Source organism: Macaca fascicularis, chromosome 10 (genome assembly GCF_037993035.2).
Source record: "Macaca fascicularis isolate 582-1 chromosome 10, T2T-MFA8v1.1".
NCBI classification, from domain to species: Eukaryota; Metazoa; Chordata; class Mammalia; order Primates; family Cercopithecidae; genus Macaca; species Macaca fascicularis.
In genome coordinates, this window is record NC_088384.1 from 74,828,326 (window position 1) to 74,900,414 (window position 72,089).

The window sequence follows — 72,089 nt, forward strand, 5'->3', positions numbered from 1 at the left end:
CCTAAGACATTTGTGTTAACTTCTAGTTTTGAATTCCTGCTCTTAATTTAGCAGAAGCACTGGCCTTCATAATAAGGTGTTGCTGAATGTTCGGTTGAATAGTTCACATTTCATTATATTGAATTTCTGAACGGAGGACCATTTTTTGGCTTATATTCCAGTGAAATGTATGCATTGGTTTCAGGTATCTGTCCTTCATCTAAGTAGAACTGCACCCAAAAGAAGGGAAAATTACCCACAAGCACACTTACCATTTATTGGATTTTTCTGATCTTGTTATTCATATACTCTGGCAGCTGGTTTCAAAACAAGCAAGGGAGCACTACTTTCCAAATTGCATTTTTAAAATGTGAATATTGTGCCTGTTACTTTATGTTTTATGCATTGTTTGCAAATAGGAAACACGGTCACCTCATATTTTATGGATTTGCTTTGGAAAATGATTTCAAAGAAAGTTCAATATTAGGAACATAAAACTTATCTCTGACATTGTTGAATGCCTAATTTTTTCCTTGCCATTTGTTGTCTTAATGAAGAGGATAATTTAACATTATGACTTGTTCTTTGGCCTCATTACTGGTGAGGACAAGGCTTGAATTGTATGTACTTAGTAAATATGTACTAACTCGGTAAAATGCTAAAAAATAACACTGTATAAACCTTGAATTCAAGAGGTCCAATTTTTTTTCAAAAATACATCAACACAAAATTTGCCTACCTGAATAACTTGTGAAAGAAATTTTTATTGAAGATTACATATTTTCCTGTAATTGCAGATTTCAGGACCAAGTTGGCCAAAAACTCCATCAGTGACATTACTAAGCTAAAACGGGCTCTTTTGACAGTGGTTACACTTTATTTTAAAATAAAAATTCCCTTTTTTCTCATGCTGCTGAAATCCTGGTACATATTTTCAATAGAAAGCTTAGCTTATTGTGGCTGTTTCTTTTTATTGCTATAGATCTGAAGTTAAAGTATATTCTCTTCTGATTACCGTATCTCGTGTTGTTCTCACTGCATGTCACTGATATATCCCTCAGATTTTCCCTTATTGCATTTGTCACTGATATATCTCTCAGATTTTCCCTTATTGCATTTATTGTTCTCAGACATTTTTCTTGTTCATTTACTTGTTTGCTTTTTTTTTTTTTTTTTTTTGGTTATCTACACCTTCACTAGTATGTAAGTTAATGCAACAGGGATTTACTTATACTTTCATCTTTATGTCTGCAGCTTCTGGAATGACAACTGGCTCATTTTTAAAAAACCCAATAAAATTGTGTGAAATTCTTATAACTCTACAACAAAAAGACAAGCAAACCTAATTAAAAAGGGCAAAGGTTCTGAATAGACATTTTTCTAAAGAAGGTATAAAAATTAACAACGAAGGCAGGAAAAGATGCTTAACATCATTAATCATTAGGAAAATGCAAATTAAGACCATAATTTGATACCACTTTACATCCCCTAGAATGGCTATAATTGAAAGAACAGGTAATCATAAGTGTCGAAGAGGATACGGAGAAATTGGAACCCTTGTACATTGCTGGTGAAAATGTTAAATGGTGCTGATGTTTTAGACAGTTAAGCAGTGTCCCAAAATGTTAAGTGTGGAATTACCATATGACCAACAATTCCACTCCAAGGCATCTACCCAAGAAAATTGAAAATATATATTCATACAAAGAGTTGTACAGAAATGTTCATTAGTACCTTGTTCATAATAGCCAAAAAGTAGAAATAACCTAAATGCCCATCCATCGATGAGTGAATAAACAAAATCTAGTATATCCATGTAACTGAATAATTTTTGGCCATAAAACAGAATGAAGTGGTGACATGCTCCTACATGGGTGACACTTAAGAACATAATGATACCTAAAAGAAGTCAGACACAAAAGGCCATGTGTTATATAATTTCATTTATATAAAAGAATCTAGCAGGAGCAGAAAGTAAATAGTTGTCAGGGCTGGGGAGGGGAGAATGGAGAGTGACTAATAAAGAGCCTGAGGGTTCTTTTGTGGGTGATGATGTTCTGGAATTAGATAGGGTTGATAGTGGCACAGTTTTGTGAAAACGCTAAAAATCAATGAATAGTACATTTTAAAATGATGAATTTTGGGTGTGTGAATTATGAATTAACGATGGAAAATATGTGGAAAAGTTAATGATAATAACTACCATTATTAGAATACTTACATTCCAGATAATTGTGCTGAAGACTTTACATACATTATGAACTTTTACCCATGAGCAAACCTGTAAGGAAAATCCTAATGTTATCTTTATTGTACAGAGGAGAAAATTGTTAGAAAGATTAAATAACTTGTCCAAGGACCACAGAGCTAAGCAGTCTTGGAACTGGGAATACTGAGAATAGAAGCTGGGAGTGGAGTCTGGTCCCTGAGATGGGGTGTTGGACATGCTGATATTCTACAGCCAGAAAGATGTGTTTTTGTTGTCGTTGTACTCATTGGTATATGTGCTGGTATTTTGCTTCAAGTTTTCTTGAAAGAATAATTATATGAATTACTTTATGTCTTATGAGAATAGTAAACATTCATAGATTGATTGACAACTAACTACAAACAGCATAGAATAACTCAGTATATTTGGACAATATTTGTGAGGCAAATGGAAATCAATTTTAAAAGTCTCAAAGATTTTTATGGAAAGTAGTGTCTTTCTTTGTAACTAGAGGGTAATAATCAGATGACCTCATGTTCCAGGTCTAATTACTCTGTAACTGTAGGAACCGTGTACCTTAGGGCAACAGATATACTACCCTGCTTTCCTTTACATCCTCAGTTTCAGAAAAGGAGCCTGGGTCCAAGGTTCTTTCTGTGGTTCTCTAATAACTTTTTCATGTTCTGCAGGGAGTCCAGGAGTTTTGCCCAATGAGTTGGTTTCTTTCCTGTATAAACCAGGGAAAGTGCCTACAAGGAGCTCAGACCTATGAGTCTGCTCCTTGGTTGCCGTGAGCAAAGAGAAATCAGTGCTCTGGGACCCATAAGATGAGTGTCATTCTACGCTCTTCTCTTCCTCTAAATGCAATGGTAACTGGAGTTCTGATGAGGTGGGAACTTCAATGTTGGATGTACATGAGAAAGACACTATTGAAATGTAAAGATTGAAAGTTATCGGCAAAAGGAGTTCAGAGTTATTTGCATAAGGAGTTCAGGGTTTTTGGGATTTGATGAATCAAAAGTCCATCACCTTCTTCCCTCAAGTTTAAAACTTTAGAATGTGATTGGGTAAAAATAAATAAATAAATATAACAGAACTTCCAGTGCCAATGAAGGCAATAAGGCACCTATAATAAAAGTATTATGAGACTAGAAGACTGTGGGGTGGGCCATTTTGTGCTTAAGACCAGGTATGGCGCACCTCCTTTTATTGCTCTGGCCCCTCCCACTCTCTCTATGTGCCTGTTCCTCAGCCTCTGTGGGTTCTAGCCCTATGGTGCATACCTGTGACCTTCATTTCAGCACTGTCCTTGGACTACTGAAGCCTGTCTGCCCACATTACTAGCAGAAATCTGGAAGTGTCTGGGTACATCCCCTGGCGTGGCCCTTGGCCAGTGAGTACACAAGTCCTAAAAGCCCAGCTCCTTTGCCTTGAGTCTGGGTAAACTATGGGGTGTAACTTCTACTCCAGAGTTCCCTGTAGCATGAGGCTGAGATGGGGTTTTGCCTGAAACCACACCCTTGCTCGGCTTCTTCTGCTTCCCCACTCTAATCTTACAGTTTTCTTTTCTCCATACTTTCTTAATAAGTACCACTTGCACACAAATCATCACCTCGTGGTTGCTCTGGCTTCATGAGATGGCAGAGTGGAAACTGTTCCATCATAGTTTGTGGAACATTCATACAATCTGAGGAAAAGATGTGATTGAATCGAAATAGATTTGATATTGTGAGCCCAGGTCAATTTTTTTTCAGGCCCATTTGCATTTTTAGCTGAGAAAATTGCCCACTGGTGCTGGTAAAATACTAAAAAAAAAATAAATAAATAAAAAATAAAAAAGTCACTGTAGCTTCAGCAGTGCTTTATACTAATGGCTGAGAGAACAGAATGAAAGCTCACATTGCTTTGGACACAATAGCGGATCACATAAAGGTGACAGTAGCTGCAGCCAGGGAGACAGGACAATTTTTCTTAACTAGGATTCTTGACTAGTTTTTATCTATAATCCCGAGATGTCTGGTACTTAGAGGTAGCAGCAGTGGTATAATAGATCCTGCCAGCTCAGATGACCCAGCTTTCTGCCATGTTACCAAGTCCTCCAGCTTCAAGGAGAGAAGCATGAGGATGCTAAGGTTTCTTGGACATATTGGTGAATGGAGACCTTAGTAAGAAGTATTGGATTTCCCATGAATGTGAACAGCAAATAGCAAAATACGGCAACACAGTAACCAATCAACTAACTGCAAATCCATACCTTGCTTGCCTCCTTGAATCAATCCACGTTTTTTCTTTTTCCATTTGCCTCTTCAGCGGGTCTGTTCATTGTCATTTCTAATCTGGATCAGTGTACCTATCTTTACTAGTTTCCCTATATTTATCTTTGCTTCCTTCCAATCCATTCTCCGCAGTGTAAATACAATCAATCCTCTGCTTATAATAATCTTAAAACCTTCCTATGGCTTAAGACTCCCCCATGTCTCCCCATTATTTCCAGCATAAAGTTTAATCTCCTGAGCATGGATGTGAAGCTCTTTCAAGATCTGACCTGGGGACACTCTCAGGCTCATGTCCCATCCTCCTCTCCTGTGATTTTATGCACCATCCATCCTTCACACACACCTCTCTCTACTCTGTCTCACCCTCCCTGCAGGTGTAATTTGGACAGTTCCCTGTGCCTACCTATGCTCCCGTTTCTGCCACACTGTATAGTTTATACCCATTCATATCTGCCTGCCCTCTTGCTTCAATACATGGGACCTGGAATCTACCTACACTCTCTAGCGGGCACCTTGAGGATTTCTCTCCACTTTTTGAGTGTACGCTGTTGTTGGTGTTGACATTCATATCTCAAGAAAGATGAGAGAAGACAAGTTTGACATGAGGGTTTCTCCTAACTCAGACTGCTCAGAAAGATTTTCAAGATCAGATAAGCTGCTTGCTTTTGTGATAGCTGCCTACACGTTCAAATGCAGAACATTCTAATTGAGGGCAAGGAAGAATCACACCTCTCCCATGCCACAGCTTCTCTCTAGCATCCACAGGTATCTACCTCTAGACTAGAAGGGCTGTAACAATGCCTAGACTCAAAATGGACTCTTTTATTTCCTGCCCCAGCTTTCCTTGAAAACTCTTCTCGATTTCTTGGATGCTTACTTAGTTTCCATTACCTTTTGTGGTTTTTCTTGATGATGATTATGGGTGATGATGATAGTGATTTGCCTGCAGCTAGCGAGGCTCACACAAAAACAGAAAAATCCATGCAGATTAATCTCCAGAAAATGTCTGCCTTTCTTCTTTCCTTTCTCCAGCCCCTTTCTGCAGTATTGATCCTACCTTTATCCCCTTCACAAAGCCTTGAAATAACCTGGCTCCCTTCATTCCTGGCCTGGCTTTGTGGTGGGTTTATTATGAACTCCGCTTTAGAGACTTTAAACAGTCTATAATCCCAGCCAGGCTCAAGCTCACCCAGTGCTGAAAGCCTGCTAAGTGAAGCATGACAAACACACTCTCATTTAGTGGTGACAGGTGACAGCTGGGACGATGATGTATCTATCCCATCAGCAGAAGCAGGACATTTATTTAGCAATACCGTTCATCCTCTTTCTCCTCTCAGGCTCACAATCCAACATCTAAATATCCTACTTCTCTGAGACAATTATTAGAACAGCTGAACTTCGATCTCACCCTTTCTAGAATCACCTACATAAAAGCATCGTCAGGCATGGATGTGACAAAGCCAGAAATGTGAGTTGGTGTCATTTGTTTCCCTCCCAGAGAGTGAGGCAGCATGACTGAGGCAAGGCCCAGGGGAGCCCATTATCCCAGCCTGAAATGACACACAAAACAGCATCCCGAGCCTTCCAAGTTCATTATGAAAGAGATGAAAAATAACATCTTTAGAATTATCATTTTTTAAATTGGCCTAATGAAATCATGTATGCTCCCCTCCCCTATGAGCTGGCTTGCTAATGATTCCTGCTTGCATTTGCCCTTGAAAATTGAAAAGACCTGCTATTGAATATAGAAAGAAACCCTCCAAAAGTTAAATCAGAATACTCTGGTTCCTCTTTGCTTAGCAGTTATGTATTGGTGTCTCTTTGTGGCTTTAGTTTGCATTTCCCTGATGACTGAAGATATTGAGCATCTCTTTATGTGCGTACTTGTCATTTGCATATCTTCTTCAGTGAAGCCTCTATTCAAATGTTTGCCCATATTATATTAGGTTGGGTGCCTTCTTATTGATTTATAAGAGTTGTTTTGTACATCCCAGATACTTTCTTATTCTGTGGCTTGCCTTTTGTTTTCATAATATCTTTTAAAGAGCTTTGTTTTTAAAAAAATGCAGTCCAATTTACCCAGCTTTTTTCTTATGGTTCATCCTTTTTATGATACAAGCAATTAAGCTTACCCAATGGTCACAAATATTTTTCCTGTTTTATTTTAGAAGTTTTATAGTTTTATGCTTTACACTTATGATAATGAATAATGTTGATGTTTTTATATATAGTATCAAGTAATTATCAAGATCATTTTTTTCCCATTTCAAATGAATTTCCAGCTGATCCAGCACCATTCATTGCAGAGATTTTCCTTTGCCTACTCTATCCCCTTAGCAATATTGTTATGAACTAATTGACTGTATATGTATGCTTTCTATTCTATTTCATTAATCTACATGTTTAACTTTTCACTAATGCCAATTACTATTGATCACCAAAGTTTGAAGTGTTAGCCAGGCCAAATTTGGAGCCTTTGACATCATGATCACTTCTCAACATCTGTTATGTATATAGGTTCTATTATTCTCATTCTCTTATCTAACTCTATTGGATCTTACACCAGCATGCCATCCTGGGCAGGATCTGTGATCTCTTCGCTTCAAATATTAAAATTTACCTCTCCACTATTTCATTCCCTGAGAGCCCTGCTATGTACAAGGGGTAAGATTGACTGTGATGATGCCGATAATGTTTATCCTTTTCTGTTGATATATTTAGACTTTTCGATTTAGGATCTTTTAAAGGCAATACGTCAATGCAAAGATTGGTTTTCAGGGTGGTAACTTCAGACACCATAAGAAGTTTTCTACAATGAGGGGCACATTTTGAGATCATGTATACCCTGTGGCATCCCTTAAACCATTGTTCCACAAATGATGGCAATTGTACCATTAGTGATTTAAGAGAGGCATTTAGATCACATCCATACATTGTGTTTAAATATTCATAATTGTACATGTTTTTAATGATGTACTAAAAATGCAGCAACCAAACATATAGTTTCACAGACATTATTGATTATCAAAAGTGTGATACATTCAAGAAAAAATAGAATCAATTTAAGGAAAAGTATAAATTAGATGATGATGATATATATATATGCACCAAAATGATATGAGTGTAATTTGCAAAAGGCTGAAGTTTAAGTGGTACAACCTGGTAGATAAGCAAGCAAGGATAAGGATAAGTCTCCAACTTTCCTTTTCTGGGGGACACCAAAATGCTATTGGCACTCCTTGTGCATTCCCTTTATCTGGCTAGTTCCCTCATTCCCCAGTTGCTGAGCACATAGGCTGCTAATAGCTCACTGCTGCCTGTTCTCCTGAGTATTTACATCCTTGTCTCGTGTTAAAAAAATTATCCATGACCCTTGCAGAGAACAGTAAGACATTCTTAAATTAGGATCATAATGGTATGGACCACTGCAGTAGGGTTTTGCAGTGACAGAGAGAGATGGGGTTCAACTGTGAATATGACAAGGGAAAATAGGAATTTATAGGAGCAGGGTGGGGGGGTCAGTGAATGAAAAATTACTAAGAGAAGAAAAAATCAGAGTTGGGGAAGATTCTGGTTAAACAACCTGACAAGATTCTTGTTAAAGACTGGCCAGGGTGATTAGATATTACCTGGAAGATGGGGGAGAATGAGAAGGCTGATCGCATATTGAGAGTGATAAGATACCAAAGATGAGGAATTCTGGCTCAACTGACTTAGTAGGATTCTTGCTAAAATTGAACAATGCAGAAGCAAACCTAGAAAACCAAAAGTCAAGGGCTGGTTGAGAAAAGAATTCAGAAGAGCCTGACTAGAGTTTGGTCAAAGGGAGAATTTTTGTCTCCCTATCCCTCCCCATGGGATTCTCCTTCCCAAGACTGAGTAATTTTAGGTCTGAGTATGGGTCAACAATGCTTGACCCATATTCGTACCTGACTTCTTACTCTGCCTCCCTCATCCCCCTATCAATTTCACCTGAGAGCACTCCCTCAGGAAATCCCTTGCAAATGAATTCCTGTCTCGGGTTCTGCTTCTAGAGAATCTGTCCTAATAATTGCCCCGTGGAACATGGAACTGGATGGATACCTTCTGAGTCTCTGTAAATGATCTGATCTACTTTACCTTTTTTTCTTCTCTCGTCAGTCATATATTAGAGCCAGTGGATGCTTTAAAGACTACTGTCCATAATGAGAAGTACTAGTTGCTCCTTTTGTGCCATATCTAAGTTTACTTCTTCACCATCATTTTTTTCTTTTTCTAGACCAGCTCTCATAGGATAAATGTTTCTGGATCTTTAATGGCATAAACCAATCCCTTTGCTCTTTCTTCTTTCTTCTGAACCCTATATACAGCACATTGGTTTACCACTCATGAATACTCTTCCTGCATCATTAAATCACATGAAAAGAGGGTTCCCCCATGCCGGGCCCACTAAAGTTAAAGGAAAAGCTGCACTAAATGCCTTCTTATTTTTTTAAGCTCGAGGCAGAAAGGGTTCTTTTTTTTTTCTCATTATAGAAATTGTTTTCTTCCTGCCCTTAAATATATCTGGAGATTTCAAATCATGGAAGCAATTTAGCTATCATAACTGCTATAATATAAAGATAATTTAAATTCAAACTAAATTGGCTAAAAAATGATAGATAAAACAGCTTAGAAAAGTCTGTATCTGGCTCTAGTCCAAAAATCTTTATTTCCCTAAAATGGCTTATCTTGTACATCATTAAATTTTTATTCCTATCACTCCTGGGTTGTTTGACCTAGGGGAATCTTTTATTGCCTCATATTATGACTTTAAATTGTTAAAAAATTGTGTTGAGGTGTAATGTGAATGCAGTAGGATGCACAAATCTTAGGAGCACCACCTGATGAAATTTTACTTACGCTTACCCTCCTGCAGTCATCACACAGATCAAGATGAAAGATATTCCAGTAGCATGAAAGCTTTCCTCATATTGCCTCACACTCAATACCTCCATGAGGTACCCATTATTCTGACTGCTGTTGTTATATATTTATTTACTTTTTCTTTTGATTCATATATATGGAATAATACAATAGCTATGTTTTTACATCTGGCTTGTTTTCCTAAACATTGTGTCTATGAGCACTATTTATACTCCTGTCTTTATGTACTGTCTGTTCTTTTATATTGCTGCTTACTATTCCACTCATGAATATATCGTGATATGATGACCCATTGTACTGTGCTCTATAAGCACATGAAAGATGCTCAGCATTATCAGCTGTCTTAGTCAGTTTTATGCTGCTGTATCATAGTACCTGATTTTTCATGAACAGTGTGTTAGGCTATTTTTTTGCATTGGTATGAAGAAATACTTGAGGCTGGGCAATTGAAAAAAAGGAGAGGTTTAATTGCCCCACTGTTCTGAAGACTGTACAAGCACAGTCCCAATATCTGCTGGGCTTCTGGTGAGGGCCTCAGGAAGCTTACACTCATGGCAGAAGGCAAAGGGGGAAGCTGGTGTATCACATGAGAGTGGGAGCAAGACAGAAGGAGAAAGGAGAGGTCCTAGACTCTTTTAAAAACCAGATCTTGTGAACTAACTGAGTGGAACTCACTGATCACCAAGGGGATGCTGCTAAAACATGCATGAGGGATCTGTCTCCGTGATCCAATCACTTCCCACCAGGCCCCACTTCCAACGTCGGGGATTACATTTCAACATGAGATTTGGAGGGGATAAACATCCAAACCATATCAAACAGAAACTTACTGGCTAACAACTCTAGAGGCTGGGAAGTCCAAGACTAAGGGAACACATCTGGCAAGGGTTCCTCCTTGTTACATAATCCCATGATGAAAGGAAAAAGAGAGGGCAAAAAGGGAAGGAGAGAGAAAAAGAGAGAGAGGGGGGAAGAGGGAGAAGGAGTTGGTGGTGGCAAGAGGAAAGGAAGGGATGGGCAAAAAGGAGCCAACCTCATCCTTTTACAAGAAATCCACTCCTATGATAAAAAACCCACTTCTGTTATGACAGTATTAACTCGTTCATGAGGTTAGAGCCCTCATGGCCTAACCTCTTAAAAGTCCTGCCTCTTAATAGTGTTAAAATAATTAAATTCCAACATGAGTTTAAGAAGAAACAGATATTCAAACTACAGCATTAGTCATCATGGAAACTTAGTCAAAACAAAAATTTGATCCTACTTTGCCCACATTAGAATAGCTAGAATGAAAAAGAAAGAATACACATGTTGGCTAGGATGTGGAAAAATGAGAACATTCATATATTAGTGGTAGGGATGCAAAATGATGCAGCTGCATTGGAAAACAACCTGGCAGTTCCTCGTATATTAAGCATAGACCTACTATATGACCCAGCATTTCCACTGCTAGTTATACCTAAGAGAAAGGCAAACATATGTCTATAAAACCTGTACCTGAATGTTTAGAGTGGCATGAATTACAGTAGTAAAAATTGGAAACGACCCAAATATGCATCAACTGATTAATGGATATGCAAAATGTGGTGCATCCATACAGTGGAATATTATCTGTCCATAAAAAAAAATGGCAGTATATTTCTTCATGTTACAACATGGATGAACCTGGAAAACACGTTAAGTGAAAACAAAATCACAAGAGACCCCATTGTAATGATTTTATGTATATAAAATATCCGTAATAGACAAATCTATAGAGACAGAAAGTAGATTAGTGGTGCATAAAGCTGGTGGATTTGGCGGCGGGGGTGGGGAGGGGCCAAGGAAAGTGGCTGCTAATGATACAGGTTTTTTAGGGAGGTGATGAAAATGTTCTAAAATTGATTGTGGTGATAGTTGCACAACTGTGTGAATATAATATTAAGTTAGTGCAAACATAATTGCAATTTTTGCCTTTAAAAGTAAATGCAAAAAACGCAATTATGTTTGCACCAACCTAATAAATCCCATTGAATTATATACTTTAAATGAGTGGATGTATAGTATGTGAGTTATACCTCAATAGGGCTTGCATTATGTTTATACTGGACAAGATTGCTTTACCTTACTCTTTCATTTTTCTCTTCTAGGTCTATGATACAACTGGAATTGATGTTTTGTGCAGGATATAAGTTAAGACTCAGATGAATTGTTTTCCATGTGGATATCTAATTGTCACAGAACCATTTATTGAACAGATAGTCATTTTCCCATCACATTACAATGGCACCTTTACTGTAAAATGACATTTTTTGTTGTTTTTGTGGGTATGTTCCAGAGTTTCCTAACAAAATATCTTCTTTTTAAAAGTTTTTCATTTTCCCCAATATATGGACTTCCTTCCTCTGCAATAACATTGTACATCCATTTTAAATGAAATTTTCATTATGTTGAGTCATCATTGAAATTGACTGCAAACACTGCTGGCCAAGTATAAATGGTATTTGTTTTCTTTAAAGTTTGGTTATATATATAAAAAGGCTTTAAAAACATAAGCACCCTTGGGTCTAGTAATTTTTCTTCCAATGTCTATACTAAGGAATTTGGAGATACATTTTAGTACAAAGATGTTTATTACAGTGTTACTTGTTTTTATAAAGGTGTTCTAAAACTCTAGGTTTGCAGAGTAGGAAATAACAGAACAGATTATAATGTATTCCATAAAAACAGTTTTCAAATAATATTTAATAATTTGAAATATTTGAAATATGAAAGTAAATGGATAGACAATATAAAATATTTATATATTAGATCCCAGTTTTATCCATCTGTCTATATGAGAGAGAAGTATTACATTTGAATGAAGACAGAAATGAATTAAATGCCCTAACATTGGATATCTCTGAGTGGGTTTGTGAGTAATATTTACTTTCTTCCTTGTATCTCTCTTCTTAAAATTCTATAATATATTTCATCTAAAATGGGTGCACAATATCACTATGGAGGAAGGAAGTACATAATATTGATGAATGTTCATTTTTTAACCACATTGAATCCAGCCTTACCACCAATGAGTTCGGTAATCTCAACTATATTTCCTATTGTCTCTAATGGTCAAACTCTCAAGTATAAAATGTGAATGGTCACTGCTCTTCTGTGTCATTATAAGGATAAAATGAGATTGTATAAGCAAATCTTTTAACAAAATTGAACATGTTATAAGAACTCAGTAAATAATTGTTATGTATTATAAATTTTAATCTTTTTCCTATAGTTGAACATTTAATTATTTCCTCTTTTTTACTTCTAGAAAGAATGGTGTAATACATATTCATTCCCAAAAATCTTTGGTTATATCTTAGAGTATTTTTACAGGCTCAAGTTCCCAAAGTTGCACAAAATTATGTGCATTGACATATGTTTTTAAATTGGATTTCAGAAAAATTGTATCAATTTATATACTTCTGTCATTATGATGTAAGAAGGCCTATCCCAATAAATCTTTATTAGCAGGTTAGGAAAAAACCACATGTCAGCTTGAATTTCTTTGATTACTGGAGAATTTGCACTATTTACTTAAAATGTATTAGCCAGTAATATTTCATTTTTTTGTGAATTGTTTGTTTTTGTCCTTTGCCTTTAAAACAATGTATTTCTGTAAATACACATTTTTAAATATCTTTGGCTAGTTTGTATAATTTATATGATTTTCAATCTTAACTTATGAAATCAAATATCATTTACATTAATTTCTGTAATTAATTTTTCAAAAGATGATTTCATGTATAAAGAGTTACACAAATAATATATAGCCATTATATTAAAAATCAGATAATTCAAAAAATATAAAATATTTTCAAAATCACTCCATATTTATTACTCAAAAGTAATCATTGTCAATATTTAAGCATATTATTTCAGGTATATATGTAGCTATGCATGTATATTATTTCAGATATATATATGTATATAGGCATGTATATAATGATGAATAATAAAAAAATACAAATACTTTTTACAAAGATGGTATCTCACAGTAATGCTACACTTATTTAGACATAGTTAGAATTTACATCTAATGGGGGGGAAATTGCATTGAAATTAGAAGTATTGAACCTCAGATAAATGTTTCTTCACCACCTGACATTAATTACCAAAAAAAAATATGAAATTAACAAATTAAATTAGAGGCACTTTAAGACATTAGAGTAATTTTTTTTTAACTTTGTGTTTCAAATTTAGATAGGCTTTATTGATTCCCTTCTCTGAATGATAAGGGAACTAGAATATTCTCTCCAAACTCCCCTATGACATCTGGTGTTTATGTATTATAAACACATATTTGATGTTTATTTATGTTTACATTGACAAAAATGTTATAATCAATATACTGGTTATTGTTTGATCTTGATTTTAAAGTTTAGAGGATTCAATGATGATTACCTTTACTTTTATGTTGAATTTTTCCTCCATTCTTGAATTTTAAACTTGGATTTATTTCTAGATTGGTTTGATTTTTTAATATATATATGTATATATATAAGCAGGGTTTATGACTGCTGTGATCTCCAATCTTGCATGTTTGAACATGTAGCTATTATATGTGAATAAATATATAACGGGGAACAAATATTTCAAGCTGTATCTTCTATCCCTTAGAATTTTGTCCCATTGTATCCAATATCGAATACTGCCATCGGACTAGTCTGCAATATCCTTTTGATGAGCATTTTGGTTTGTGTTGTGGTTTCTAATGTTGTGAATACTCTTATGTTTTGTTTTGTTTTGTTTTGTTTTTGCCTGGTTTCTTAACCTATCCTTGAAATCTATGGTTGAATTTGAACTCCAAAGAAAATTTGTTGTCACCTGTGGTCTGGAATCACATCACCATAACTCATGGACACTTGGACGAGCCTTTCAGAAAAACAGTATTTAGGCCGGGCGCGGTGGCTCACGCCTGTAATCCCAGCACTTTGGGAGGCCGAGGCGGGCGGATCACAAGGTCAGGAGATCGAGACCACGGTGAAACCCCGTCTCTACTAAAAATACAAAAAAATTAGCCGGGCGCGGTGGGGGCGCCTGTAGTCCCAGCTACTCAGGAGGCTGAGGCAGGAGAATGGCGTGAACCCGGGAGGCGGAGCTTGCAGGGAGCCGAGATCGCGCCACTGCACTCCAGCCTGGGCGACAGAGCGAGACTCTGTCTCAAAAAAAAAAAAAAAAAAAAAAAAGAAAAGAAAAACAGTATTTAGAATACAGAATATTGGCTGGGCAGGGTAGCTTGTACCTATAGTCCCAGAACTTCAGGAACCCCAGACAAGAGGATGGTTTGAGCCCAGAAGCTGAAGACCAACTTGGGCAAAATGATGAGATCCTGTCACTACAAAAAATTTAACAATTAGCTAGGTGTGGTGCAAAGTGGGACCCAATATCTAAAAACAAAAACAAAAAATACATAATATCTATATTTGACTCCAGACAGCACTATAGTGGCAAGTGTCAGGCAGTATTTTTATTGCTTCCCATCTTGTTCAAGATTTTGCAGTCTTAAAAAAGGTGGCTTTATAATATTATTCATGGTTTCTTTGAAGAAACAGTTTTCTCTATTTTTCCGTGATATTTTTTCTTTTTCTAATTGGGGTAAAGGAACAAAAGTTAGGGAATAGGCATTAGTTTATAAAAATTTTAAGAGGTAAGAATAAAAGTTTGTTCTACCATGTCTAATTTATATTTGTCTTGTGTGAGAAGTCAAAATTCAAAAATTAAATACTTTATGATATAAAACTTTATGTTTTACACATCAACATATGATGTCTTTAAATAGAAACATGAAAAATTAGTAGATAAAGGCTGGCTAAGTAGTTAAACATAAAGTGTTCAAATTAATCATAAATATTTTATATAGTAACTTACAAGATTGGATATTTTTTTCTCCAGTTTGGCTTCTCAAGATTCATACACATAACTGTTGTAGTTATATGAAACCAGCAAAACCCTGATATCAAAGCATGAGAAAAAAATTAAATTAAATACTAATATACTTCATTAACCAGACATAAATATTCTTTAGAAAGATTTAGCAAATTGAATTCAGCAATATGTAAACCATAACCAAGTCAGAATTATCCAAGGAGTGTGAAGTTGATTTGGCATTTGAAAAGCAATTAATATAATGTGCTAAATTAATATAATAAAGGAAAAGCATGATCAGCTCAATAGATATTGAAAATCATTTCATGAAATTTTACACTAATGCTTAATAAGTGAATCCCTTAGCAAGTTAGGAATAGAATTTCTTCAACTTATAATTTAAAACAATGGCATTTTCATAATTTCAAAAATTAAATTCTAGAAATCTAATTAATGAATTACATGTAATATCTCCATGCTGAAAACGGTTAAAACATTGCTGTGAAAAATTAAAGAAGTCCTAAGTAAAATGAGAAATATACTAAGTTAGTGGACTGAATGACTCAAAATTTGTAGATATCAAATCTTCCTATATTAACTTATAGGTTCAACACAATCCCAACTAAAACTTCAGGAATCTTCCTTATGGAAACGATAAGCTGATTTTAAATAAATATGGAAATGTAAAAGATCTAGAATACTGAAATAATTGTGAAGAATAAAATCAAGAATTAGACTACACGATTTTAAGACTTCCTAAAGATTGACAGTAATTTATACAGTGTGATTGTGGTGTAAAGATAGACAAGTATGAAGTGGAATAAAATAGAAAGCTCAGAGATGGAACTCAGATATCTAGCAGCATAGTGGGAAAAAATATAATGTTGGAACATCATCTATTCTATACATATTCACATGCATAGAATATTCTATGCATATTCACATAGAAAAAAACTTGACCATTATCATACACAAATATTAATTTGAAATAGCTCATAGACAAAAGTAAGCAAAGATTTACTATAAAGTTATTAAAAAAAGCACTAACCTAAAAAAAAGCAAATTCACAAATAAGATTTTATCAAAATTAAAATCACATGCTAATCAAAAACAACACCACTATAAAAATGGAAAGGCAAATCATAGACTTTGGCAATATGTGCAATATATATGTAACAAAAAAACTCATATCCTGAACGAAGAATTTCTACAAATCAATACTAACATAAAGTGAACCCAACTAAAAGAGGTGAAACATTTGGACAGATACTACACAATAGATGGATAAAAGGCCACCAATCACATGAGAAAATGATCAATATCATTAATTATCAAAGAAATGCAAAATAATATCACAGGAGATATACTATACACACATGTCAAAATAACATAAAGACTGACATTCATCAGTGTTGACATGTAGAGAACCTGGAAATATGCATACATTGCTAGTGAAAGTATAAAGTGGTATAATCACTTTGAGAATTAGTTTGACAATCCAAATAAAATTAAAAATATATCTACTCCATGTCTTAGTTATTCCACTTTTAGGTAGATATTCAGGAGAAATAAATGTATGCATAGGAATATTCATAGCAACTTAATTCATAATACTACAAAATACAGAATGTTTCATATGTCCATCAACAGGTGAACAGGCAAACTGTAGAAAGAGAGTATACTAAAACAACTTCAAAACAAGAAGCAACAAGCTACTGATGAAAGAAATGCTATAGTTGAAAATGTTACATATATGTTAGAAGCCACATGCGAAAGAGTATACATACTTAGATGTCAGAATAGTGGCTGCTTCTGTAGAAGTGTAAGTGATTGACTAGAAAAGACAGGAGGAAATTTCTGGACTACTAGAAATATTCTAGACAACTTAATGGGAAAAAACTCTTTTAAACTGATGATGTTGGAACAATTGTATATTTATACAGAAAAAATACTTGACTATCATCTTACACAAATATTAACTTGAAATGGATTGTAGACAAAAAATAAGCCAAGAATATCTTTATTTGGGTTATGATTACATTGCTGCACATATTTGCCAAAATCGTTTGAACTTTGTACTTTAGATGAGTTCATTTTCCTGTGTGAGTATTGTATCTCTCAATAAAGTAGATTAAAAAACAGAAGCAATATTTGCCATACACAAAATACTTAATTTTCTTTATTATATAAAACATTTATATAATGTTTTCCTTGCAATATCAATAACATGATATTAAGATAAGTGAAAAATATGAACAGGCATTTAACAAAATTAAATTTAAATAGTCTATAAATTTATGGAATTGCATATAACCTCATTTATTTTAAAAACATGCAAATTAAATAACCATGTAACCATACTCACCTCTCAAAATGGCAAGAGTTGAACAGTGATAAAATGTAAATATTTGCCAATATGTACTATATGAGCATGTGGAGAAATCCTACTGTCATGCATTGTTTACAGGAATCTAAAATTGGTAGGCTTGGCACACCCTCATTGCAGTTCATTTAGCAGTATCTTTCAGATTTTTTAAAAGTCATGTTTAAAACATAAATTCCACTTCTAGAGTTCTCCTAGATTTTCTCCCATAAAGAATCCAATGAAATATGAATAAAAATTTATTCCCCATCACTGGCTGTAGAAACAAAAATTTGGGAGCAATAAAAATAATCATCTACAAAGAAGTAAGTAAATTATGGTATATTTCTAGACTTTGGAGGGACCACTATATGGTTTCTTAAAATGAAGTAAAACTGTTTTTGCTAATATGAAAATCTCTCCAAGACAGAGTGCTAAGTGAGAAAGAGGACAGTGTAACAATATGCTCCCATCCAGGGAGATCACGTTAGGAAATACATGCAGATGACTCTTGTGGTTGGTCACTCTGGAGAGTAAAACTGGGTACTAGATTGGGCGGGTGGGAGCTCCAACATTTTATTCTATTTTAACTTTGTTTAAAATAGAGATATACAAATAGGGCTCGAGGGCTGCTAATGAGATATTTTTACAATATTTTCAGAGGCAAAAAAGATAAAAAACATCAAGAGGCAAAAAAGATAAAAAGCATCAAGAGGCAAGCTTGTTGTTTCAGAAGGCACTCTGATTTTTTTAACCAATTAACAGTAGTAATTTGGTTTCTAAGTTATCCAACCTAATATTATCCACATTTTATATGTAAAAGAAAGCACTAAATATGAAGGAAGGGTTTATATGGCATTTTTATATATAACTAACAGATGCAGAAAGATTCTGTGGTAAAAGCCAAAAATGGTTACGAATTATTCCCCTCCCTGTTTCCTTGTCTTTTTGCAATATGATTCAGTAACTTCTCCCACCAAAATATGAAGTTTATTTCATTCTTTGAATCTGAAGTTGTCATGTGACTGATTTGGGCCAGTTGAATGAAACAAAAGTGATGGTATGATACTTATTGTAGGCTTCAAGCCCTCTTGCATGCTTGAATTCTCCTTATTGGAATCTTGCCGTGATACTAGGTGGACAAGCCCAAGATAACTGGTCAGATAATCATAGTCACATGGCCCACTTGCTCCCATTACTCCAGCTTTTAGACAACTAATCAAAGAGGTAGAGCCACCTAGAAAGAACTGGCAGCTGACCATGAAATGCAGGCCTGAGCCCGTAAAAAACAAGAGAACTACCCAGATGTTTCTAGCCCAAATTGCTAATCCACAGAACTGAAAGTTAGTTAATATTTGTTGTTTTAAGTTACTAAGTTTTAAGACTCTTTAATGTGCAACAAAAGCTAATCTATACAAGATCTTTGGGGTCCATATTTTATCCAAGATTGTTTCTTTGTCCATTTGTTTCATTTGGTTTCATTTAGGCAACATAAAATGGGCACCTACAATGTGTCAAACATTGAGTGAGGGTATATGATGCCATGCCTACTCTCAGAATGGCAGTCATTCGGTTGATACCTCATAGCTAAGAATAAAGAATCTGGAGCCAGACTGCCCCATCTCATGTCTACCTCTGCTGTGTAATTATGCAACTATCCAAGGTTTTTAGTGCTTCTAGTTTTTTATCAGTAAAATGAAAACAACAATAGCACATACATTCCTGGGCTGTCATGGGGATTAAATGAGTTAATAGTTATACTGAACTTGAAGCAGTGAAGGGTAATGAAATTTTAAAAAAATTAATATCTAAAATTGGAAAAGTTTCCTTTTTTGCCTAAAATAACTAAACAATTGCTGGTAAGTATTGTCAAGATACACTTCATCTGAGGAGTCCCGTCCCCTGTTGCTGTGAGTATTGTTTGCTTCCAGATAACTGCTTTCCTCCTTCTACTGCGACCTTGGTCTAGAGGAGTTGTCTCACCGAGAAATATATGGGAGGTATGGGGTTACACTAAATTTCTGGGGATAATCTGTAGCTGATTGGTAAGAGGGTTCAAAGGACCAGCCTCTTTGCCTCAGGGTACGACTTGGTCTCTGGTGCCCTTCATTCTCTATAGCTTCCTGTAGGATCCGACCGAGATGAAACCTCAGCTGAACCACATCTTTGCTGAGTTTCTTCTCCTGTCCTATCCTACTTTCCGCCCTTCTCCTAAGAGCACTCTTCCAACTAATCACATGCATTTAAATCCCCATCTCAGACCCTGCTTCTAGGGAAGCTGGCCTAAAATAAGTATGAAATGTTATTTTCTGACCTTGCACCAGCAGCCTGCCAGGGAAGTTCAGAATGATTTAGCAAATCAAATTTGAACAGTGACAAGATAATAGGATACTAATTATAGCAGCTACCAGGAGAGGAGAGGCTCTTTGCAAGACCACCAGAAAGAAGAATGAAGTGCAATGCACATGCGGCTGCTTTGTCTCCCTTCTATCCCTCTGAACATTAAGTTCTGCTACACACAGTGCCTGTCTTCTCAGATCACCACAGTGGGAAGGCTGAGCCTGTGGTGATTCTCAGTGGACACTTGTTTGGCTTAAATTGGCAACACACTTCTTGATAGAGCACCATGATCTTCAGAGTGATGCTATTGCCCCTGCAGAGTCTTCTGGGTAGGTCTTTTGTATGTCAAAGATTGAATGACAGCAGGATACCTAGTCTTATTAGTTTCCCTGATTCAAGTCATTTTCCTCATTTATCAACCATTTATGGGTCACAAGTTCTGGAAGGCAGAAAACATGGAAAGATCACCCAATGTGAGATACTAGACAATCAGCAACCTTGTTCAAACAGGATCAGGTGTTTCATCGAGGAAAGAGAGAGACCCACCTGGGAATTCTAGGACAGTACTTACTCCAGTGTGTGTGACTAGAGAACCTCTCGTTAAAGTGTGTATTTGTGAGCTCTACCAATTTCAATGTTGAAGTCCATACCTGCTCCAGGGTACAGAGGAGGCCCATACAGCTACAGCCATGTTATCTCAATGCCCACCAAAATGGATGAAATAACACCAATGTGGCCTGGAACAATCAAAATCAACTTTAGATTTTAACTGACTAATTTAACTGAAGAATCTGTTCCAGTAGGTTTGGGTTGGGGGCCTGAAACTCTGAATCTTGAATGAACTGAGCACCCAGGTGATGCCACAATTTGAAGAGCAAGGCTCAAAGACAATCTTTTTCTGATCCTGGGTTTCTAATTTCCCTCTGGATCTCCTACCCACGGACATTTTAAAATCAGAATAGGCCAATTTGGCCAGGCACGGTGGCTCACACCTGTAATCTCAGCACTTTGGGAGGCCAAGGTGGGCAGATCATGAGGACAGAAATTCGAGACCAGCCTAACCAACATGGTGAAACCCCATCTCCATTAAAAATACAAAAATTAGCCAGTTGTGGTGGTGGGAGCCTGTAATCCCAGCTACTTGGGAGGCTGAGGCAGGAGAATCACTTGAAACTGGAAGGCAGAGGTTGCAGTGAGCCAGCCTGGGCAACAAAAGCAAAATTCCATCTCAAAAAAAAAAATGCCAATTTATTCATGTACTGATTAGTTATTATGAATCATGCACTGCTCTAGGCACTGGGGAACTGTCAATGAATAAAACACTAGCAGTGCCTGTTCGCAGGGATTTTACATCCTACTGAGGAGATAGACAATACACAGGAAAATAGGAAGTATATACCTGGGGATGGAAATAAGGGCTATGTGTTAAAATAAGGCAGGGAAAGAATGGAGAGTGAGTGGGCAGGAAGGGTGATACGGTTCAGATAATTTTCCCCTCCAAGTCCCATGTTGAAATGAGATCCCCAATGTTTGAGGTAGAGCCGGGTGGACCTGCTATATGACCTATGTTTGGGTCATAGGGTGGATGCCTCATGAACAGCTTGGTGCCATTCCTGCGTAATGAGTGCATTCTTACCATTAGTTCCCAGATCCAATTGTTAAAAAGAGCCTGGCATCTCCTACTCTCTTCCTTCCTTCCTCTCACCATGTGAGACTCCCCTTCCTCTTTTCTTTCTGCCATGATTGGAAGATTCCTTAGGCCTTCACTAGAAACAGAGGCTGGTGCCATGCTCCTTGTACAGCCCACAGAACTGTGAGCCAAATAAGCTTCTTGTCTTTATAAATTACCCAGCCTCAGGTATTCCTTTATAGCAGTGCAAAATAGGCTGGGACAGAGGGGTGCTACTTTAAATAGTTTGGTTAAATAAGGAGTCTCTGATGAGGTGACATTTGAACAAAGGCTTATGGGACCTGAAGGAATAAACTATATTCCTGGGGGAAGACATTTCAAAGAGCACAAACAGTGTGTGCAAAGACCCCAAGGAAGGAGCAGAGCAAAGAAACAGCAGGGAGATCAGCCAGGCTGGACTGAAGTAAATGATGGGGAAGTGGAAGGAGTTGAACCCAGGTGGAAGATCACCAGGTTCATAGGACCATAAAATTTTAGTTCAAGTGGATTGATGAGTTAGTAGAGGGTTTAGGACAGAGCAGGACATGATGTGACTTTCATTTTCAAAAAATTGCTCTGGCTTTTGAGTATAGACCATAAGGGAGAAAGGAGAGAGACAGTTACAGATCTATTGCTGTTGATGTTGATGTTGATGCAAACTCAGCTCCTTGCAGTGAAAGGCAGAAGTGGTGAGAGTCTAGATAAATCCTACAGCTGAGGAAGCAGGTTTTTTCTAATGGATTGAATGTGCAGAGTGAAAGTCAAGGATAACTCCAGGATCTGGATATAAGCACCTGAAAAAATGGACTTGCCATTACTGAAAAGACTCTAGGAGATACAGATTTGAAAGAAATATCCACAGTTTAATTTTTGCTATGTTCGCTTTAAGATGTCTTTTTACCTCTCAAAATGATGCACTTAACAGGCGGTTGGAATAATGAGCCTAGCAGAAAGTTGGGACTGGAGATGTAATTTTGAGAACCATTCAAAAGCAAAGGGACTGGATGAGATCAAATAAGGAATGAGTATGAACAGCAAAACTGTCCTTGGAACGAGCCCTGGAAGACTGCATTAGGGGTTGGTGAGATGAGGCAAAAGAGACAAGGAGACTGGGCAGGAATCGCCGAAGAGGTAGAATGAGACCTAAACAGGAGTGGCATCCCTGAGTGAAGAGAAGTAATGAAGAGACCTTGGTGGAAAACGTATGGCAGAGTGGCATGACATAAATGAAACTTCCTTAGCTAAAAATCTGCAATGTAGAGTTCTCTCCCAATATTTATTTTTCTCTGCTTTAAGAAAATGAATCCTAAAAATCAATCAATATGAGAATAAAGATATACAAAAGATTTTTTACAAAAACAAAACAAAGTGAAGCTCCATGTCTGACCAGGCATGCATTTGCAGCTGAAATCCTATATTTCTTTTATTTATTGTCACAGTATTATGCACAAATTGGCATTTAGAAGGATTGCCTCTGGGCCTCCATGAGTACATAAATGATCAAAGATTTAATTATTTGCCCAAAGTAGAGTCATGCATTTTAGAAAATATGTTAAATAATAAATGTTGATATTTTAAGAAGAGTTCCAAGGCATCCATTCACTGTAATGTGGTAGAATTGGTACAAGAACACATGAGTGAATAAAGACTAGGTGCTTCTGGAGTTCTTGTCTCTCATTTCTCTCCATTTATTTTTTAAAATCAACATTTTTCTATCATTCCAAAGTTAAGTGGAGAAAGGAAAATTTTAAGGTGAATAATTCATATTGCCACAGAGAGACAAAAAAAAAATCCTATCATGTAATTTTGTCTACTGTCTTTGTGTAATTGTAGTATGAACTAGAAACCAGAGAACCACACATCAGAAACTGTGTCTGTGAAGATATTTTCTGGACTTGGAACAACACAAGGGTTAATAAAAGTAAACCACAGCAGCCACTATTTGTGGCTATTTATTGGGGCAGTGCTGCTCTTGATTGAGCCCATGCCTACACTTATACTCTGCATTTCCTCTTTTCTCCCCTGGAGAAAATGCTTTCACTCATCTGACTTCCCTACCTATTATTTGAGGGAGTTGTGTTGTCCAATTCAATGCCCAGCTAGATTCTAGCTTCTAGACTAGGGCCTAAGAAGAAGCCCCCTCACACCCTCACATATCCTTATTTTCATCTAGCTCCTTGCACCCACTTCCTCCCATAGTGTCTGGATCCATTTTCCACCAAGTCCCACTGTATACCTATATTAGAGTTCTCTAGAGGAACACAACTAATAGGATAGCTGTATATATAAATGTGAGTTTATTAAGGAGTATTGACTCACACGATCACAGAGTGAGGTCCTACAATAGGCTGTCTGCAAGCTGAGGAGCAAGGAAGCCAGTCCGAGCCCCAAAGCTGAAGAACTTGGAGTCTGATCTTCGAGGGCAGGAAGCATCCAGCATGGGAGAAAGATGTAGGCCAAAAAACTCAACCAGTCTAATCTTTTCACGTTCTTTTGTCTGCTTTTATTCTAGCCACCCAGATTGAGGGTGGATCTGCCTTTCCCAGCCCACTGAGTCAAATGTTAATTTTCTTTGGCAACACCCACACAGTCATTCCCAGGAACAATACTTTGCGTCCCTCAATCCAATCAAGTTGACACTCAATGTTAACCATCACGATACCCAATAATCCCATCTAGCTTTCAACTCTCTCTTTTTTTTCCCCATTACATAAAGAGGAAGATGAATCTCCAATCCCCTAAACCCGGACAGCTTCCGGGCTCTTGGGTTTTCTCCTTTGTTGGCCAAGCCTTCCTACCATCACTCTCGGATGGTTCCTTAGGTTGTTCAAGTTAACAATCACCTCTAGACCATTGCCATTAAAAAGGTGGGCAGAAACCTCAGAAGAGGAAATAAAGTTCAGTGAGAAGCTGTGGGTGGAAAGGGAAGGATGATGAGAAGTGGGGAAGGCAATCAGCTACTTGTGTTAGAGTACTTTGAGATAGAATATTTAGAAAAGTTTCTGTGGGTTATGTTTTTGTCTCTGCATGTGAAGGCACAAACCAACTCTGCTCTAAAGATCTACAGGATAGATTCCCCTATCTGTGGGAAGTTTTATTCTGTAACTAAAGGACAAAAAAGGGCAAAAATGAAGTAAGAATTCAGAGGGACAAGAAACTCATCGGGATTAAATATCCTGGGTAAGAAATATTGGTTTAAAGATAAATATACGCCATGGATGCTAATACAAAGCAAATGAAATAGAGGCAGCATCAAATTATTGTTTACAGGCTTTCTCTCTTACTCGTTCAGCATTTTCCTGAACTCATCTGTCCTTAGTGTGTATCAAAGGATAATTAGTTTCTTAGACAGATATCAGAAGAAAAGAACTCAAGAAACAAGTCCATGTGGATGGACGTAGTGTTATTAAGAACCTTGAATGCATCACAAAATATTTGGTCATGGGATATGCATTTAGGCAGAAGTAGATTGTGATCTAATCAGTGCCTGGCATCCTGACATTTTTTTTTCCCCGACACAACTTCATGCCCTTGTTTTTCTTCTTTGTATAGATTTGCTATACAATCAGGATTTTCTGTCATGCACCACCATATACCATTGCCCCTCCTGCACTCAATGGCATGTTTTGGCAAAGATGGGTCTTGTTATTAGATAAGAGGATTGAGATCTCAAGCATGGGGGCACAAGGAGATAGTATGATGTAGGATTTGAGACTTGGGCACTTATTAGCCAATCTGAGCTAGGATGAACATTTGGAACATTTGGTTGTAGGCTCTCAAAAGAAGGTGCAAACTTCAACCTCATAGCCTATCAAAAATTGGTGGCCACTGAGATATAACCTCCATCTGACAGTATTACTTCCCATGGTGTTTTTAATTCTAAGAGGCTGCCCTCCTCTTTCCACTCTTGACTTTATATTTTTACCTTTTCCTATTTTCTAAATTTATTCTCTCATTTGTAAAGTAAAAATAACAATGTCAACCTTTCATGGTTTTTAGGGGACTTAAATGAATACGCGAAAATGCCTTGTAAAATGTAAAACAAAATGCCTTGTTTGGTAGATGTTATTGTCATTGTGATTAGATGGTAAAGAAAAGTGTGAGCCAAGTTCAGAAGTCATTTAGGAAGCAGAAGTGGAATGAAATCCAGAGAGCCTGCTGGTTATAGCAGAAGTAACTTAAATATACAGATGCATTGTGCATGATGAAAATTCTCCAAGAATAAGATAACCTGAGAGACCACCTGCCTCTTTTTCTAGAAACTTCTTCACCTTTAGCAAGACCCCCCCCCCTCCCGCCGATATACCTTTATTGAGAGCTAAGATTTGTATATATATTTCCACCAAGATAAGTGGAAATTTGGCAGTCATTTGCTTACTTTCCTCGGTGTCTCCTGCCAAACTGAATTGATCCAAAAATAAAAATAGCAAGGGCTGAATGATCCAATTAAGTTTTCCACTCTGAGCAGGTTAACTATTCAAATGGAAGCTAAACACATTGAGTGGGACATACAGGCTGAAACAAGGCAGTGATACGTGTTAGGATTATTTGACTTTTTGATTATCTTTCAAACATCAGTCTTGGAGATGGGTAACCCTATTGACTCAACCTCGTCTGAACTGGTTCAGTCAAACACTTGAGACAAATCTGAGCCTCTCACCATTCAGACAGTGTCTCTGTGCTTTCCTTTTAGTACCCACTTCTAAACTTCATTCATATAATAGAAATGTAATTTTTTTATCTTTTCCCTGTGTATTGGCAAAGTGTTTCTTATTTTATATATTTCCACAATGGTTCCTTTGAAGATCCCTCTGAGATAGATACCTATCAACTATTGACAGATTGGTAAACTGATGCTCATAACTTTGGCTCAAGTTTAGTTGCATGGTAATTGACAGAGCTGGAGTTCCAATGTATATCGTTAGATTCCAAAACCAGTGCTCCTCTTACTCTACTTAGCAGTTATTATTATTACTGTTAGTCACCACAAGTGCCACATCTCTGTGGATGACCCATGACTTTCTCCACCTCATTATTATTGGACTGACTTGAACCCACAGATATCCAGAGATGTTCCATCTCAACTTTGTTTATTTTTATTATAACATACTTTCAACCTTTCCAACCTCCCCCTACTCAACATGGTGGCCCTTGACTCTTTACTTGCAGGTATCAGAAATCTTAGTAATTAGGTGTCTCCCTACTTAGTATAGGAACCATCAGACGTTTCACATGTAGATTTGTGTGCATATGTTTATGTCCTCAACTTGCTGTGCAGTTCTTGTAGGTAGAAACTGACTTATGTGTTATCTGTCACCCACACTATTTATCATAATATCATGCACATAATTTGCACTTAGTGCTATTTTTAAAGACAAAATACTGAATAATTAATACAAGAAGAGAGAGGGAAAACACTTTTGAAAAAAGTATTATGATGGAGTCTGCTTGTTGTGGAATGTGTTTCCATACATGGCTTTCTGCTATACATTTTTGATTCTCATGATGGGAAAGGCCATCTTATTTTCTATGGCTGCAATTTTACCGATACCTCTCATTAGCCTCATTAGCCTTGTGGTGGAGCTGCTAATTTACTATATCAACCTTTCCAAAATGAAGTGTGTGCAATAATATACCTTGGGAAAGTTTGAATGTTATGCCTTATTTCGACATGGAGACATGAATGATCATTGTAATTATTCTTCAGGCCCTGGGGAAATTGAGGCTGTGTCCACACAGAATCAGGCAAGGTGAAAATTTTTACAATTTGATTTGTATAGGCTCTCTGGGGTAACCTTCTTGGGATTGAATTGTTTTCCATTCATCCATTTCCTCATTCAGTTTACAATATTTATTGAGCTCTTTCTACACAGTAGGCACTGCCTACAGTGAACAGTCTGATGTGGACCCATTTTCATAGCACAAATAGAAGAGATCTTACCTTGATGAAAGATTAAGTGATCCACTCTCCTCCTAATGTCCTCCTGTGAGCAGAGCAACCTGGGAATAAGTTAAGAAGGAAAGATTTTCAGAAAAAAATCTGTCTACAGAGCTACAGACTACAGTCATGTAAAGATCAGCATCCCAATAGCAAACTTTATTTCCCTCATATTTTGTCTTTGAAGCATTTTTTTTCATGGCAATATTTATCATCCAAAGTATATCCTTGATGACTTTGAACAAAGGATAATATTTCTGGGGTGTAAGTCACTTAGCTGGTCTTCCTGGAGTGTGTGTGTGTGTGTGTGTGTGTGTGTGTGTGTGTGTGTACTGGTAATAAGTGACTTCACCAAGATCACAAGGCTGGTTAAGGGTAGAATGGGAATTAAAACCCAACTTCCAATTCCATTGCCTTTCCATATGCTGTATTATGTCAGATTCCCTTCAATTACATATAATTTGCACCTTACTTTGAAATTTTAGGAGCTCCTAAGGACAATTGTCAAATACTGAAGACTTTATATAAATATTTTCCATCCATATTATACCTTTTATCTTTCACATCCAAGACATGTCCCTTCTACTTTGAAAATCTGATGCCATTTTTTAGATTTTCTGTTGCCAGTAACTTGTAAAGTGCTTGCCAGTTTCTAGGCCAGTCTTTGGAGCTATCAGTAACCTTTAAAAAATAGAATAAATTATGTGCCAGGAGATTAAGCACTTTGCAATGTTTAATAATCCTTTCTTTCTTCAGTTACCATGTTTTTCCAACTTTACAGGCAGAAAGCACTAAAAAACTAATATTAACTGGGCATTATGATGTTCTAGATTTTATACTGTTTCTACACATATTTACATGCAATGCTTAAAAGAACTCTTTGAGGTTCTTTAAGAACCTGTATATGAATAACAGTCTTGTAAGAACCTTCTATATATAACATTTTTTATCTGCCAGATGAGAAAACAGAGGGTCAGAGAAGCTAAGCTTGCCTGACTCTCATACCCACCCTGCCTTCCCATATCTTACCCCTGTTCCACAAATGCCTCACTATGTTTAGAAATCTCCCAGAGCCAGGCCCACAATGGGGCTGTGACTAGGTGAGGGTATGGTTGAATTTCAAGCCAGATCTAAAAGATTTTTGGATTATACATAGCTTTAATTTAGCCATGTTACATCTCCTTTCCGGCAGTGAGTATTACTTTCCTTGTACACCAGAGTGAAATTATAGGGATGAGATCAAGTAGGCTTTTAAATTGATTCCTTTGTGTTCTGTGAAAAACAAAACTAATCATTTCTGAAATTTGGTATTTTATACATATCTCCTGTCCCTCCTACTTCCACTGCTATAGAGTGAGTCTATTCACCATCCCAAGGTACATGCATCTCAGATTGTTAGCTTAAAGATCCAAGAATAACAGACACAAAAGGCTTCCAGAGGGTTTTACTGAGGCCTTGAGGACTTGTGTAGTGGATTTTAAGTGCAATCTGGTGCATCTCTACTTTGGTAGACTAAACAATAGATTATAACTAAGACTAGAATCTTCCAGAGCAAAGTGAACACGAAGACTGTAGAATGCAGCAACACTCCAAGACAATGTAACCCAAAGTGTCAAGTGTAGTTCAAAGACCTGCAATATCAGGATCACTTGGAGGAGGATAGGGGTATGTCAAAAATATAGAATGTCAGGCTCCATCCTAGACCTAACACATTTCAGTCTCTAGAATTAGGATCCAGGAATCTGTTGTAACAGTCTCACTGGACCATTCTGATGCACACTGAAGTTGATGAACCCTGTACTAAAGTGTCAACAACAAATGGAACTAGAAACAAAATACTAGCTTCTATGGCTAACACTAAAAAAGCAACATCTGAGATACCAGATAGCATCCAGACTAGCAGAAGAGATAAGGCCAGTGCACTTGAAAGAACATTAAAGTCAACAACAAAAGCACATACAAGCAAAGCTGAACCACAGGTCCAAATCTCCTGATGAGTCAGTTTGTTAAAAACCTCAAGTTGCAAGGCTGAGAGACTTCAGCATCCACTTACCTCTTTACAGTTTCAGATTATGAAAGTTTAAAATAAAAACAGATTTTGCACTTCCAAAAAAAAAAAAAAACACAAAAGACGCAAGAGGTTCTCAAAATGTCATATTTCAAAAGGTTACCTTTACGTTTCCTGTTTGTAAATCTGCACACTCATTTTTCATTGACAATACTCCTGGACCCTAGAGTTCTAACTATCCCTGGAGTCCTAATGGTAGGAGTAAATTGAACTAGGAACTCCTCTCTCTCCCACCTTTGTGATCAAATCATTCAAAGTTCCATCTTTGATTCTCCTTTGCCACATGCCAGGCCCAGGGACACAAAGTTCTGCCCATGATAATGACTTAGTGGCTTGGCAGGGTACAGCAGGAACATCTGAGAGTGAATGGGAAGGCTCAGGCTTGGAGCAATGCCTGGGACTCTGCTCAGGCTTGTTAGTTTCTAGTTGCTGATTCTTTCCTTCTAAGGGCCAGAGTTCACCTACCTTCCAATCTACAGTCACCATCTATTGCTTTGATTAGGAATATCTCTGTTCCTGCCTCCATGTGAGTCAATAAAAAATGTAACATGCTCTCCTTTATCTTCCAGTTTTCTTATGTCTTAGGACAGTGGCAGTGAAAATGCTGAAGGAGGAATGAGATGCACCAGAGATGAAGGTGTTTACCAAATGGCCTCACCGGGGGAGTTGAACTCTCAGTCCAGCTTTGCTTCTATATGAAATGTTGGGTACAGTGTTATTCTCATTACACAAAACATCTTTTGTCAGATTCCTCATCACCCTCAATCAAACAGCAACAAGACCATGGCAATGAACTGCTTTGGTCTGTCACTGCTGATAAATGTGATTGCAAAGCTGGAAATCTGTAGCACTGGCTACTTGAGTAGTTGAGAGCTTAAAGTCTCCTTCAACCAACTGCTCGATTTGGTAATTTCTTAAATTCCTTGAGAAAGGATGCACAGTGTTAAAGTACTCTTTTTACCATGAGAAAAAAGAAAGAGAACACAAATAGTAACAATTCATAGCTCTTCATCTGTTCCTGACAAGCCATCATAATAGATTTTTTAAATGTACATATTTCCCCCAAAATTAGAGGATGCAGTGTTGGGATGTGTAAATAAATACGTTAATTTATTTAAAGTCGGTTGCCACATTCAGATAACACATGCCACTCTAAAAGAAACTGATGAATAACTTACCATGGTGAAATAGAAGATGCTCTTAGGAAAATATTATGATAGACTCTCCTACAACAGTTTTAAAACGTACCTTAATAATGTGTGTTACTTTTAACTGTGTCAATAACTTCATAATAAAAATGAAATATCCAAGTGACATTCATTTCAATTAAATTTATTTCTACCTGAATTAGGTAAGCCTTGGCCAAAAGTAATAGTACAAGAAGTAGTAATAGTAACACTACTACTACTAATAACAGCCATAATAAGGGCTCTCATTTGTTGAGTGTCTTGTATTATATGCTAGGCACAAAAATAAACAGCTTGTGACATTACATAACTCAATTCACATAACAACCCTGAGTAAAAAGTATCATTATTCCTATTTTAGAGATGAGAAAACTGAGGTTCAGTCACACAATTATCAGAAAGAAGAATCTTTGCTTCTGTCTTTTTAACCACATATTCTTTAATAAGTCTCGGAGGCCCATGTGTCCTCCAGACTTCACAAAGGAAATTTAAGAACTCCTTGAGTAGGTATTGCTATTCATTTTTATGCATAATTAAGAAATTATATGTTACTGATAGCCCTGCTAATGTAATGCCTAACCTCTCACATTCTTCCTTGATTGCCATATAAAGGATTTGAAAAGAGATATTTTAGAATAATTACCCATCAGTAATCATCTCCACACAACACAAATCACATTTGATTTCCCATTAAGACAGACCAGGAGAATGAGAGATTTTTTACTCCAGAATGCTTTCTGCTTCAATCGGGTTAATTCTATGTTTCCATTCCATTGGTCTTAGGAATTTAAGCATGGCAAAATGGAACATATTCTATATAGGAGATAATAATACCTATAACCATGGGTCTTGATCCACTGGTGAAAAAGTGCTTAATTATTAGATTTCGAAGTACAGAGCCATTCCATTCAGAACTGTCTCCTTCCAAGAAGGATTCATTCAGCAAATAGGTGTAGGCATTTTATTACTGCAGGGCAGTTGTTTACTCTGATTCATTCTAAAGCTCAGACCTTTGAAAACACAGCCTGTCACATAAGTTAACTCATAGAGAAGAACAAAGGAACAAATGTCAAGCCACCATAGTTCATCGATGTCAGTTTGTAATACCAATGAGCTGCCCACCAATCTGTGGCTCCATCACAGTTACGATTTATAAACATAGTAACCTTTTAAGATGATCAATATATCAATAATTTTTGTGTGACACTTGCCAAGACTTAGGTCCCCATCTTTTCCTTTAAGTAATATTACAGTGTTATTAGAGCATCATAATCTTAATCTGGGAGATCTGATTTTTCACCCGAAATTATCAGGTTTACCAAAACCACCACCATCTAACACCCTCCCCTCCCTAGTCTGACTTCCATTCATCTTTTATCCCTTCTGAAGAGAAAGGAGCCATCCTTCCTAGTGGAGTACGTATCTCTTCATCACTCACATAGAATACTTGCTGCCCAAATCTACGAACCAAGAACTATTTCCTCTTGTCCTTCAATCCCATTATTGACACACTCTTTTTCCATAGTCACTATGCCACTCCCCTTTCTTGTCCTCACTAGGAAGTATCATGTGCACAGACATTGGAAGTTAAGTCGGATAATTACTTTGTTTAGGGACATTTTAATTTAAGTCACCTTTAGTTTTTTCTTTTTCATTTTAGCTTGGTAGTAACACATGTGGTTTGGTGATTACACAGTGTTTGGATTATAATTTCCCTTAAATTGTGCAAACACATCTCTGTTTGCTTAATCTATTTTATACATGTATGATGTATTTCATAAAATCTATAAAGCATACAGAAAAGTGCTTATAAAAATGTAAATAATAATTAGCAGCTGAGCATTTGGGTACCTACCATGCAAATCAAGAAATAAAATATTGACAGCACTTCAAAAAGCTCCTGTGTGTCTTTTGCCTTTGGGAGATTGTTCCTTCACCTTAAAGGTAACAGATCCCCTGACTTTTGTGATAATGATTTGCTTTAAGCCTTACTTTTCATATAAAATGAATGCCCTTGCCCATGTTGAATAATTTTAAACATCCAAATCACGTAAGTGACTTTGTATGGAATCAAATTCATATCATATTTATGGTGTATAGATAATGTACCAGATATTAAATTAGGAGCTAGAGGAATAAAAATCAATAAGATATAGTCTCTACCTCCAAGAAACTCAAAGGAAGACTTTACTGAAACTCACAAAAGCAGAAAAGCAATATATGGTTTACCATAACTACAATCCCATTCTTCCAGGGAGAATTGAAATGAGAAAAACAAGACATGGCAAGATTGTTCATTGCTTTGTCTCAAACCAGTATGTGGACTGTCCACTGCTGAACCAAGGAAAGAGGATGATCAAGTCTTTCCCTAGAAAATTAAGTGGGTGGGCAGAAGGGCAACTGCCTCACGTAAGAATCTGAGAAGTGAGTATATTTTCTCTCTCTGGCACCATAAATGAGTCATATCCAGCTCATTTCTAAGACAAGAAGAAAGGTGGATTCAGGAGATTTCAGAAAAAGAAATCTCACGAATCCACCTTGGGAAGAAACTTTTTCTTAATTTTCAAAGGCCTACACAGGTATTTTATCCTTTATATATCTTATTTGGAAAATATAGATAATGGAACACCAAGAGAACTCACTGGGATGTTTGTGAGGCATTTTGGACAATACTTGGCACCCAGGAGAACTCCCTAAGTGTGGCTGAGCCTTTTTGAATTGCTGATTCCATTATCTGGGCCAGTGTTGAATCAAGAAGAAAAAAGTGGGGCTGAAGAGGACAATTGGTAGGTTAACGGCAGGACATTGTGCTAAGAAAGGCCAGCACTCATGCTTCTATAACTTGCTATTTATTGAAATAACAATTATAATATTATTTAATTCATAACAAAAATTTTATCTACAAACCAAAGAGCGAAAACTGTTGAGTGATAAATTATTATTTCAGTTTAAGACAGAAAAAGTCTTCTCAAGAACGCTTTACCATTTTCTGTGGAGTCTGACTCAGACTTTCAAAATCCAAGGGCCCTCATTACTCTCCCACATATTTGGTACTGTGTAACCCATTTTCTTTTTGTACTGTGGTACTAAATTGATATTTATAACCTTTATTTTTATTTTTTATGCTTTAAAATTATTTTTACTTTTCTTGCAGTGATGATAAACTTATAGTATAATAGTTAAAAAATGAAGATTTGTGGTTGAATACCACTGGGTTCAAATCCTGCATTCACTGCTTACAACTATGTGTTGTATGAAAAATCCTTACATTCTGTAAACCTCAGCTATAAAAGAGGTATTATAATAATAATGTCCACTTCTTAGCTACATTAAGAGCATGAAGTATAATAATGTACATAGTGAATTTGTAATAAATGATGGTTTTTGCTATTATCTCCCCAATTTGATTCTAAGAAGAGGACATGGTGTCAGGGCTGTCTGATTGGGTTTTGGTGATGACAATGTTATGGAAGAACAAAGAAACATATTACCTATTTGGAGATTTTTGTTTTAGTGCTGGGAAATTCTCTGTATTACAACAAATAAGGATTAGGTACCCTCAAGTTAGATCACAAATGTGGCAAACAATTATAGGTTTGAAGTGCTTTAAAGTTTGTAATCCCATCATCTTGGAGTTACTGTCTAGTGATTTTCATCGGGTAATCCATTGTAAATCTCATCTCGTCATCCTTCAGCTGGAATTTGCTGTCTTTTGTTGGAATGGAAATTGCTCTTCTTCTTGCATGGAGGTACAAGGTACACTTATCAAAAAGAATGATGTTCTTTGATAAACAACTCAAAACTTACTGATCCCCTGTGTTTTCTTATTTCTTTTTTTTTAATATACTTTAAGTTCTAGGGTACATGTGCATAACGTGCAGGTTTGTTACATATGTATACTTGTGTTTTCTTATTTCTAAGTGGTTCCCCCAGGAAGCTATGTAAATATTTCAATTTTATTGCCTTTGCCCATAAAATGTTTGAAACTCCCAGGGATATGTTACCGTTGTAACTGAAAGAACATGGTCTTTGACTTTGACATCAGAGTGATGTGAGATTGTATCTGCCACTGCCAACTCCTAGCAAACTGATCTGTAACAATCACTGAATCTCACTGGCAAGTACAGATGATGGGCTTTTGAGATAGTTCCCTAAAGTGGTGTTTGGAAAATATAATTTTTGGAACATATTAAGTGTTCAATAAATATTACTTTTCCCTTAGTCTGGAACTCACTTTAGATCAAATTTACCAGCCTCATTGGAAAAATCAGTTTCATTGAATTCCAATCATTAACTCATGTTTGATACCAAGTGTAATCACCTATTTCTTAGTTCCAAACTTTTCTAACAGACTTGATTCCCTGTGATTGTTAGATTTCATGGAAAAATCTGTTCATGGGAAAATAAAATTAATTAGCAGTGGACAAATATTAATAATAAATAACAATTTTGATTTAAGTGGCATACCTAATGCTTAGCACATTTCCAGTCACATAGTAGGCCCTCAGACGACGTTTGTTGAACGAGCAGGCCTCAGGTGAGAATTCCACGCTGATAGATGTAACTTCCAAAGATGCTAGAGATTGGCAGCACACTAAAATATGTGTATAGTTCTCCATGAGTAGAACACACATTCACATAGCAAAGTTCGGGGTAAATATTTTTGAAGTCACTTTAGTTCTTAGTCAATGCTTTGTTTATAAACTCTTTCCCGTAGTTCAAGACAGTTTTAATTCCTCACTCTGAAGGAAACCCACACAATAGTATGAACAATAAAATGTGAGGCTCTAAAAAATGCTGTTGGAGAAATTAAAGGCCCTTAGTAATAAAGGGCAAAGTTGAATTATTAAATACACCTTTTGCTATAAAAATAGTAATGCATTTCCCACTCTCCTATATTATTTATTTTTGCTTCTGTAATAAGTCATAGTGAACCCTCTCTGGGAGTGGAGAAAGCAGAAGAGGGTAGGGGAAGAAGCTAGACAAGGAAGTGGTTCAACTGAAGCTTAGTTTCAGTTTGATCCCACAGGGAGTTCTGGAGTATGACTGGAACCACAGAATTATCCCTTCATGAGTCAAAGGGGGAAGATTTTATACCCCTATATTAGTCAGTCATTGGCTGTGAGCTGCCCCTGGGATGGGAAGGCATAATCTCCACAGCAAGGTGGCTACTATCTGCAGAGGGCAGTTCAATGGAAAAGGAAGGAGCTGAGAGCCAAAATATCCAACACTCACAGCCACTACAACAATCAATAACCAGTTACCTGGTAAAGGGGATCTCAACGGGATAGTAACAGTATCACTACAACTTCTTGTGTAGGATGAAAAATTTTAGAATATGTATTTCAAGGCAAAGCTTTTTACATAATAAACTCAATTTTTATTAAGATGTGAAATATTGATATCAAGTCCTTGGAAGAACAATGGTTTCCATTAGTTTAGGGAGAAATGATAAAACCATGGAAGAGGCAACTGAGGGACATCAAAAAGATTTTAGTAATTTTATATGTAGTGTCAAAAATTTGCTTTATTGTAAGGAAGTATATAGAGGAATTATAGAGTGTTTTTAACTACAGGAAAGACTATAGGTAAAGAGTATAAGTGAAAAGCGATTACCTGAAAAATATTCACACGAGAAATTACCCATCAGAATATGTGTTGCATTCTTAAGGAGCTATGCAATATCTGATGGAAAGCAGGTGGATAAAGCTATCCCATCTTTACTCTTTGAGTAATCCACTGGAGGGTTCCAGGCCTGAGAATAATGTGTTCTGGATTATCTTTTGGCTTGTAAAGACCTGATGAAAGTCTTTGAGTACAAATGTTAAGTACAAGGATCTGGGTGTGCATTAGAGCAGGGGTATTTCTTCAAGTCTGGAGTTCTGAGTGCTCCTAGATCTTGTCCCCTAGACAAGATCAGTCTCCACTATCAACCTATGAGGAAGTAAGACTGAGATCGGGAACCATAGGCACCATTCATTCTGGCATTCTTTATAGAGCTCACTTGCATGGTTATCAGAGTAACTGGAAAAGGCTAAGAGCATGTAGAGAATTTGAGTGATGTCTCTGGGGCTCTGTTGTCCATAGGAGCTCCTGAGGGGAAGGTACAAGTTTCATCGGCCCTAAGACCTGTCCAGAGTGGATATTCAGTGTGGTATAGAGAGCTATGGACACTAAATCCTCTCTCCTTTCCTCTTGGGCACACAACTGGAAGTCATTTTCCAGCCTCCCTTTCAGTTGGGTGAGGTTATGCATGTTAGTTACTTCTTGCTATGCGATAAGTTATCCAAACCTCAGAAGTTTAAATCATCACAGAGTTATTATCTCACACAGTTCCTGACAGTCAAGGAATCCAAGAATTCCGTGTGGCTTAGCAACATGGCTCTGGCTTCAGGTCTCTCACTGGGTTGCAGTCAAGCTTTCGGCAGTGGCTGCTGTCATCTCAAGACTCATCTGGAATTGGAGAATCTGTTTCCTAGCCGACTCACATGGTGGTTGTTGGTTCCTTGCTGGATAGCTACTAGAAATTCCTTACTATGTGGGTTTCTCCCTAAGGTGGCTCACAACACGACAGTTTGCTTTCCACAAGAGAAGGCAAGCTTCGGATGGAAGCAGAAATCTTTTATTGTCTAATCTTAGAAGTCGTACCATCACTTCTGACAGATGCAAGGTGAGGGGACATCACAAGGGTGTGAAGACCAGGAGGCAACGATCACTGGGGGCTGTCCTGGCACTCTGTTCTGGCCAGTGGAATATGGGTGAAAGTGATCTATACTATTCCCAAACTGAGCACACAGAAAACACTCTACAATATTTCATGTTCGAATTATTCCATGTTCAAGCTTCTGCTTCCTAATTATTCAGTTGAATAGTGGTATCTTCAAGGACTCACAGAAGAATGGAACAAAAAGGTAATAGAAACCTGAGTCCATGATTGACGGCATAGAGCAGAGCAGCTGTAACACAATGAAGAAACAGATCGCTACTGTGTAACACCACTGAGATCCCTCCTTCCCTTCCTCTCTCTTTCCCTCTCTCCCTCCCTACTTCATTCTTCCCTCCCTTTCTTCTGTTTCTTTTACAAAAGTTAGCTTTTCTTAAAGAGTTTGTGTGCATGTGTGTATATATGTAATTTTTTTCAGAATTTATATATTTTGTTCTTTCACAGATTTATTAATATGTAATTTTTAATATATTTGATTTGTGTTTTTTTCTCTATTATGTTAACCTTGGCTGTTCCTTTAATATGTAAACTTTCAGAGGTCAGGATTCCTGTATTCTATTTTGTTTCTATTTTCCTATAGCAACCAGGTCATTATCCTGTACCTTGGTCAATTATTATCCACAGATTGACCAGATGGGCCTTATTTCAACACAAGGAGAAGAGATATTCTATGGTATTTTAGCAAAAAAAATTTCTAAGATTTCATTCTAAAGAAAAGTATAATGAAGGCCTTATAAGTTGGACTTTATAAACAAGAGTCAAATTTTCAAACCTGTGTTCAACCAAGCTATCTTATTAAACATAAATGCATAATTTAATGCAATAGGTGAAGTTGTGTAAAAGCATATTTGTAACCTAAATGTCTCTGGTAAAAGTAACCTGCACTAGCCTTTTTATTTATTCATCAGTTGAAACTTTTATTGAGCACAAACTATATTCAGTAAACATCTTTAATTTTACCTGTTGGATAAAACATTGCTCTATAGAAGTTTTGCATTTAAAATGATGTATATTAGAATCTATGTACCTAGGCATCAAGAGTTTTATTTTATCAAAACCATTTTCATCATAACCTTTCACTGCATTAGCAGTTAGCTGCATTGACATTATCTTCATCTTCCAACTCCTGGAATGAAAACAGACGGCTTTTCTCATTTCCTGTATCAAAGGCTTTCAGTTTTTCAGACTAAAGACAAAAAAAGAAATGTGGTAACTAGAAGAAATATTAACATCATTGAAAATTAGAGATACTTCTCTTTGGAAAGGTTATCCCGATTTCAAAGTTTCGAAAGTAATTAAGAGCACAAACCTGCATGGGACTCCATTAGCTGTGATTCCACTTTTTATCACTCTGTCTGGAAGACAGATGAAGCCGACCATGGGCACATAAAATTCCCGACAGATTAAGTCTTGAGGAGACCTAGACAAAAGTGGAAACTACTATTCCATTTGCATAGATAAGAAATAATATTGCCTGGTTTTACATAGCATCAAAACACATGGTAAACAGTGAAAAGGGCATTAGCCTTATTTGGGGGGCTCAATAGACTAAGAGTTCGTGTCTTTTGATAGAACTCATTTTTATTTTCTATTTGAACACCAAATTCAATTAAAACGAGTGTGTACAGGTGCTACTTTCTATTGGGTCCTGTAAGTGGAAGCTCTTAATGTAATACCCCTTCGAGTATCAAATAATAAATAATAATCCCATCTACAAGACATATTTGTTTGCCCTTGTCAATTAACTAATAGCAGAATCTCATCTCAACTCTGATTCATCTGAACACAGATAATAACTTTTTCCATTTTCTATTGATTTTCTCCATGCTTTATAGAAAACTATTGATTTCTGTTTTCTTGTTGATTTTATCCTGAATTTAATTTGACAGTAAGCAAAATTTTTTGTTTGTAACACAGTAAAATCCTAGGAAAAATAGGAATTCAGGGGCCACTTCAATTTATAAATGTCTTGGTGATCAACTCTTTGAATTATCTATGGTGAATACTGTTGTGAAGCAGTGAACTTACCACTGCCCTCCCCACCCCTGCTGTTCGTGTTACACATACCCAGAAACCATCTGTGTTGCAATCAACACAGAATTAAGCTTTGGGAAATAAAATTTAAACTAATGATGGGAAAATCAGGTTTGCTACTACGAAGTAAAATAAACCTAAAAACACAAAGTAAATCTCCACACATACTCACATACATAGACATATAACACTTTCTACAAGGAGATGTATGGGTGGAATTATTTTTTGTTCCATGAGGATTTTTTCATGATAAAGGGTGATTCAGGGTGAGAGGAGGCCCACGTTCTCCAGGGGCTGCAGCAAGACAGGTGACTATGGTTGGGGAGGAGGCATCCAGTCGCCGCCTTCAGTCTCTTGAGTATCCTGGTGCTGCTCAGTGTGACTCATTATAGACTTTTACAGTAACGACCTCAATAGATTATGACTCCTGCCATGACCTAAATGTTTGTGTTTCCTCAAAATTCATATATTGAAATCTGAAGCCTGATATTAGTGATATTAATATAATAGGGGCAACATTGGGAGGTAATTAGATTTGATGGGCAAAGCCTTCAATGGGATTAGTGCCCTTATAAAAAAGACTGCAGAGAGCTAATTGGCCCTTTCCAACATGTGCAGATAAATTGAGAAGACACTGTCTATGAGGAATGGGCCCTCGTGAGACACTGAATCTGCGGGCACCTTGAGCTTGGACTTCCAGCCTCCAGTACTGTGAGAAATTAATGGTTGTTATTTATAAGCCAATAGTTTTTATGGTATTTTGTTGTAGTAGCCTGAAGAGACATAGACACCTACCTGTGTCCACAACCTTTTGTGATGTGACTCTGCCACTACTCCCAGCAAGAGGTAAAATCTATTTTCCTACCCCTTTAATCTGCTCTGGACTCAAAACCCATTTTGACTGACAGAATAATGTAGAAGTGATGTGGTACAACTGTCAAGGGAAGGCAGTTGGAGGCTTACAGCTTATGGTTTTGCCCTCCTGGAACCATTTCCTAACATAATGCAAAGCAGCCCAGGATAAAAGACCACATAGAGAGAGATTTCCAGTTTCCTCATGTCCCAGCCAAGCCAACACTCAGGCAACCTACAGGGTAAATGCTCCTGGATATGTGAGTCCAGAAGAGACACAAAAGAATCACCAAGATAATCTGTAGAAGTGTGAGAAATAATAAATCCTTGTGTGTTTTTCTTCAACTTTTTGTTTTGATATACTTTAGACTTACATAAAACTTGTTAAAGTAATATAGAAAGTTTTCATAAATCTCTATCTGAGCTTCTGCTAATATTATCATGACATAGAACCATAGTACAAAGATCAGAACCAGGAAATTAATATTGGCATGTTGCTATTAACTGAAGACCATATCCAAATTTCACCAGTTCTTTACTAGTGTCTATTTTCATTCATGTTTCAAGATCCAGTCCAGGATTCACTGCACTTAGTTTTGATCCCTTTAGTCTTTTCCACTCTATGCTAGCTCCTAAGTCTTTCCTTGTTTTTCATGATTTTGACACTTTTGAAGAGTACTGAACAGTTATTCATGAAACATTTCTCAATTTGGGTTTGACTGAGGTTTTGCATTTTAGGAATGATGTGGGGTCCTTCTCAGTGCATCATATCTACAAGTTCATCATGCTAAGTTGGCCTTTTGCTAGTGCTAATCACCTTAAACAGGAGGCTAAGGTGATTTCTTCCTGATTGTTCCATTTTAAAGAGATTATATTTCCCTTTGTAGTAAATAAATGTCTTGGAAGAGAAATGTTGGACTAAAAAATGATTGTTTTAAGCTACTAAGTTCTGGAGTGAGGTATAACTAAATCACAGATATGGAGATAGATGATTAGATAATAGATGGATCAATAGATAGATGATGATAGATGGATGGAAGGATGGATAGATAGATAGATAGAGAGATAGATAGATAGATAGATAGACTGATAAAGGCAAAAGTCAGGCTGGCAACTTCTGCCAGGGAGGTGAGGTTAGTGAGGTCCAGGGAGTGGAAGACAGAGAAGGGCCTATGAAGTTTGGGTATTCATGACAGCTTTAGTGATAGATTTGTGGATGAAGGGTTTAGTGACGTTCTGGTACAGCAATGTGTTATTTAAGAAATAGAGAAGAGAGGAAAGTGTTATGTGTGTGTTTTTAAAAGAAGAAACACAGGTTTAATGTGGATATTGACTTGGCACTTGAGTAAGGATAGAAACATTTTTAAATTACTTTTGGTAATTGGACTACAATGCAATCTCACTGGGATGTGTAGAGTCTTAGGACTTCTTAGCATTTCAGACATATGTTTTTTGTTTTTCTTGAGAGGTAGCTATAGGGTACTAAGGTAGTTGGCAGAACCAGACATTCTTTATACAAGGTAATAGGCAATAGTTCCCATCCCTCTCTTTGTGTAAGATGAATGGGCATCTTATTGGAAAGAAGTCAGCCATCCATGGATCAAAAGCAAGACAGGGTATAAGATTGAATGTCCTTCCTAAGAAAGAATGAGGCTGATCTTTTGATCTTCCTACTAAGTTTTAATGGGGCTTATGTGAAAAGGACCTGGCCATGACACAGAACCTGAACAACGCTTAATGCAGCTAATGAGAGAAAGAACAAAAAAAAATCCAGGAAGTTGCAGAGCAGAACCACAATTTGGTTTAATTTTTTTCTTTTTTTAAGTATAATTAATTTATTGAGTTGCCTGGCACTGGTGATTTAGGAGAAAGTGGAACAAAGTCCTTGAATGGATGGAGTTTATATTTTAGTGCAAGAAAGTGACAATAAATAAGTATATTATTTAATATACATTGTAGATAGTTCCATGTAATTGCAAAGATAAATAAAGCTGGGCAGAATGAAAGAGACTGAGGGGATGTATTAGTCAATTTTTACATTGCTATAAAGAACTACTTGAGACTGGGTAATTTATAAAGGAAAGAGATTTAATTGAATTACAGATCTACATGGCTGGGGAGGCCCCAGGAAACTTACAATTATGGCAGAAGGTGATGGGGAAACAAGGTACATCTTACATGACCATGGCAGCAAAAGAGAGAAAATGCATGACAGGAGAACTGCCAAACACTTTAAATCATCAGATCTCAGGAGAACTCTCACTATCATGAGAACAATAAGGGGAAACCACTCCCAAGATCCCACCAGGTCCCTCACCTGACATGTGGAGATTACAACTTGAGATGAGATTTGGATGGGGACTCAGAGCCAAACCATATCGGGGGTAAATGTAGTTGCTATTGTGGAAAAGGCAGCCAGGGAAGACCTGCTGAAGATGTGATACTGACTCCATAGGTGATGAAGAGCCACTGGGGTAGGACCGTGGGGGCCAGGCTGTGAGAGTCACCCACTAGGCAGATGAGTTCTTGGGAGAAGGTGCCCAAAGGCACATAATAAAGCAATATGTAGATGTATAAGGCAGGTAATATGTGTCAAGGAAGACAGTTGGCAGTTAACAGAGCCATCTGTGGTCATAAGATGGAGTTCTTAGACTGGGATCTGGGCACCATCCAGGTCTGCACATAGACTTGAAGGGGTCCATGAATTTGGATAGAAAAAAAGCTTAAATTGAATTGGATACAAGTCCCTATAGTATGGAAATAGATAACTAGTTTTCAAATGTTTCATCAGAAGCACTTTTTCTTATTCAAATAAAATCTGCATAACTATTACTATGTAAAACAAGAAAACAAAAATATAGCACTTCATTGGTTGAATTAAGTTTTGTTGTGTCAGAAGTACTCACTGTTGATCACTGAAGCCCAGTTCGTTGCAGATCACAGTGTTGGAACCTCTGGATCAGTGTGTCTCCCATTCCTTTGAATAGTGTCTTGTCCCACAAGCCTGTAAGTGGATACATCAAGGGCTTTCAGATGTGGCCAGTGGGGAAAGGCACATTAAGGAACTGGGCAGGTCATTCAAATCCGCATCTTTGCTGGCATATGTGGGCAGTTAAATGGTCATTTTGTGTGTCCCTCCACAGATTTTCTTCTGTTCAGGCTCACCTTGACCAGCTGTCTGACAATGACCCAAAGAAGCCAGATCATGACCAAGTCCAGATTGTCCCAACAGATCTTGAGCTTTTAAAACAGTATATGTGGGCTTAGAAACGTAGTCACAAAATGGTATGTTATGATTACATTAACATGATGAAAAAGAGGAAGAAATGCAGACGCTATTGATCAGTGGCATAGCATAATTTACCTAGCTTAAGAAAATGATTTATATATCAGTTTATAATGCAATTATATCTTGACATGAAAATAATTTCCCAAGTTGTCTATGCTCAGTGGATTTAAGAAGTGGTGACAAAAAAAAAGTAAGTAGAGATGTAGGGAAGCTTTTTCTAGTTTCTAATTTCGGCTTGCTTACTTAATTTACAATGATCGCAAATAATATTTTAGAATGGCTGTCACTGGAAATTAGATCTTTGATAATAAATCCCACTAGCAGGTATCTCCTCAGATTTTGTTAAAATGTTTTGTTGTCCATTTGAGGTCTTTAAGGAGCCATCTACATTTTAAAAATATGTTAGAACAGTCATAAGTTACCTTCCTCTTTAAGCTTCTCAAGAGAACTATTATTGCATTTGTGTTTCTGGAATGTGCACATAAAAGCCATAAATCATCACAGATGACGCAAGAGGGTTCATGAGCTTTCCAGTGGTTAATGTAAAAAGGAGATGGAAATTAGCCAAATAAGGGAGAAATTTTTGACGAATTTGTCCTAGAAGAAAACAAGGACAATAAATATAATAAGTTTCCTGCTACTAGAGAGGATTTAGGCATACGTTTTAAAAAAAATCCAAGAGCAATACTAGATTCTACAATGTAAACTATACTACAGGCCTTAAAAAGTGCTATATTCAGTTCCTTTTTCAGCTTATTTTGTCAATTATCAATTGCCCAAAAGATCTTTAAATGTACCTACTATTCGAGCAAAGCTAAGATTGTTAGATTTATTTCAGTGAAGTAGAATGCCACCTGTGTTTTGTGTTGCTATAAAGGAATATCTGAGACTGGGTAACCTATAAAGAGGAGAGGTTTATTTCATGGTTCCACAGGCTGTACAAGAATCTTGGCACTCGCAAGTGCTTCTGGTTAGGACGTCAGGAAGCTTCTACTCATGGTGGAAGGTGAAGGGGGAGCAGGCATGTCACATGGTGAGAGAGGGAGCAAGAGAGAGATGCCAGGCTCTTTTAAACAACCAGCTCTTTAGTGAACTAATAAAGCAAGAACTCATTCATTACCACAGGGAAGGCATCAAGCCATTCATAAGGGATCTGGCCCCACGACCAAAACACCTCCCACCAGGACCCACCTCCAACATTAAGGATCACATTTCAACGTGAGATTTAGAGAGGGCCAACATCCAAACTATATCACCACCTTCATAGGTCTTGGTGATGTCTCAATAGGGAGAAGTAGAGAGGATCTGTAGAGGGTTTTAGGACTAGGACTGGTGGACTTAAAGTGGGAACGTGAGGAACTGTTTGTGACTGGGCAGAGTTTATGACACAATAGCTTTGGATTACTGAGCAAAACTGGTAAGGCTCTTGAAAAAAGACATAAACAACATATTGGTCATAATATTTAAGTGAATTCAGTTGTTTGCTGTCTTCCTGGAAGAATAATTTTCTGGAGTAAGTAGCTATCTTATTTTGCTTGTTTTTAGTAGTATTTAACATAGAGATAGAAAAATATCCCCATTCTTACTGTTGTTTAACTCAGAGATAGAAAATTATCTTGGCTTCATTAGAACTAATGAAACCATCTTAGTTCTCATTTCCAATCCTGCAATTCTGCATATTTTCTTTGAAATGGCAACATTTTCAAAAAAAAAAAAAAAAAAGATCAATCTCTCTTTTGGATTTCAAAATCATCTTTTGGTTACTGACCAGCAGTTAATATACATAACCAAAAGTTTTCTCCTTCACTTTGTATTTGGTTTTATACATTGTGTAGTGACTAAAGACATTTATTCACTTAATAAAAGTTTTGTAAGCACAATATTTGTCAGCTGAATAGTTAGAAAAAATATCCAAAGCAATTTTGTGCCCAAGATTCATAAAAGAAAATACATTTACTATGAGATCTTAAAGTCTCTGGTACTCAGTTAAAAAAAAAAAAAAAAAAAAACAAACAAACAAACAAAAAAAACTTTGATAGATTTGAGTGAGGGTCTATTGTACCCAGTGAAATTACTCTTCAAAAGTGCAGAAGGAATAAAGTTTTCTCAGACAAATAAATATTGGGAGAATTTGTCAAAATAGATCTCCTTTGCAAGACATATGCAAGACATATTTAAAGAAGTTCTTCAGAGAGAAGGCAAATGATAACAGAATTTTGAATCTACATAAAGAAAAAAGTGTTAGAGAAGAAATCAATGAAGGTAAAATAAGTATTTTTACTTCTTATTCTTAATTGGTCAGACTGGTATCTATTTGTTCAAAATAATAATAGCAACTATATATTGGGTATTTGTAACTATGGATAAGTGAAATGAATAACAGCAATATTTTAAGAGAGAGGAGGAAGGAATTGGATGTACTACTTTACCAGGTAGATACACTGCCCATGCAGCAAATTAGGAACAGAAGTGAACTTTCTCAACTTGATTAAAAAATGCTGCAAAATATCTACAATTAACATGATACTTAATTTTGAGAAACTGGATGCTTTTTTATAATATTGGGAACAAGGCAGAGATTTCCTATATTATAGTTTCTATTCAGCATTGTACTGAAATTTCTAGCTAGTGCAATATGACAAGAAAAGGAAATGTAAGTTATATAAAATGAGAAAGAAGAAAAACTGTATTTGTTTGCAAGCTTGCATTTACAGGGTTAATATAGTAAAGTCAATTGCTTTACTACATTACATCAATAAACTATTACAATTTAAAAATTTTAAAAATACCTTCAGAATAACTTCAAAAGACTTAGGTATAAATCTAACAAAATATGGGCCAGGTATGGTGGCTCACATCTGTAATCCCAGCACTTTGGGAGGCTGACGTGGGCAGATCATGAGTTCAGGAGATTGAGACTATCCTGGCTAACATGGTGAAACCCCATCTCTACTAAAAACACAAAAAATTAGCCAGGCATGGTGGTGGGCACGTGTAATCCAGCTACTCGGGAGGCTGAGGCAGGAGAATGGTGTGAACCGGGAGGCAGAGATTGCAGTGAGCTGAAATTGTGCCACTGTACTCCAGCCTGGGCGAGACTGTCCCCCCTCCACAAAAAAAAGAAAGAAAAAAAATCTAACAAGATATGTAGGTACAAATCTAACAAAATATGTAGAAGATATATATTCAGAAAAAAACAAACAAACAAAAAAAACTATAATGAAAGAAGCCAAAGAAGAGATATTCCATGTTCATGAATTAGAAGATTCCAGATGGTTAAGATATCAGTCTCTTCTAATGTGATCTATAGATTCTATACATAGCCAATCAAAAGTTGTGTATTTATCAGTAAACTGATTCTAAAGTTTATATGAAAAAGTAAAATTCTAATAATAGCCAACACAATACTGAAGAAGAGAAACAAAGTTGAAGACTCCCACTATTTATTTTTATTTCAAGCAATATAAAGTTACCGTAATTAATACTTTTATTGAGATAAGGGCAAAAGAACAGACATAGCAATACAAAAGAACAAAGGACCTACAAATTCACAAATATACTGAACTTACCTTTGACAAAAGAGCAAGGCACTTAAATCAAGAAAAGATAACCTTTCAACAAATGATGCTGGGAAAATTGGACATTCTTGTATAAAAATGAACATAAACACTTTACACCTTTCACATTAACTCAAAATGGCTCATATACTACAATTTATATAGGAACAGAAGGAACCCAGAATAGCAAAGGTAATCTTAAGAATAAATTCAAAAGTCTTAAAATTTCCAATTTCAAAATTTACCAGATAACAAAAATAATTAAGACAGTGTGGTATTGGCATATGGCTAGGCATATAGATCAGTTGAATTGAGAGTTCAGAGATAAACCCATATATCTATGGCTAACTGACTTTTAGCAAGGATTCCAAGACCATTCAATGGGGAAACTAGTCTTTTCAACAAATAATTATAAAACACCTAGATATATACATGCAAAAAATAAAGATGGACCCCTACTTTACACCTACACAAAAATTAATACAAAATGAATCCAAGACCAAGGAGTTAACACTATACAACTCTTACGAAAAAAACACAGATGAAATCTTTCTACGGCCTTGCATATGGCAATAACTTTTCATATATAAAGTCCAAAGCACAAGCAAGAAAGGAAAAAGAGTAGACAAATTGGATTTCATCACATTTAAAAACTCTTGTTTTTCCAAAAGAAATACAAAGAAAGTAAAAACATAACAGATAAAATGGAAGAATTCTCAAATTATATACCTAATATGGGGTTTATATTTAGAATTTATAAAGAATACTTGTAACTCGATAATAAACAATTAATGGACATAAAAATTAAGGAAAAACATTTTTCCAAAAATATGTACAAATGGCCAGTAGACACATGAAAAGATGCTCAGTATCGTTAGTAATCATAGAAATGCAAATTAAAACCACAGTGAGACATCATTTGAAACCCACTTCAAACTTACTAGGATGGCCATACTAAAAAAGCCTCCTAATAAATGTTGGCAAGGATGTGGAGAAATCAGAACCATCTGGTGGAACTGTAAAATGGTGAAGCAACTTTGGAAAACAATCTTGAACTTTCTCAAAACTTAAATATAAAGTTACTATAAAAACCAGCAATTATACTTTTAGGTATGTAACTAAGAGAAATGAAGACATATTTTCACTCAAAAATTTATACACAAAGGCTCATAGCAGCATTTTTAGTGATTGCTAAAAGAGAGAAATAATACAAAAGCCTATCGAGTGATGAATGGATACACAAAATGTGATATGTCCATATAATGGAACATTATTTAGATATGAAAAATAAAGCACTTATCATTGTACACCATGGATAAACCTTGAAAACATTATGCTAAGTGAAAGAAGCCAGTTCAAAAAACATATGTTCTATGATTCCATTTATTCGAAATATTCAGAACAGAGAAATCCACAGAGACAAAAAACACATCAGTGATTGCCTAAAGCTAGGAGTAATAGGTGGGGGAAAATTGGATAATTTTGCTTCTGGGGTGATGATGATGTTCCACAATTTATTGTGGTGGTGGTTGCACAGCTCTATCAATATACTGACAGCCTTTAATTGTACACTTTAAAAGGGCAAATTGTATGCAGTGTTAATTGTATCTAAAGCAGTCATTACAAAAATAAATCACAGAATTAAATGCAAAATGGAAAACTATACAACTTCTGGAAGAAAAAAATAATGATCTTGGGTTCAGTGATGAGTTTTTAGATACAACATCAAAAGCATGATCCATGAAAGAAAAAAAACATGTTAAATTGGACTTTATTAAAATTAAACACTTCTGATCTGTGAAAGACATTCTTAAGAGAACAGAAAGACAAGTAACAGACTGGAGAAAATATTTGTAAAAGGTACCTGATAAAAGACTATCCAAAATATACAAAGAACTTTTAGAACTCAACATAAAAACAACCCAATTAAAAATAGGAAAAGATCTGAAAGTACACTTCACCAAAGAAGACATACAAATTGCAAATACGCACAAGTAAAAATGTTCAACATTACTTATCGTTAAGGAATTTCTAATGAAAATAACAATGAGATACTGCTACAAGCCAATTAGGATGATCACAACCCAAAAAACTGACATTAGTAATTGCTGACAAGGTTATAGGGCATTAAGAACTCTCATCACTACTAGTGAGAATAAAAATGGGATAGCCATTTGGAAGACAATTTAACAGTTTCTAGCAAAACTAAGCATAATCTTACTATAACCCAGGAATTGTTCCTTTAGTTAATTACTTATCTGATTGGAAAACGTATGTTCACAGAAAAACCTATATATGAATGCTTAAAGCAGCCTTATTTATAATTTCCTGCAACTAGATAAAACCAAAATTTTCTTCAACAGGTGAATACAAAAACAAATGGTTGTATATCCATACAGTGGAATATTAGTATAAACTCATGTTTAACTTAATATAGATACAGATGGTTGCACATAGGAATAATTATCTATATATGTACATACACAGGTTATTATACACACATATATTTCCTCCTTCTGTTAGTAAAGAGGTCCTAGAAGAAATAACATTCCAATGGCAACAAGCACATCTAGTATTCAAATGTAAGTTTCTAATACCATCCTCCTTTAAAAGGAACCAGGGATACTTAGAGAAATGGCTGATTCTAAGACTGTGACAGGAAATAAGCCTGGAGAATCTTGCAGGGTTGGAAAGTAAAGATGTGCTCAAACAAACAAAAAGCCCCACAGTAATGGAAGTATGTTAAAGAAATAAAAGAGCCAACTGAGCCCAGTGGCCAGGTCTGAAACATTCTGAGTAATAAAATAAGGAATAAATAGTATTCGATTATAACCCAAAGTATAAGATCTGCTTACAGTATCACATAGAGGAGTCCATATTGATATAAATAAATTGTCGAATAAAAAATAAGTGGGTAACAATAGAAACATGCCCCATGCAGAAGAATTTCAAATAATTTATATAGATACTTGGCCACCAAAGAGATGGAGCATAATTCTCTGCTCCTTACGTGTGAGTTGCACATAATGATTCCCTTCCAAAGAGTATAGTATGGAAAGGAAGAGAAAGAAGTAACTTTTCATTGAAAAAACTTGACAAATGCTATCTCAGCCAGGTGATCAGTGTTAACATCAATAGTGATTATGTGTTGTATATGTACTTTTGATATGATGTGATGAGAATGACACTTCACTCTTGTGGTCTTCCTCCTAAACAGCCAGTCAAATATGACAAAAGATAAAAATCAGACAAATCCCAATTGAGGTTATTCTACAAAATACCCAACCAGTACTTCTCAAAACTGCCCAGGTCATCAAAATAGACAAAAGAAAGAAAACAAAGCAAAACCAGGAAACACCACCTACAACAAAAACAAAACAACTCACAAAATATTAATAAATCAGATCTTTAGATAATATTGGCTAATGATGCATAACAAATGTATCATACCAATATTTAAGAAGTTAAATAACAAGAGAAGCTGGGTGTCGTATATATGAGAACTTTTTGTAGTTTTTCTCAATTTTTCTGTAACTCTACAACTATTGTAATAAAGTTTATTATAGAAACCATTCCAATCTTGGAGAATAATATTTTGGGTGAGCATAAACTACATTGTTGGGATAAATTTACACAGTACTGAAATAAAAGAAGGCTACTATTATCCAGGAAGGCTGAGAACATTTCTGTGATGTCAAACTATTTGTACGATTTTTCCAAAGACTAGTCACCATCTGGTAGAGGCATGAGGATGGCACTAACTTTTGGATACTCATCCGCATACTCATCCTTCAGCTCTGAAAAGGTTTGGTTACTTGTTCACAGAGAAAATCCTTATACTTTTCCAATCTGAGGTCTTCAGTACGAGGTAGGAATGACCTTCAAATAACCTTGAAGCAGCACTACCTGGCTCATTTAGAGTAGCTGTCTATTAATGCTGGCATTTTCCTTTGAAAGTCCATTGTGCTTCAGGCAATAGGCTACTGGAAAGAAAAAAAATCAGGAACAAAAAAGGCAGCTTGAAATTTATGACCTTATTGTGCTTATGAAATTACAAAAAGGAGCCAGCCTTGTCCATGCTGACCGCAGACAAGCGTAGCAATAACTAAAATTTACAGGGTGCATAAAAAAAAATCCCATCAGCTGAGTGCTGTAAATCCTGGCTGACCAGCCACCCCAGCAAATTCCTGATGTATCATCGTGCCCTCAAGTTTAAATGGTTGTTCTTAAGAAGTAAAGGTAAGTGACAGGTTAGATACATAAGCAAACAGTGATCTCATTTCATTCCCTGAATTTAGAATGGGTGGGATGAGAGAAATGACTTACTTAGGAGAATTGAGTAGATGTCTGCAGGGAAGTTTCATTCAGGTTCCCACTAGAGGCCACACTTTGAACAAGGCTAGAAGGATACTGAGCGACAAAAATACATCCTTGGCATCAAAAAGGCCACTTTTATGTATGGAGACAATTTGATAACTTGTGGCAACACAATGAAATGATTCCTCTGGGACACATAAGCCCAGTGCTGAGTGAACCAAATGGTATTATGCAGTACCTTCAGAAATGTAGATTTTATGCTGAGGGAATAGGAGGTTACTGAAGAATTGTAAATAATATGACTTTTTTAAATTTAGCAATATTATTTTGGTTGCAGTGAGAAAACAAGTCAGGAGGCTGTTGCAGTTATCCAGGTAAGAGATGAATGAAAGCTTCAGCTAGGGCAATATCATAAGGATAGAAAGGAGAAATAAATGCAATGTTGTCATCCTAGTATTTGAGCTAAAGTGAGGAGAGAAAAGTAAAAAAAAAAAAAAAAGCATTCCCTGTTGTCTGGCCGGGGCAACAGGATAGTATTGGTGCATTCAGTAAGATGTGGAGTCGTGGAGAAGCAGTGGTGTCTTTAGTTGTATACTCTAGAAATGGGCTCTGAGATAAAGCATTGCCTGCAGGAGTTGTGTACAGGAATGCTCTCAGGAGATACATCTGTGGGGAAGTAAGGAAAGCAGTACTGGATAGAGAGAGAATCTGATCCACAGTATGGTTGCTACTGAGGCCTCAGCTGGTTCTATGGGAGCTCTGAAACTGGAATGAGACCTTCAGAGTTATCTCATATTGAAATAAGGGAGCTGGACCTCTATCCCCATATCAGCTCATCATTGGTCTTAGTCTACCCCCAGTGAAGGGACATACCTTTGAAAAAATACATTTCCTACAACCTAGGACAATTCCTAATAAAGGCTGCAGCTGCAGATACATACCCACAGCTTTAGGGGAATAGTTGTGTTTACTCTGAACAGGGGATCTGGAAAAGTACCACAGTACCTACCACAAAGTATTTTTTGTGGGACTAGCTATTGATGGAGTTATTAATTTGGGGGAATAAAAAGTTCTTAGACTCCACATTTAAGAAAGAATATGACCAATTATTCTTGGACTATAGCAACCGTAACTACCTGTATCAGTTTTCAACTGGTCTCCATTGACATCAATATCCAGGCTAGCCTGTCAGCAACAGCTTCACTCCTGTGAACATGCTTCTGAAAGGTATCCAGGCTAACTCAACCAGCAACAGCCTCACTGAAGTAATCACATTTCCATATCTTGATTTGGGCTCATCTGTGAGATTTCCAAATATAAATGTCATGTGGGCAGTTCACCAGTTGTACAAATTAACATAAGCATGGAATAGAGATCTGAGTTGAGAATAAGTTTATTTTTATTTTTAGTTATCTATTTTTTTTTCAGATGGAGTCTTGCTCTGTGGCCCAGGCTGGAGTGCAGTGGTGCGATCACGGCTCACTGCAACCTTTGCCTCTCAGGTTGAAACAGTTCTCTTGCCTCAGTCTCCCGAGTAGCTGGGATTACAGGCACACGCCACCATGCCCCACTAATTTTTGTGTTTTTAGTAAACACAGGGTTTCACCATGTTAGCCAGGTTGGTCTCGAAATCTTGACCTCAGGTGATCCACCCACCTCGTCCTCCCAAAGTGTTGGGAGTACAGGCATGAGCCACTGCGTCCAGCCTTGGGAAGAAGTTCTGGCAGTCATCAGTTCATGAACAGTATCTGGAGCTATGAGGACAGGGAAACTTCTCAGAAGAATGTAGAAATTGAGGAAGAGAAACAGGTCTGGAAACCTAAGAAACCGCCACCAATTGCAGCAACATTTCTAAAATCTTAAGATGCATATCAATCACCTGGGGGTCTTTTAAAAATGCAAATTCTGTGGTCCAGTAGATCTGGTGTAGGACCCCAAATTCTACATTTATAAAAAGACTTGCTGGCTGGGCACGGTGGCTCACACCTGCAATCCCAGCATTTTGGGAGACCGATGCAGGTGGATCACCTGAGGTCAGGAGTTTGAGACCAGCCTGACCAATATGGTGAAACCTTGTCTCTACTAAAAATATAGAAATTAGCTGAGCTTGATGGTGGGTGCCTATAGTCCCAGCTATTCAGGAGGCTGAGACAGGAAAATTGCTTGAACCTAGGAGGCAGAGGTTGCAGTGAGCCGAGATCATGCCATTGCACTCCAACCTGGACAACAGAGCAAGACTTTGTCTCAAAAAAAAAAAAAAAAAAAAAAAAAAAGACTTCCTGGTGTTAAAGATGTTATTGATCCACAGATCACATTATGAGTAACAAGAAGTTAAAACATGGAAAGAAGAGGAGACGAAAAAGATGAAGCAGGAAGACCCAAGGAGCTCAGAGGAAAAAAAATATGATGTTTATATCCTAAATGCTAGGACAATTTAGGTTCAAGAAGATAGGAATAGATATCCAATCTAGACATTATTTGGGCGATAATGGGGAGGCTCAGTTGCTTAGAAGGCAACTTAGTTGCTTAGAAGGCAACTCAGATAACCACATACTTCTTACCTTCTCAGAGTAACATAAACACACACGTCATTTGATATGGATCCGTCTACCACATTAGTTAGTAGAGGCTACATTACTAAGAAACGGAACACTGGACAGGGAATAAAGTTGGGGGGGAATAATTTATGTGGATGTTGGAGAAAAGGAGGAGGCAGAGAAATGAGATTAGCGGGTACAGATTGAAACTGGGTACAGGGATGTAGAGGGGACTGTGAGAACCCAAGAAAAAGACATTACCGAAAAGAGAAAGAGTTCCGTAAGGGTAGAAAAGGAAAAAAATGAAGACAGATATTGCTTGCTTGACATTACTACCAAAAGACGGTCCTAAGACCAAGAAGCACAAGAAATGAATACATTTACCAAAAAACAAGTGGGTGAAGAAATGAGTGAGCATGTGAAATGTCTACATTCATTCACACAAAAGTTTGGAGGAGTGGGTGCCTTGGTTTGGGTTCCCCTGAAAGCTGCGTGTGACTCTTGGGGGCAGATAGTTTATTTGGGAAGCAATACCCTGAAGTGAATGGGTAACAGAGGAAAGCAGGGAAAGCCAAAACAAGGCACATTATCACAGTTACAGCTATTGGCCATGGACTTCTGAAAAGCTTGGAAAATAACTTCCAAGGTGTTCACCAATACTGACACCAGTTCCCCTTGGTAGAACATTATTCTCTGAAGAGATTAACCCTCTGCACTTCTAGCTTATTTTTCCTGTGGGTTCAGAGGAGGTCCTAAGATAAAGAACAAGGAGATGCTCACATTCCTTGTTGGGAATTGGATGTTGTCTGTAGAGATGACTCTGACCCCACATGGAAACATCCACCTTGCAGCTGCAGCTGCAAATAAGAGGTAAAACAAGCGATGGGCGTCAGGTACTGAAGGCACAGGTCACAAGGGGCTAACATGGTGCATCTGCGGACACTTTTTGAGACAGTACACTTTTCAGTTTCTACATCCAGAGTGCTAATAAAAAATAATTGTCAAATCAGGTTGCCTGGTAAGAGCTGAACAGTCTGGAGGCTACAAACAGCTGTATCTCCGTGCAAATTGGTGTTCTGTAAATACTTCTCTGGCAATTCTGTTCTCCCTAATTAATCGGCCAAGCTAAGCCTTTGTAAGCAGCAGTATAAGAGGTAAAACTTCAGCATGGTCCCTACCAAAATCATCACAAATCCTGAATTAGTCGGATGTGAATTAATGAGCTTTTAGGGAAGCCTGATTTTTGTCAGACATATTGATCCTGGAGTGAAACAGCCCATTAAAGCCTATAATTAAGATGCAGTTTCTGTTTGAAGATGAAGTGCCTGGGCAGGGACAAATTGTGAGATGCTTGTTCCTGTGAGGCTGACAGGTGATCAGGGAATGAACGTATATTAGGGGTTTCTCTTGTTTTCCTCCTGACAGGAAATGACAGCCACATTTCAAATGAAACAAATGGAGTTTACACAATTATTTAGAACTAGAAGCAAAAGAATCTCCAGATAGCAAATTACTGGCAGAAGTAGTTTTCCTACCAAGTAAAAGGAAGTTGTTTTGTATTAGCTCACCCAAACCTCCCTTGCCTGCTTTCTTACTATAATGTGGGTGGGTAATCAGACATCCTTTACCAGGAAATTTCCTTTAATAAGTGCTTGGAGTGTTAGCATAATAGAGACCAGAGGGAGACTGGGAGAGAATGTAGGGAGGGGAGCAATTGACTCTGGTTAGGTGGGGACCTTGAGGAACTGCAATGGAGGGGGGTCTGGAGCAAATAGCTGATGGGGGTAGGAAGAAAATGTGGATGTTGCTGCATTTTCATTTTGGAAGATTGAGGAAATATCCTATTTTTCTCTAACATATTTGGCACAGGTGAATTTTTCTTTTTTCTTTTCTTTTTCTTCTTCTTCTTTTTTTTTTTTTTTTTGAGGAAAGTGAGGGAGTGCTGAGGTCCAGGTGAATTGGGCCTAAGGTGAAGACAGACTGCAAACAGAGATCACAGGAAGTCACAGTACAACGCCCGACGCCAGGACATAGTGCAAATGAGTTCCTTTGAAGGACAGGTTTCAAAAAAGAAAACACACAGACTCTGCGTCTGCACAGGAGAAAAGGGAGGAAGAAGAAAGAAAGAGCAGGAATTTAACAAAGCAGGCATTAAACAAGTTTCCTTTTCTTTCTTTCTTTCTTTCTTTCTTTCTTTCTTTCTTTCTTTCTTTCTTTCTTTCTTCTTTCTTTCTTTCTTTTCTTTTTTTTTGCACTATTTGTTTTATTTTACTGTATCTTATTTTACACTCACAGGGTGCATGTGCACGTTTGTTACATGGGTGCATTGCATACTGGTGGCAACTGAACTTCTAGTGTACCCATTACTCACATAGTGAACATTATACCCAATAGATAATTTTTCAGCCCTCACCACCCTCCCTCCCACACTCTTCTGGAGTCACAGTGTCTGTTGTTCCCTTGTTTATGTCCATGTGTACCCATTGTTTAGCTCCCACTTACAAGTGAGAAGATGAAGTGTTTGGTTTTCTGAGTTAGTTCACTTAGGATAATGGCCTTCAGCTCCATCCATGTTGCTTCAAAGAATATGTTCTTATTCTTTTTTTATGGCTGCAAAGTGTTTCGTGGTGTTTATATATCACATTTTTAAATCCAGTCAACCATTGATGGACACTGAGGTTAGTTTTATGACTTTGTTATTGTGGACAGCACTGTAATGAACATACAAGTGCAGGTGTCTTTTTTAAATAATGATTTTTTTTCCCTGTGGTAGATACTCAGTAACAGTATTGCTGGACCTAACAGTAGTTCTATTTTTAGTTTTTTGAAAAAATTCCATTCTGTTTTATATAGAGGTTGAATTAATTTACATTCCCTCTAATAGTGTACAAGTGTTCCCTTTTCTCCACATCCACACTAACATTTATTGTTTTTTGACTTTCTAATAATAGCCATTCTGACTGGTGTAAGATGACATCTCATTGCAGTTTTAAAGTGTGTTTCTCTGATGATTATTGATGTGGAGTATTTATTTTCATGCATTTGTTGGCTGCTTGTATTTCTTTTTTTGAGAAATGTCTGTTCAGGTCCAGTTTTGAATTAGGTTATTTTTCTTGTTGAGTTCTTTAATTTCCTTTTAGATATTAATTCTTTGTCAGAGGCATAATTTGCAAATCTTTTGTCCCATTTACAGTAGTCACACATGCACAAAATACCTAGAAATTCGTTTAATAAAGGAGGTGAACAATCTTTATAAGGAGAACTACAAAACTCTAAGGAAATAAATTGTAGATGACACAAATAAATGAAAAATTATCACACGTTCATGGTTTGGAAGAATCAGTCTTGCTAAAATAAACATATTGCCCAAAGCAATTTACATGTTCAACATAATCCTTATCAAATTACCAACATCATTTTCCACAGAATTAGAAAAAACAATCCTATAATTTCATATGAAACAAACAAACAAAAAGAGCCCAAATAGCCAAAGCAATCCTAAGCAAAAAGAAAAAAATCTAGAGGCATCACATTGCCTGACTTCAAATTAAACAACAAGGCTATAGTAACCAAAACAACATGGTGCTTGTACAGAGATAGACGCATACATCAATGAAGCAAAATAGAGAACCCAGAAATGAAGCCACATGCCTACAACCAACTGATCTTCAACAAAGTTGACAAAAATAAACAGAAGGGAAAGGACACCCTATTCAATAAATGATGTTGGGATAGCTGGCTGGCCATATTCAAAAGAATGAAACTAGACCCCTGTCTCTCACCATATACAAAAATTAACTCAAGATGGATCAATGACTTAAATGTAAGGTCAGAAACTATGAAAATCTTAGAGGAAAACCTATGAAAAACTATCTGGACATTGGCCCAAGTAAATAAGTTATGGCAAGTTTCCTTTTCTATTTTATCATGTTAAGGCATCACTAAAATCCTTGGGGATGGGAATAGAGGTGGATTGGTTAATTCCCATTTTAAAGATGATAAAACTGAATATCGATTAACTTATTTGGCCAGATTAGCTATAAAGTAGAAGAACCAAAATCTAAACACAAGTTTGACATCTCAGTGTTCTCCCTCCTCCTAAAATTGCTCTACAACAATGTTTTCTGGTGTTATGTAAAAGTATGTGGTGAGGTACCTGTGCCCATCCTTACAGGAAAATTTAACAGGCATAAATAGAAAACACGAAGTCTGCTTGCATAAATATCTCATGGATGCAATTATAGTGATTATTATCAACCACCAACACAATTAAAGCAGTTATCTAACAGCAAAAAGCCACATGAAATTTACACATACATGTCAAGTGTGAAGTCATTATAATCTACTGTGAATATCACCTAAGGACCATGATAGATGATGCATTATAGACGGGAACTCTCCTTACAGGTGATAGCAGAGAGCATATATCTGTACCTCAACTCCCAGGGATTCCTTGTGGGTGGCCCCAGACAGGCAAAGGTAAACTGTGGTCCTGATCAGCCTTCATGGCCATTCATAAGATGCACATGGGAAAATAGACAAGGAGTTGGCATACTAACATTTTGCAGACTTCAAGACTTTGGAATGTTTCACTTTCCTTTATTGGTGTTCTGGGAACAATAAACAACATCCATGCCTACCTTATTGAACCTATATCACCCTTCCTAAGAGGAACGTAGAGACATCTAAATGGCAGGTACTGGTGGCCAGTGTAGTGGATACTGGTGCTGCTCCATCCGGATCCCTTTTCTGGGGTGGTATATCCATGTCTAGCTACTAAGATCTCCTTTTCTCCTGAAAATTAACCTGGGAAGCACAAAAGCTGCCTTATCTGGGAAGTGACTGCTCTTTATCACCAACTTTTGCACTGAGAGCAGCCTACAGATGATGACTGACCAACATGGTGGCACAAGAGCCCAGCACCCTTATCTCAGAAAGGAACAACTCCTTGGTGAAATTCATGCTCAGGGCTGCCCATGGGATCAGGCTGAAGTTAGTCACTAGTTAAGCCCATATCTTTGCCTGACTTCTTCCCTGTCCTATTCTGCTTCCCTCATTCCCTGATCCAGTCTTATATAGTACCCCAACATAACCGGACTATAATTCTCAAAGTTAGCTCAGGTCCTGGGCTGATTTCAGGGCCAAGATCATACAAAGGAACCTCTTGACTTCCAAGATCTTTCCATAACATGGCTTATTAGTAGTGGAAATCACCTTAAAGAGAAACAAAGCTTTATTTCCTAAATTTATATTTAAGATTTAAAATACAAAAAGTTCAAGGAAAGATGGCATTTTAAAAGGAATACATTCCTATGAGATTATAAGTATTTGGAAAGTAGGAAAGAACAAAAGGACATGAAGGAGTTAGATTTACAAGACATTTTGACTTGGCAAGTTTAGTGGAGCTCTTTAAAAATTGTGGTTTTAATGCAGCTGCTTTGAAATAGATAGATAGATAGATAGATAGATAGATAGATAGATAGATAGATAAATTTTGAGTTTGATCTAAACAAATCCTCACCTCATCACAAAATTTTACTTCATTATTAATATTCATGCTTGATGTGAGGATTATGAATTAATGTAAGTATTCAATATCAACCTATTTGGATCATTTATATTGCATAAAAACACATGTCATTTTTCCCAATGACATTCACTATTAATGCCCACTTTTCCCTCCAATTATTCTTCCATTTCTTGGTCATCTATCCAGCAAAATTCCTTGTGGTGTTGTCTGTCCTTGCTCTCAAATGATATCCTTCCAAATTTGCTTGGATATGCACCAATCAGGTTTTCTCCTAACCACTTTCGGAAAACTTGGCTTGTCATGATCACCTGTCATCTCCATATTGCTAAACCTGACCGCCAATTCTTGATGGTTATTTCTTGACCTGTCAGCTGATCACTCTGTATTCTTTGCCTTTTTGTTAATTAGCTTTTAGGACATCACCCTCACCAGTTTTTTTGTTTGTTTGTTTTGTTTTTTTCTTGTCCTGGCTTCTCCTTTTCCTTCTCCTTTCCTCATCTACCTCTAAATGCTCTAATGTCTCAGAATTCAGTCCTTGGAACTTCTCCATTTTCTATCCAGTCAGTCCCTGTGTGATCACTGTGTGAATCATTGCAGATGATTCCTGACTAATAGCAGCAGCTGTTCCTCCTCCCTCTACCTGCCACTGCACAGCTTTAGATGTTAATATCCAAATTTCTACTTAACACTTCCCCTTGAATGTCTAGTAGGCATTACAAACTTATCCTGCTTAAATAAGTGTTCCTGTAACTTCTCGTTCTAAGTTCTACTTGCAAATGTTCCTATCCTCAATTAATGACAACACTAACCTTAGCATTATTCAGGCCAAAACCTTTTATGTCAACCTGATTCACCTCTTTATCTTGCAGTTCACATCTAATCCATCACCAAATACTGAAGAATTTAGCATTAAAATAGATATCCAGATTTTAGCCACTTGTTATTACCTTTGCCACTATTACCTGTTCAGATGATCATTATTTCTCATCTGGATTAGCTACGAATTGGTCTCCCTGATCATACAAGTCACAGCAACATGGTTAAAAACTAACTCAGATCATTTAGAATCAAAGCAAAAGTCCTTGAACCCCTATAGCCCTATGTAAACTGCCTCAACCCTTTACTCGCTGATCTCACTCTCTCTCTCTTGCTTTTATACTCAGGCCATACTGAGCTTCTCACTGTTCTATAAACACATCACACGTGCTCCCACCTCAAGGCCTTTGCACCTGCTCTTCCCTCTGCTTAACATACCTTTTCCATAGATACAGCTGTGGCTTGCTGACTTCATCCTTTACATTTTTTTAAAAAGTCACCTTCTCAGAAAGGGCTTTTGTGGGTACCCCTGACACTTCATATACCCTCTCCTGCTTTATTAACTACTCACAATATATTTGATACAATTGAACATAATAACATTATGCTTTTACTTATTTAGCTTCCTTATTTTCTACTTCCCTTCTTTAGAATGTAAGTCCTATGAGGGTAGAAACACTGATCTATTATGTTCAATATTTATGCCAGTACCCGAAACAGTGTCTAATACATAGTAAGTGGTCAATACATGCTTTTAACAGTTTTATTGATGTATAATTGATGTGCAAAATGCACATTTTATGTATATGATTTGATACCTTTGAACATATACACACACCTGTGATAGCATCATAACAATTGAAGTATTAAACATATCCAACACCTCCAAAAACTTACTTGTGTCCTTTTTTTCTCCCTTTGTTTGTTTTTATGCATGTGGTAAGAAAACTTAAGATCTACTATTTTAACAAAGTTTAAGTGCATATTAACATATTGTTGACTGTAGGCACTATGTTGTACACCAGGTCTCTATAACTTACCCGTTTTGCATAAATGAAACTTTATACCCATACAGCAACAACTTCCCATCTCCCCCTGTCTCCTGACCCTGGAAATCATTCAATTCTATGCTTCTATGAGTTTGACTATTTTAGATACACTATATTAGTGGAATCATGCAGTATTTGTCCTTCTGTGAATAGCTTAGCATAATGTACTCCAGGTTCATCACCAAAACCTGAAGAATCTATGTTGTTCCAAATTATAGGATTTCTGCCTTTTTTAAAGCTGAATAAGGTTTCATTATATGTACATGCTACAATTTTTAAAATCCATTTCTCTGTCAATGGACATTTGAGTTTTTTCCATATCCTGGCTATTGTGAATCATGTTGTAATGAACATGGGAGTGCAGGTATCAATTTGGGATTTTGATTTCAGTTCTTTACAATATATACCCAGAAGTAGTATTGCTGGATTATATGATAGTTCTGTTTTTAATTTTTGGAGGAAACTCCAAACTGCTTTCCATAGTGGCTACAACATTTTACGTTCTCACCAACAGTATGCAAGGGTTTCAATTTCTTGAGATCTTCACAAACACTTGTTACATTTTGATAGTAGCCATTCATATACGGCCAACTTATCTTTGACAAAGGTGTTGAGAATACACAATGGGGAAGGGTAGCGTCTTCAACAAATTATGCTGGAAAAACTTAATATCACATGCAAATAATCAAATTATTATACTATCCACAAAAATCAACGCAAAATAGATTAATGACTTAAACATTAAGACCTAAAACTATGAAACTCCTAGAAGGAGAAGAGCTTCTTGACTTTTGCATAGAGAGTGACTGCTTGAGTATGACACCAAAAGCACAGACAACAAAAGCAAAAACAGATGAATGGGACTACATCAAATGAAAAACAGCTTCTATGTAGCAAAGAAAGCAATCACCAGAGTGAAAAGGTAACCTGTGCAATGGCAGAAAATATTTGAACATCGTTTATCTAATAAGGGATTAATATTTAAAATATGCAAGAAAGTGCTGAAATTCAATACCAAAAAAACTCTGTTTTTTAAAACAAGGACTTGAATAGATATGTGTCCAAAGAAGAGTAAAAATGGACACCAGGTGTATGAAGATGTGCCCAACATGGCTAACCATCAGAGAAATGCCAATCAAAGTCATAATGAATTATCATCTCTGTTAGAATGGCTCCTATTGATAAATATTATATGTACAAATAACTGAATGAATGAATGTGGTTGAAATGGGTGAATATCAAGTCAGGGTGAAGAATGGGTTATTTGGGCAGTAGCTGGAATACAAAAAGTGGTGGTCAAGTGTTCACTATACTAACATATCTCAATAAGGGTCAGTATTCATTTTAAACACAATATTTCATTTTCTAAAAATTTACTGGCACCTGAAAGAGTCTACAGTCCTAATTCTCTGATTTTTGTCTTAATTCATAAAGAATACATTACTTTGATTAATAAATTTAGATAGCCAAAATAAAATGTACTTGACTTTCCATATTTAAATAGTGACAATTAGTATAATTAGTATGATGACTATTTTTATTGTGCTTATCTTAAGTGATTGAATATTTATAAGAATAATATTGTCCATTTTTACATTAATAGAGCATTTAGTGATTATTAAGAATGTACATAGGCCAAAAATTTTCATGTTTAAAAAAATCTTTATACTTCTAAATTTTAAAAAGGCATTTAACATAAATAATTTCAAGTTCAATTATAATGGTTTCATATTGAGAGTAAAAAACTTCTTGTAAACTTTTACCAACATTTTTGCATTTAGATTGATGATAGAAAACCTGAGAAATAGGTATTTATTTGTCAACTTGGTTCTCTTTTTCACTACTATATGTACTTTAAACTAAAGTAGAAAATCCTAACCCATACTTATGTGTCACAAATGATGGCAGAATATGTTTCGAGTCCATATTCAAATGAGATATACCAGATATCTGTCGTGTCTCATTTGAATACTAGATATCTGGATTCTCATTTGAATACCAGAAATATCTAGTATTTTCATTTGAATATGGACTTAAAACATAGTGGTGGCTCTCAGTGAGGATAACTTTCAGTGCTGTTGGGTGCTGAGTCAATAGTTACATCCCCTTCAAAGCAGGCAAGGCTGCATATTTCATCTTGAAAATGCATTCTTCATTCTTATACTGGTTGAATTAAGATTTTAAAAGTATTATTAGTTTTTCTTTTGTTTTTATATTCACTTTCATCTTTTGGGCCATCGAATTCTTTTACAAAAGTAAATACAATTATAAAGCTGGCAAAAAGGCAAATTTTCAACAATCAAGTTATTATATAAAATGTAAACATCTATTTCCTTCTTGATCAAGAAGTTAAGAAAATTGTTAGTCGTTGAAAAAAAAAATTTGTTTTAATAATTGAGTCATAATACCAAAATGTGGACTTTAAGAAATCCTGACGTTTTCTATTCTTCCATTTTAGAATTGTGGGATGTTGGACCTGGGGTGACATGTTTATATTTGTAAAGGCCCTAACATTTCTAGTATTATATTTCTGGAAGGAAGTACTGAAGTCATAAAAATGATATCTTTGTTTTGATCTAGGTTATGAGGAAATGCTTTCACTTCAAGCCTCTTTTCAAATACTCATGTGCTTACTATTTCTATTGCAACTCAAAACTTCAGTGTGAAAAAGTAGATCTTGTTCTATCTGTATTTACTGATAACCGTTTAGTTATATTCACAATATGTACCTTTTTTCTTTTTCCACTCCAAATTGAGAATAGGAGGGAAGGGAATTGTTGGCTGCTAACTTTTCTCTATGAATAAATCACTGTATAGCTGAGAATATAGGTGGAGCCAATTTCATCTGCACAACAACACTAATCTTTATTGCACATTTAGTGGGTCTTAGTATTAGCATTTATGAGAAAGCATTTTTTTCTAGTCTATATGAATGCTCACAAAACAATAACCAGTTAAATAGAAATTATGTTCTTTTCCAGTTTGAATTTTTAGTATAAAACAAAACAAAAAATTATCATGCATTTCTCCCTTTGTTGAGACTTTCTCCTATACTAAGAACTGATTCACACACTACACAACCTCTGGTTTCATCCAGCTGTAAATTGCAACACTTGATAGCATATCCACAGTAGTTACAGAGTAAATATAATGGGGCAGAGAGCAATGAACATTAAAATACACGAGAATACTCAAGTAATATTTTAAGATAAACAGATATAACTAACTAAATAAATTGGATTTTGCCTGGAATCCAATATGCAAGGACAGGGGAAAAGAGAGATCACTCCAATCCCAATTGGTATATATAAAATGAACTTTAAAAAGGGTTCTTGCATAGTTTTGATCACAAAGGTATAATATAATTTTCACTCACTTGGAGCAAAAAAATAACTAGAATTATAGTTACCTCCAAGAGAGGACTGAGTTGCTGAAGACAAATTTAACCAGGTTACCCAACCAGTTCCTGTAATATGCTGACTTTGTGATTGTAGGAGGTAGATGAGCACACAAAATGTGACATGGTAGTCATCCTGAGGATAGACCAGAACTCCTTAGGTGAGGCTTTTGGGTCAAATTGGAATTGAATTAATCATAACTGCCTACTATTATAAAGGAATATCCAACAACATAATGGATAAAGGAATTATGCTAGTGGCTTATTTTGACAATGACATAATCAGCTTTCTTTCTGTGCTCTTTTACTTGACATTATTTTTGGTTGACTGTTGCAAGCACTTTGGTTTTTGCTATAGAGAAAAAACTTTTAATTAGGTACCTCTCATTTTTATCTCTTCTTTGACTTCAGAGATAAAATTTTCCATTTGGTCGTGATTCACTAATTTGCATTTGTTCTGATAAATAAGTGCATGTTTCATTTATGTATTTAAAAATGACATGAAAATCTAGAAGGCTTCATCAAATATTTTCAAAAGTTTCACAGCAGGCATATTTGAAGATGAAAGCCTCACCCATACAATAATAACATCTTAATTTTTGATATTAACAATTATATTTCCCATTTGCCCTTTTAATTTTTAGCTACATGAGTGAAATTATCAATACATATATAGAGTCACATTCTGTACTCATACTGAAGACCTATTTACTATTTATATCATGACATCATCTAAATATAATCCTTTTATTTGTTTTTAATAGCACTATTATCTCCAACGAAGTATTTCTGAGTCATCTATTCATTTGTGACAATTGGGGATATAACAGTACACACTGGTAGAACAAAGACTATTTAGCAAATGAAAACAATACATAAGCATCCAATTTTGTTGTTTGAATGTTGAAAATACCATTGTCAAGATGAACCATTCTACTAACTTAATGTTAGTCAAAGTGTACTGACCAACTCAGTTTTTTAAGTACATGCAAAACGTTTGAGAAAAATGTGAAATGAATGCAGAATTTCTGTGAAAATTTAAAATAATCTAACATTTCACACTTATGAACTATGCATAAGTCAAACAATTATGTCACTTTTTCTTGTGAATTTGCCAAACTTCCTCTGGACTACCTGAGAGACCCCTAGGGTCTTCCTAGCATCCTCCAACTGTGCCCTAGAAAAGCATTATATTATACAATCATCGTCTTGCACATCCCCACCTCACTGAGGTGATGAGTTGGACAAAGGGGTATCAAAAGTAGAAACCTATCCTTTAGCAACTGAAAAGAATCTAGACATTGGCGAGTTCTACGTTTCCCTCTTCTCTCTAGTCCACAAATGCCAATAACTGGAAGAAAGCAGCAGAGCAATTAAATTTTGTGTCAGTAAGAATCATTCAACATACCCCTATCCCCTCACACTGAGGGCAGAAGCAAAGAAAGTGTGTATCTGCATCTATCTATCTATCTATCTATCTACCTACCTACCTATCTATCTATCTATCAATCAATCATCTATTCATTCACACATACACAAATGCATAAAAGATCAAACCGAGGTCTTAATTTTCCACTGTGTGTGTTGCTTTAATAAATTATTACAAATGACAACTACAAATGTCTTTTATAACTATGTATTCAAATATTTTCAAAAAATACTTTTTATCATGTTCGGCAGGGAAAGGACTTGTTTCTTTGTTTTCACCCTATTCCAATGGCTTGATCTAAAGTCTTCTCCCAATTCAGTAGGGCTAGCTCACTAATGAGCTAATTGAAGAGGGCTATCTCACTAATGAGCTATCACTATTGTGATAATGTATAAAATAAAATAAAATCTAATGTTTTTAGGGTATGATATGCTATCTATCATTATAAAGCCCTGATAGTTCAATGTACAACATAATTTTTATTGTCAATATCTCTAAATAATTACATCCACCATTGAGTTAAACACTTTCAAAGATTGTTTTTCCCCAATTTTAACACAAAAATAAATAACATGAGAACTTTTAGTTCTCTCTTTTTTTCATCTCTTTCTCTCTTTTCCTGATAGAGGAGAAATAACTGACTGAAATCATTACCTCTAAGTTGAGATGCCATATATCACTCAGCCCTTTTCAAGCAACGAATTGTGCTTTGTACCATCTTTTAGTATTTAATGCTATTTTTTAGTTCACATAATCTTCTCTTTGAAGCTTATGGGAATGAACCTCATAACGGTTTCTCTGTGAATCCAGTTACAAGCACAATTCAAGAAACCCCAAATTTATGTCTCTGGACTTCTTACTTCTTACTTCATCCTAAATAAAAACAATGTCATCATTTTGATGGACCACTTACTTTTTGTCTAACTCTAAATTAGACAACTTACTTATCTTCTTCTTCTGAATTAGAGAAAGAAAGAGAATAAAACTCACTTTTAGAATAGTCGACAATAATTTCTGTAAAACACGTGTCTGTGTCCTCAAGCAACATTAGCACAATGAGGCATAGGATTGCCTGTATTTTGCAGGCTTCTCCTCTGGTTCCTCCAAAGTGACTTTTCCCAGTTTTCTTCCTGAGCACATTGGCGTTTATCATTAAAACAATCTGCAAGAAGTTCGTATGTGCTTTCATTTCAGACACACCATGGTGAATAAATAATAGCCATTCCATAAGAAAAGGGCTCCAGTGAAGGGCTTCATGCATTAGGATGGCCAGCTCTTGATGCTGCTTGATTAGTCTTCTTTCAGGGCCCGTCAGGTAGGTGGAGAATTGCAAAAGCAGGCTACATGGGGTCTTCTGCTCATAATATGGGGACTTTGTAGTATCTGCTTAAGGAAACTGGCACAGGAATACGAGTTTAGGCCAGGAATGTCTACTCAAAATTGTCCCAAAAATATTACATGCAAGGTTGGCCCAAACTGTCCAAACTTGGATATAAAACTTAAGTCACCTTCTCTGGAAATGATGGCTCAGCTTTCCAGCTCATGTTTGCAAAGAAAACACTTAAGGTTTATGCAAGCACATAGGTGGGTCCCAATAGTCAAACAGCAAGCAGGCTGGGCTCAATAGCCAAAGTGGAAACTACCAAATAAGGATAACTGAAGGTTTAACTTTTTAGATTGCTGCACAGTAGGCTAAAGATAGCCTACATTGCCATGCAAGACACAAGTAGCATAACTACAGATGAATAAAATTCCAGATCACATTAAAATCCTTCACCGTAGTCCTACTCTGCAATAGATAAGGATGAGTAGACACATCAGTTAGTAGAACTCATTACAGGGACACTAAATTATTCATTGAAGAACTGCTATAGAATGCAGAGGGGCATTAAGTTGCCTGATGAAACTTGAATTCTGTCTGGGTCTCTGCTGATAGGTATTCCTTTTATGTATTATGTATTTGTAGATATTACGCCAATAGGTAAGGGTATTTCTTTTCTTGCATAAATATTATAAAGGCATTGGTCAAAGGTCACAGTGCTTATCTAATTAATGACTTTTTTTCTCCCTTTTCCTCTACCTTCTCATTATTATTATCAACAATATAATTATAAAAGTAATACATTCATAATGCAAGAGATTAAAATAGTACTAAAGGATATAAAATGAAAAATGAAAGACTCCCCTCCCCTAGCTCCTACTTCCAATAGGATTTCACCGTTATCAGTTCCTTCTTTGTTTCTATAATTATAAAATGGGAGGGGAAAAAAGATCCCCCTAAAATCCCACATTTAGCATATTATTCAGAAAGATTAAGGAAGATATGACATCCAGGAAATAGGAACAGAACACTATATAAAGAAGAAAAATCAGAAAGCACTGTAGAGTCTTTGAAAATTAAAACTATTACAGCAGAAATGAAAAAAGAACCATATTCAAAGAGAAAGTTTAAGAATAATTTCTGAAAGTAGAACCAGAAGGAAAAGATAAAAAAGTTTTTTAAAAGACAGGAAAATTAGTGACTCAATCCAAGAGGTTCAATATATAAATAATAGTAGTTTCCAAAAAGAGAGAACAAAGAAAATAGTAGGAATACAATTTTTAAAATCAATCAATTAATTCTATAAATACATAATGAGAGTTTATCATGTTCCAGTACTATTTCTAGGTGTTTGGAATACATCAACAAACAAAACAGATAAAAGTGACTTCACTTTCTGGAACTTACATTCTGGTAGGGCTAGACAAACAAGGACAAATAATAGTTCAGTCATTTACGTAACATGGTGCAAAGTGATAATTGCTATCAGAAACAAACAGAGGCAGGGAAGAGGGATCCAGAGAGGCTATGGGAACTGGTTGCTAATTTAGATAGAATGATTAGGAGTGATTAGGGCAGACCTCATTTATAAAATGTGAGATTTGACAAAGACTTGAAGGAGGGCATTAGCCAGGAAGATATATGGGGAAAAGTTCTTCCAGAGGAAGCTCCAAAGGACAAAAGTCTAAGATATGAGGGTACCTGCATGTGTCTAGAATGGAGTGAGCAGGTCACAAATGGCCTTGTCAGCTACTCTAAAGACTGGGTTTTACAGGGGTCTGTTTGGGAGATCTGGTAAGAGGAGAGGAACACTGTTTTAAAAGCAGTAATCTCTGCTTCTAAAGAGAGTACTTGCTTTGTGTTGAGAATAGACTGGATTTTGGTCTGTAATTGTGTGGTTCTGTGTGTTATTTTTATCCCTTTTATTTTTTCAAGGTGGTGGCATGTATACTATCCTAAAAATATTTGGAAGCCTTTCTTCTTTCTACATCCTATGAAACTATTTAAATAAAATTGGATTTAAATGCTCCTTGAAATATTGGTAGAATTGAACCTGTGAAACTATCTGGGCATTTCATTTTGTTTCCAGAGGCATATTATAGAATACATTCACAACTGTTTACCTTTAACTTATGGTGTACTTAAGATTTTATACGTATCTTGAATCAAATTGTAAAAATTTATATTATGCAGTTCAATTAGACTTTCAAACTTACTTACATAGTTGAGGAAACCATTCCTTTATGATTTTCTTAATGTCATCTAACTTTTGGCTAATTCCTTGTTCTTGTTTTGAATTTGGATTGTTTAATTTTTATTTTTTCCTGTGTTATTTTAGTGTTTAATATGTCTAATTTATTTGTTCAAAGGAACAATCTTTGAATGTATGTATTTTGCACATTTTCTATTTCTTAGTTCTATGTCTTTGTTTCTTCCTTTTTTTCCCCAGATTTATTTAGTGGAATTACATGATGGTTAAAAGCACAGACTTTGAGTTTATATGGTCTGGCATCTAATATTGTTTTTCCAGTAGTAACTACGTTACTTTTTCTAATGTATAAATAAATACTTATTTTAAGTGTTCTGCTAGCCAAATTAATTCTCCTTTGACGCATATTCCTGTAACGGCTTTTTGGTTTTTTATCTTTCTTCTCTTCCTTTTTTATGATTTCACTTCTTGTTATTGTGTATTTATTCACAGATACCCTCTTAGAAGTTTGCTCTTGAAGTCTACTTTAAGAGAAAACCATTAGTCTCAAAACAATTTTGAGAATGTCTGGAAAGCAGGAAAGGAATCCAACGATTTTACCTCTCAACGTTTAGAAGTTACCCCTTCTGGGTAAAAGCAAGATCACAAAGACGCATGTCTTGCAATAAAATTCTGAAGCTCGTGACCTTTCTTTTGGTGAATTACTGTTTGTTTATTTTGGCTCAGTATCCTCTACTTAACAGTTACAGAATTTTTTCAGTATTTGTGTCTTCTCCACTCTACCTGGTAACTTTAGGCTCCTTTTGTTAGTAGTTTTTATAGAAATTGACAATTTGTTTGAAATCTTCATATTAGCATCCTTCATTGAAGTTATTTAGTTTCACTGTACATTCATAATTTCTCTCTTTTTTATAGTATTATCAGAGATGCTTATTTTATCTCGTAAAAAATTCTTTGGCATATTTTGAGGCTCAGGTTCCATTTTAGAAATGATGGTTGACAAATAACGCCTGGATAATCTATCTATTATTGAAAGTAACAAAGAAAAACACTTGAACAAAACAGTGATGAAAACATGCAAAGCTTAGACTTTTGCAACTAAGGAACTAATAGGGCAGGCTGATGTTATGTTATTAAACTTTGAATAAAGGCCCTATATTAAAAGGGGTCCCATGGGAATAAAATGTAGCTAAATTCAAAGTTTCTCAGAGTTAGGAAATAATGGACAATTTTTTAAAATGTGGAGTCTAAATATATTGTAAAGACGTACTGAGGTATTAAAGATACTAGTATATATAAATATATATACACACATTTATGTGTCTGTATCAGCATGTATGTATAGGTGTAAGGAGGAGGGTATGTGTGTGTGTGGAGAAAGAGAGAGAGAGAGAGAATGCCATATACTACAAATACAAATAGTGAACAAACAGTATTTTGGAAAAGAGATAGAAACCAGACTACTCTGTGTATTAGTTTGTTTTCATGCTGCTAATAAAGACATACCTGAGAATGGGCAATCTGCAAAAGAAAGAGGTTTAATAGATCTACAGTTCCACGTGGCTGAAGAAGCCTCACAATCATAGTGGAAAGCAAGGAAGTACAAGTCACATCTTACATGAAAGACAGCAGGCAAAGAGAGAGTTTGTGCAGGGAAACTCCCATTTCTAAAACTATCTGGTCTTGTGAGATTTATTCACTATCACAAGAAAAGCATGGGAAAGACCTGCCTGCATGATTCAACTATGTCTCACAGGGTCCCTCCCACAATGTGTGAGAATTTGAGATGAGATTTGAGTGGAGACACAGCTAAACCGTGTCATTCCACTCCTGGGCCCTCCCAAATCTCATGTCCTCAAATTTCAAAACCAATAATGCCTTCCCAACAGTCCCCCAAAGTCTTAACTCATTTCAGCATTAACTCAAAAGTCCACAGTCTAAGTCTCACCTGAAACAAGGCAAGTCCCTTCCACCTATAAGCTTGTAAAATCAAAAACAGCTTAGTTACTTCCTAGATACAATGGGAGTACAGGCATTGGTAAATACAGCCATTCCAAATGGGAGAAATTGGCCAAAACAAAGGGACTATAGGCCCCATATAAGTCTGAAATCCAGCAAGGTAGTCAAATCTTAAAGCTCCACAGTGACCTCCTTTGACTCCATGTCTCACATCCAGGTCACGTCAATGCAAGAGGTGGATTCCCATGGTTTT

General features: G+C 36.3%; 2 long non-coding RNA genes across 2 annotated transcripts; one reads left to right on the forward strand and one right to left on the reverse strand.

The window, feature by feature from the left end:
* Nucleotides 1-14,953: 14,953 nt before the first annotated feature.
* LOC123567109 (uncharacterized) lies at nt 14,954-44,352 on the reverse strand. The gene is made up of 5 exons (XR_010578236.1): nt 44,138-44,352; nt 43,333-43,430; nt 38,850-38,960; nt 27,565-27,623; nt 14,954-15,337 (listed from the first exon to the last, which is right to left on the reverse strand). It is a non-coding gene; the product is annotated as an uncharacterized lncRNA (long non-coding RNA).
* Nucleotides 44,353-69,297: 24,945 nt separating this feature from the next.
* Nucleotides 69,298-70,564, forward strand: LOC135965365 (uncharacterized). The gene is made up of 2 exons (XR_010578237.1): nt 69,298-69,462; nt 70,370-70,564. It is a non-coding gene; the product is annotated as an uncharacterized lncRNA (long non-coding RNA).
* Nucleotides 70,565-72,089: the final 1,525 nt, after the last annotated feature.